This window comes from Pseudopodoces humilis, chromosome 5 (genome assembly GCF_049639895.1).
Source record: "Pseudopodoces humilis isolate 2021_Gansu_Grassland_sample_001 chromosome 5, ASM4963989v1, whole genome shotgun sequence".
Taxonomy (NCBI): domain Eukaryota; kingdom Metazoa; phylum Chordata; class Aves; order Passeriformes; family Paridae; genus Pseudopodoces; species Pseudopodoces humilis.
Genome location: NC_142204.1, coordinates 42,614,862 through 42,686,950, shown reverse-complemented (window position 1 = coordinate 42,686,950; position 72,089 = coordinate 42,614,862). Strand labels below are relative to the sequence as shown.

The following is a 72,089-nucleotide window of genomic DNA, read 5'->3' as shown; positions in this document are numbered from 1 at the left end:
TTTAAATTTAATGATTGTCAAGCCATGAAATATTTGAGTCTCAGAATGACCTCATTACTTCACTTTGGCTTCTCTCTGCTTCCATATTTGAGGTTGAAACAAAAGGCAATTGAGTAAAGAGCTCACTATGCTATGGATTGCCTTGACCTTGAAAGCCCTATATTTCCCCTTCATGCCCACCACCTACACTTTTCATGCAAACAGACTGCTGCACTGACTTAGTTTGTTGTTTGCTCAGTACGATACTTGACTAGGTCTATCTCATTATCACATCTTCTATCACATTTAGATCTACTGCTGTGACTCTACGGATCACATTTCTTCAGTAAAGCTCTAATGATCCTGGCAATTATATGGTAGGTTATACTACTGACAAGGCATATTCATTTAAACATCTTAAATATTTTAAGAAGCCTCACAGAATTTTCCTAGTGTCTGAGAATCATCACTTTATCTAATGATACAGAGTATATCTTTGCCTTATAAACATTTCGAGTTTTGGCTTACCATGAGAATTTTTCACTCAGGGCTAAATGGTAACCCATAACCTCAGCTTATTACTATTCTTAACTCAGGATATGCCCTGTGAAAGTCACAAAAGTGATAAACCTTTAGATTTTCTTACACAGTTTCTTCTCAGTCCTTCCAGATTTTGAGAAAGAAAACCCAAACACACCAAAAAGAAAAGTTGGGTGAACAGGTAGCATTTTGCAATTAGTAGAGAAGAGAAAGATTAATTTTTAGCAGTATCCTCTTTCATATGAAAGACACACCTTTATGAAAAAGTGCAATGTTTTCAACCGTTTTCCACAGTTTCCCATGACCACATCCTGTAGTTCCTAGAGGACTATGTTTATACCACACAGAATAACCATACCATGGCATCATTCTGTCCAGGTGGTTTTGTGCAGGAGAGAAAGAAGCATGTCATAGCAGTTTGGACAGCAGCAAGAGCAAAGAAAGCATCCTGCAAGAAGAAAACAATAAGGAAAGCTGTATGTAGAGATGATCAGTGTGTGTGTGTGTCAGTATTACCGTAGGACTTAGCTACACAGGATGCACCTTGGGACTTGCAGTGCAGCATCCCCTCTTGAGGTAAGTCCTCAGGGGCTTCATCCCAGAAAATTAAGCAGTGAAAATTCTTCTCTTTCTAATTATTTTGTGTAATAGCTTAATGAATATTAACATGGGGTATTGGCAATGATTTTTTTGAACACATCCACCGCCTTGGGGAGGTTCTGACTTAAAATTTCCTCCACACCAGAGATGCTATCAGTATTCTGGTAAGTTGTATTCTTCTTCCACCAGTTAAACACCTGCTGCTGGGAATGGAGGAACTTGAGAGCTGTTGAATTAAGTAGGAGGAATGAGCAGCAGACTGACCCTAGCCTTCCAAAAGGAAGGGTCTTGGTTCTCTGCCAGAGCAGGATAAAACCAGTAATAATACTGATTCCATAGATCAGAAGCCAGATTTGTCACCTGCCAGCTCAATACTCTTAAGCAGTGTACTGGGAGAAGCAGAGTCATATTCCACTGTGTTCCACTGCTTTATCCACGCTGGCCAGAACCATTGTCACTAGCTCCACAACCACACTTTGCTGAGAGAAATGAAGTGCTTCCCTAAGCTCCCCCTAAGTGGACTAGATTATGGCTTGGTGATAGGGGCATTGCCTGGGAATAAAAGAGAGGGAAATTTATCTGAAAGAGAGCTGAATTCAGATGTCCAGCATGGAGTAACAGTAGCATTCAGTGTCAAAGGTATGTGGCTCCTTGTATTTTAGGACAGACCTTCCATTTGTATTCCATAAAAACTGTTTTAGAAAGTACAAACCGATATCAAATGATTGTCACTGACAAAAAAAAAAAAAAAAAAAAGAAAAAACCCTTCATGTTCTGAATTCTGAGTGAAGACACAGATCTGTGCCTGACAGTTCTTACTGGCTAAGTCCAAACAAGCCTTCCTTTTGGGTGGAGGCTTCCTGGTTCTTTGAAGTGTCTGACTTCCTCCTATCAGGTATGCAAGTTATCAAGGCACTTGAACAATTTTAATTGCCTTGACAGGCCCCCTGCACTTAAGGCTTTGCAACATTTTTGCACAGAGAACAAAACCTCAGGGTAAGGTACCAACATCAGTGAAAATTTTACAATGACTAATATTGTTTGGAAATCTAACCAGCTGAAGACATCTGCTAAAGAACTATGTGAGACCTGAGGGGCAAAATCACTTCCAAAGTGTATATACACTTCCAAAGTTTATATAGTTTATGCAGCTTGCAATAAATACAATTCAAAATTATAATTCCACTTCTATCAAACAGACAAGAATATATTGCCAAAGATATTTTAAAGGCCTTTGCATGATCTTCTCATGTCTATTATCATATTCTTGACAACTGAAATTTATAAGCTACTTAGGTAGACATAGAAATTCAACTAGATATTAAAAAGATAATTTAGAAGTCCAATCACAATTCCCTCTTGAGGGGGAAATTAAACATAAACCTGCTGATCTCACAGGTTTTGATTGATTAGAAAAAAAACACCCACAATGTGTCTTTGCATGATTGATCCAATTGCTTATGTTATTGAATATTTCTTTTTTTCTTAAAGAACTTTTCTTCATGAATAATGTATGCCCAGCATTCCTGAGTTGTGCTATAGGCAGTTCATGCTCACTTAGCAAACTGAGCTGATAATACCCATTGCCAGTATGCCTTGTTCCATTTCTGCTGCTTCCTAACTTGGGAACCCAAGAACCCATCCTTTTCTGCAGTAGCAGCTCCGCATCCCACAGTCTGATAGGTTCAAATTCAGAACCACATCCCTCAAGAGAATTTGGGGTAATACTTGCTACTTCATCACTTGGAAGGTGATACCATTTCTTGTCAGGAACAGGCTAGTATTCAAGTGTCAGAATGTTCCTGCCTTCTTTTTACTTTGATTTCCCATACTTATAACTAAAAGAAAAGGAAAAAACAAAAAAACAAACAAAAAAAACCCAAACAAACAAAAAAAAACCACAACCCCAGAAAACTGTAAAAACCACCCCAACAACTTTTTTCTTGGTTTGAGTTTATGGTGTAGACTTTTAAAAAAAGGTTTTGTTAAGATAGCTAAGAATTAGTAGCATCTTTCTACTTTCCTGAAGTTTGTAATGAGCAATAATTCAAGAACTTTGTAGTGCTCAGTCCTTGGAATGATGTAACCAGGTATTTTACATGTGGAAGGAGAAACAATGGGCCTACAGTTTTGCTTCCCTATAATGTGGGCAAAGTCCAAAATTCATGGCTAGTGATATCAGGAACAAGCTATATGGCTATCACTCCAAATTTGTTACTAGTTAGTCAAAATTATGTCATGCAAATGAACAAAATTATTCATTGTCATTTGTGTAATTGTGACATTGCTACAAGATGCTGAAAATCTTTAGAATTTTTCTTTATTGTCCAGACAATAAATAAAGATCAGAAAAATAGAAAATACTAATGTGAAATAATATAAGAAAAATGATAAATCAAGATACTTTACTTGGAAAAGGCAATCTCTAGTGGCTGAAGAAACTCCTAAATTGATGTCTGCATAATGACTTAAGTTTATTACTGAAATAATTTTAAGAAATAATTTTCCCTACTTCAGTCTTTTGAGATACGTTGGATCATTTTCATAGATGTTACAGATGAAAAAATTGTGAGGTATCAGAAGGAAGTTTTCTCCAGGCTGCAGAAGTCTCTAGACACAGTTACCCCCACTCTAAAAACAGAGCAGAAAATTTTCATCCAAAAAGAAAGCACAAGACAAACAGCAAAGGAGAAAAGCTGGAGCTCATGTCAGACTGGAAAGGTAACAAGGTAAATTCTGCAGCTTAAATCAGTATGAGGAAATGAGCTCACCAGTAATGCACCAGAAACACAAATACTTCTACACCTCTAAGAAGCCAAGGTCAGGATCCATAAAGGCACACTCAGCACATATCGAAGGCTCTCACAATAGCAATGCTATCTCAGGACTTGTTTACAACTTTTGCAGTGCTGCAGTGACTCTGGAGCAAACTGGATTTTGCTGAACAAACCAAAGGAGAGTTGGTCCTTCATGCTGGCAGGTGTGCTGGGGAATCAGCATGTCACACTCATCGGAGCACTGCCCTGACAGAGAGCTCTTCCTCTGATGCTGCCTCTGCAGATGCAGTAAATCATTTTCCTCAGCTACTGTTTGTGAGAATAAAGCCAAAGGAAACTGTAAGCTGTTACAGGGTGACAATTCCTGACAAAGATGAGTTACAGTAGAGTAAAAAGAGCCAAGGAACTGGTTCCTGTGTCATTCTGTACAGTGATGGATATTCTGAACTAAGTCATGTTTAAGAGCTGAAGGGAAAGAAAACATTTGTTGTTTCTTAGTCTTATTCCTTCTTCTTTTGAAAGTCTCTCCAAATTAAAATTCATGAATAACATGCATGAGGTATGTATAGCACTATGATATGTTGTACTGTATAGAAAATTTTATTTTGCTTGTATGTTTATTTCACTAGTATTTGCTGAACTGTTTTTTCTGCATTAGAATTTTTTATTTTCAGACTTATTTCAAGCTTCAAATATTCATGTAAGTATCAAAAAAGGATTTGCACATATTATTAATGCATTACATTTGCATTAGTAGAGGGGTTCTAGAGACACAAAACAACAGCACATTTATAGTGGTTTGAAAGTTCCTTTTCGCTTTACTGTAAACTTATAAAATGCAGTTGAATCTTAGTTACTTGAAATTCAGCGATGCAAAATCATTCCTTTTTTAAAACATATTCTTTTTGTCTGAATACAGCATGGATCTACTAAATCCTTGTTTAACTGAAGGTATGAAAATAGATTTAATTCTATGTCTACCATAAGAAAAACCTAGCAAAACTTAGACTATCAGTCATAAAAATATCTAGTCAGTTTTTTTCCCAACCCTCTGAAGCAAAGTCATGGGACTTTGTTAAGCTAAATCCATACTCTATTTCCCACGCACCCACTGTTTGATATGCTATTTAAAAAAATAATTGCTCATATTTTAACACTTCTTTCTGGATGGTTATTTTTGGTGCCACCCACTTTACTTTGGACTTAACATCAAGATGAGGAAGTGGACTTAAAAATTTATTCAGCAGGGAGTGAAAAATGTGAGGAAAAGTCTTCTAGAGGCTTCGACTTGTTGAAGTAATTTACTTGTCCTTGAACAAACTGACTGTAAGCCCTCACTTGAAAATTACATTACACAGATAAATTACCTTACATCACATGCACCCAAGCTTTTTCTCTGGTATATGTTTGTGTATTGGTTTTTCTTTTTTAATAAAATCCATCATGGCTACCTGATTTCAGTAAGTTGTAACAACCCATCTGTTCTGTGAAAAAGATGTAAAGACACACAGAGAAAAAGATGATCAGGCAATGCTTTGATCTACATGCTGGCTCATTTAATTACTATTGATACAAAAAAAAGCATGCTAGTTTGTCACAAAAATCACAATTTTCTCAAGAAGGGTACTCTATGCTCTTTTATGAACCTTAAGGAAAAAAAGCACACATGCAAATAAGGTCCAGAGCAAAAATTATACCCAAGAACAACTGCCAAATATCAGGCTGCAAACACAGACTTGAATTTTGTAGCACAAGGCTATTTCCCATATTAAATAATATTATTTAATAATGTTTAAATCATTATTATTTCTGTTTGGGACTGTTTTAAATTTTCCTACTCATCTTCTGTGTTGTGTGACTTGGTTTCTCCCTTAGAACTTGTTTAGTGCAGCTTCCTTAGCGATAGCAGCTAAACTTGCTGGAACTTTGGACTGCCGGGTGTAACTTTCACCTAGCCAAGGAAGAGTAGCACCCAGAGGCAGCTCAGCCAGAGAAGAGGAAAGCTGCATTGACTACCAGAAGCTCAGCCTTTGAGAGAAGAGGGGAAATGGCTCATCTAGAGACAATGGAAGTGATGGGAAGATCCCAAACCGCAATATTACAGCTGGTCTGAAGTGTCGCGTGACAGGTAGGGAATTCAGGCTATAATGGTAGAACTGCCCAAAGCTTTCTCTGTTCAAAGCTGTAGTGTTATTAATAAAAAGGGCTTTATAGAAGAATCTCTTTTTGGCTTATTAATTCAGCTGAACCCTGTTATGGTGGCAGGTATGTGTAATTTCCATACCATCTATAAATTGGGCTGTTGGTTTTCTTTGCCATATTGCCTTAATTTTAAAGCTCATCAAATTAATTTCTAGCTTTCCAGCTTATTTGAATTGAGTCCTTCCTAAATGTAAAACTGTGCAGTCAATGAAAGGAAGGAAGTGTGTGGATTTGTGTACTCTTTTTTCTTTTTTTTAAAATTTCACTTGCTTGATATTCTGATGGAAATTCCATCTCTTGGGAATTTGCCTCACAAATATTAAAAAAAAATATACCTTTTTTTTTCCCCTCAACATCTCAAGAAATTGAATCAGAAAGCCCCCAGATAGTTAATAATTTTTTGATATCTCTTTCAATCATTTTAAAAAATCCTCACTTGTCACTGACAGATTTGCAACTCCTTTCAAAAAGGCAGACTTGACTAACAATTATTTTTTTTACTCTTTATACAAAGATAATTTTTCTTTCTATTTCTTTCTCAGTCTGTGTTGAACAAACTTTTGACAGCTGGGTAGAGAACTCCTAGAGATTATTATTTGGTTACTTCTTGTCCTCTAGCAAAATGTCTTTACATGTCTTTAAATTTGCATCATCAGTAAGATTATTTTGAGAAGATGAAATGAGTGGCATGACAAGAACTTGTGAAGCAGAGAAGATTCTTTGCACAAAAGTGCATGAATCTTGCTCAATGAATGGATGAGACATGAGCAACAAAAAGAATAAATCACTCTCAAAGATTATTTTAATATTTAGTTATCATCTTGAAAATAGTCATCTAGAAAAATAAAATAAATAAACTAGCTAATGGGGAAAATCAGGCACCCACAGAGTTTAATTGATTTAATTGGTTTCAAATCTATTTATTTTGATTTGATGACTCATGCTTTAGAGGGGTTTATAAGAGAGAAAGGCAGACCCACACGAGTGTGTCATTTTCAGAGGGTTAAGTGTAGATGACATGGACTCTACCTGGTTTATCTGAGCAACTCATCAATGCTTTCCCCTTGCATCCACTACCATTATAGGGCCAATCATTATGTGTAGAGACAGGAGGACAGGTTGGTCTTTTCTTTCTCTGTAGCCAGTAACATTTTCAACTATTTTCACCTGTTGAGTTTTTTCTCACAGCGGTGAACTAGTACGGAGTTTACATGATCAGTCCCCTCTTTATGACTTGTATTTGTAAATTTTGTTATGGCATTGTTTCTAAATGTCTACAAACTCAGGGCCCTGATGGCATAAGTTTTCATTTCAAGTCTAAAATTTAATTTACAGGATTTCAGAGGTTATTGAGTAGTGTAAAAAAGAAAATGTTAGAGATCATTCTTTAGGGGCCAAATAAGCAGTCAAGCAAACCATGTTATATGCAGAAAATACAAATTAAGACAGGGTTTGATATCATTATGTTGCCAAAAGTGAGTTTTCATGGCTATTTTTTTTTTTTTGGGGAAGAAAGAAAGGAGAGAAAAAACAAAGCAAGGAATATAAGGATAAGAATATTAACAGTAGTAGTATTATGGTCACTGTAACTGGTCCTGGTGAAAGAATAGAAACCAGAATCATAACTTATAGCAACCAGAAAGGTGAGATTGTAAAGGGCACTAGAGGTTGCCTATGGCAAGGAGAAGAAACCTTGAGAAAGAATCAAAGTAGGAAAAAAAATCTAGAGATGAGAAAACAGTGACAAATAATAAGAAAAAACTGTATGCACGGTCTTTAGAAATTAGTTGGTGGCTGTTATCAAGTCCAGAACTAAACAAGTGGTAGCAATGGACTTGTGAAGAAAGTAGAAAACACTGAGCTTCGGCACTTTATGTGTGGTGAATCAGAAGAATTTAGCAAGTCAGAATGTGGGAATGCCCAACTCAATTACTGGCTTGAATAAACCTAGTACAACTGCTGGGGATTGCAGGATTGCAGCCATAATCACAGGTTTCACCATCAGAATTACAGTCTAGAAACTGCTTCTCCAAATTAGTCTTGCATTTATGTGGTCATGCTTGTTTTGGCACGGCAATATGCAAACAGTGTACTATATATTGCTTCCTTTAAGTCTTTTTAACAAATACATTATTTGTGGTTTTTCTGAAACATTATTCTAGTTGAGTTCAATCCTTTGTTAAACTGCATATTTCTTTATTGGAAACATATCTAGCTCTGTAATTTATCCATGCTTTAATTGTGCTAATGAGTTGTAAAAGACAGAGAAATTCTCATCTTGAGATATTAGATTTATTAATATTTTCATAGCTCCTACATTTCATATTGATGCTCTCAAATAGTAAAATTGTTGCAGTTTACAGTTCTTACTATATTAAATCATATTTCTTGTTGTTTCATTGTAACTGGCAATAAAAATTAAAAAAAAAAAAATTGGTCAGTCTACTTACAGCTAACAACCAAAAAAAAAGTAAGTTAAATACACATGTTTAGGTCACAATCTGGAGTTCATCTTTAGTCTAAGTCTAATCTGTAGTCAATAAATGATGGTTCAGATTCAACTAGAAATGTAAAGTATGTATTCAAAGCCTGCTAATATGTTCTTATTTTGTTGATTGTATTTTAATTTTTTTTTTAGCATTTAAACCACATATAATGGCTTATTTCTAATTAGAATAGTTCTCATTTCTTCTGCTTTTCCCTATCTTCTGCCTTCTGCTGAATTGACCCCCACAGAATCCAGGGGAGAACTAGAAATAGCTCATGGAACCAACAGATTAAATTCAACAAGAGAGAACAAAAGTGATAGCAACTATTTAGTCAAGGTTTGACCAGTCTTGTTTCAGCTGCAGTGTGAAAGCATGGTCAGACTGCCCTCACTATCTTCTTCCTGGTTTCATAGTGAATATTCCTCAGGATCTTCTTTGCCAATAATAAAATATCTATATGTAAAATGGAATAAACAAGTTTAAGTGCCTGAAGATATTCTGAGACCGACCTTGACCCTCAAAAAAATAGTAGAAGAGACACATTACATCAATAAATAATAAAATATTATGAATGCCATTCAAACTAGTCTTCTGCTTAACAGGTTCTCTCAAGGAAACATGTTTTGTTGGTTTTTTTTAATGAGATTAAAAGTTGAGTTGACAAAGGAAATAATATCAGTGTATGTAACCAAAGCTCAGTCAAAACGTTGACTGCGTATCAAGGACAATTTGATTAAAAGTCTAAAATGCTACAAATTTAACACAGTGAACACTATGTATATTATCCATTAACTAAGTGACAGACGTCAGAGAAATCATCATCAAGCAGGTGTGCTTTTATTGTGGTCCCGTGGGCAATGCTTTCATAACACTTTTTAATGAGTTTTTATCAATAACCTGGAAGATAACATAAGAATATCATTAACAAAGTTTGCAGTTACCAGGAAGAACTAGAGTCTGGCAAATAATAAAGAAGAAATGTTATCAACAAAGGGCAGTCTCGATTGCCTGATAAGCCATCAGCTTGCAAAGAGTATGTGTTTTGATTTCAACAAGCAGAGAGATGGTGAGACTAAAGACACCAACGGAAGAGGGGATGCTAACACACGAAAGAGTAGCTCCAAGGAGAAGAACCATTAGGATGGTCCTACTCCAAGTTGTTCTGAGCTTCACATGAAAGTCTGTGTTTTGAAAGGCTAACAAGACCCTTGAATTTAGTAAAAAGGGGATTCCGAGCAAGTGTAAAGACTAAATAACATTTATTTATTCCTCACAAAGTAAACTTTACTAGAATGCTCAAGTAAATTCCTCTGTCTGCAGTACAAGGATTGATATTTGGAAAGAGTTCAGAGAAGATCTGTGTGAATAATTAGATTATACAAAAACACGACTCATAACAAAAAAATCCAGGCACTTTATCTTTTGAAGTTATGAGGTGATCTTGGCCTGCTTAGACCTATGTGAGGAAAAAAAAAATAAAAGATTGTTCCAAAGGTCATGATTTAGCTCCAATAATATCTAAGTCAGGCTTGCCTGACTCTAGGTCGAGGTAGTTGACCACACTGGTCCATTTTTGTACATGTAACCTATGAGTGATGCAATACTACTTATTTCAAACCAAACAGAATTACAAAGTGTATTTGAATAATTCGAAGTAAGGTTATAGATGGTTACAGTTTTGAGGCTTTTATAAGAGATCATATTTTAAAAGGTTTGTCGTGACTGGAAATTACCTACCAAGCAGGAATGAAAACTGAAAAACTTGTTAGAATTATAAGAATAAGGAGGCTTAGTTATGGATGGCATACTTTTTTTTAAAAAAAAGTGTACATATATATATATATATATATATGTATATCTATATATCAGTACTTTGGGATAATGAGGAATGAGACAAACAGTTCATAGGAAATGAAGTAAACCACCTCTGTCCCAGATTCCAATGAAATGTGGATGACTATGTGAAAAATGAAATTAGGGCATATGATTTCACTAAGTTTAAAGAGAACAAGTAATTCATATTCTTATCTGTGCTCTGAAAAAACTGAGTAAAATCAACAGTCACAGCAACTGCCTGAACTACAAGCTCAGCTTCATACAGGTACAGAGGCAGATTCAAAGAGAAATGCAACACCACATCTGCAGCAAGAGGCAAATGGTTAGTCATGTTACTGAATAAACTGCAATATTGAGCCAAAGAGGATACCTATTGATGTTTAAAATATTTCAGTGCACATATGGGAACACAGGAGGAAGGACAATATCACCATCAGCTCTTGCTCAGTTATAGAATGTTGCTTAAAGTATTAGGGTCTTTGTTTTATGATTAGAAAAGCTAAATTCAGTTGTTTCTACACTTTCTGACCTGTATGGGTGGAGAACCAGTCAGATATGTCTGCAGAAAGAAGTGACAGATCTGTGAAGAGCTGATGATGAATCTGGGCTCTTGTTTAGATAGGGAGAGGCAAAAGGAAGAAGTAGCTGATAAACATTCAAACTTTTGAATGACTTATCCAAGCCTCTCTGGTCTGGAAGCAAGACTGGAAATAACTCAAATAGGATTTCTTGAAGGATTTCCAGAAGCACTTGGTTTTGGCTGGGCCAGTAGTACAGCTAGAATAGACTTCCTGGGATATTTTGGCATTGCTGTTTTACATTTCAGATACAAACAGAAAATTTGTTTTTTTACATCTCCTCCTCTCCTCTCCTCTCCTCTCCTCTCCTCTCCTCTCCTCTCCTCTCCTCTCCTCTCCTCTCCTCTCCTCTCCTCTCCTCTCCTCTCCTCTCCTCTCCTCTCCTCTCCTCTCCTCTCCTCTCCTCTCCTCTCCTCTCCTCTCCTCTCCTCTCCTCTCCTCTCCTCCTCTCCTCGAGTCTCCTCTCCTCGAGTCTCCTCTCCTCGAGTCTCCTCTCCTCGAGTCTCCTCTCCTCTCCTCGAGTCTCCTCTCCTCGAGTCTCCTCTCCTCGAGTCTCCTCTCCTCTCCTCGAGTCTCCTCTCCTCTCCTCGAGTCTCCTCTCCTCGAGTCTCCTCTCCTCGAGTCTCCTCTCCTCTCCTCGAGTCTCCTCTCCTCGAGTCTCCTCTCCTCTCCTCGAGTCTCCTCTCCTCGAGTCTCCTCTCCTCGAGTCTCCTCGAGTCTCCTCTCGTCTCCTCTCCTCTCCTCGAGTCTCCTCTCCTCTCCTCGAGTCTCCTCTCCTCCCTTCTAACATTTCCAAACAGCTCAGGCTATGGTTCAGCTACAGATTAGGACAGAAGCTTTGCTTTGGTTGAAACGGGGTCACCAAATTACCCAGATGCTTTGCCAAAAAAGTCTGCTACTCACCAAGGTCCGCAACTCTAAAAGCAAACAGTAACATTTGGTACAGAAAGGAAATGGGAAGCTAGTGAATATCATAATTCAGGAAAATATATTTCTCTTTCCCCTTAAAACTATTGTATATACAGAAGCTCAAATGTGTACACACGGAGCCAGATCCCATCCCCAGCTATGCACACACTGTTCCCATTGAAGCACAGAAGCCACACACATGCATCTGAGGGCAAATCGGGGACCCAACAGCTGGATGTTTTAGTTTAGCTACATTAATTACAGAGCTCAATGACCACTGCATACAACTGAGTCTCTGACCACATTGAGCAGATCAGCCTTGTAATGTCATTTTCGGCTCGTGGATGGCAGACAGTGATGTCTGAGGGAAGAGAAACACACTTTTGAACACCTGTACATTCTATCTTTGCACACTTGCATTGGTACCCATCCTTCCTTCACCGAGGACTAAGCGTTACATACATGGCCACACACAAAGCCTGCCTGGCAGACAAAGAACTCACAAACCAAACCCTGTAATCTACTTTTCTGGCAGCACTCAGTGCTATGGATGCAGTTGGGATAGTGGTGTTGCTGACTTGGCGAGAGTTTCTTTAGCTGCTTCTGTTAACATTTCAAGATTTGGCTGCCACCAGGCCTTCCCAGCTGCCTTCTTTCACTTGGCTTAGTTCAAAGGCCCAAGTGAATTGAGTGCATATAGACTGGTTCAGCTTTGTGTATATGCACACACAATTAGCTGGTTTATTGAGCTGAAAGTGGTCTGTTATTAACAGCCGAGAAAATAAATTTCGAATTTGTGATAATACAAAAAAAATAAAATTGAACTGATTAAAAAAAGGTGATATTATTTAATATTGGACAAAAAGGATGTAACATAAGACGTGAGACATAAAATGAATACACAGGAAGTGTTCTGTATTTTTGGGTGTTGTACGATGCCTTAAGAAATGTTCACCTGAAAAAACATAATGTGCTTTTTATACATAGAAGATAATCTGACATTAAATTGGATTCTAGCCTCACATTTGGTGTCTTTGACAAAAAATTCCTCTAGAGTTTCAATGGCTTGAAACTCTAGAGGAATTACAGCAGGTTGGATTTTGCTCCTTGTGATTCATTAACTGCTTGTTTACCTCTTGCTTTGATTTAATGGGCAACAACAACAAAAATGTTCATTTTCTGAGGATGTCCCCCACTTAAAAATAGAGAAAATTAAAATTATACTTCCCCCAGAACTTGTACCACTACACAGAATTGGAAGAGTTGCTTTTTACCAGTGCATCATCAATTCTGCTTTGTTTGCCCAGTTGTTGAATACACCTTTGAAAAATGGAGGACAAGGTGAAAGTGCCTTCAGAATGCAAACAATTAGCTTGGCTCATCTTTTTTCAAAGACACAATTCAAAGTCAAAACGGTTGATTACATTTTACCAGCTGGAAATCCTATTCTACAAAGTCAGAAGGCAATACAAGCATCAAGATGAATGACAAAACATGGGAAAGCATTGCTGTCACAAAAGTGTGTTACAACAAGGGACATCAGCAGCTTATAACAGTTTTGGGGGATAATTAATTCAATTGTTCACTAATGGGTTGTTTTTTTTTTTCTCCTTGAAACTATTTTACATGTATTTAGATTTTAAATATTTTTTCTTTTCCATCAGAGATTTGAAATGTTTTTGATTTATAGACTCCAAGAAATACCCAGATTCCACTACAGGAGATTCTGTGCCCCCAGGTGGAAAATCCTGCTCTATTTTGTAAATTAAAAATAAATTATAGTCTTATAATATGCTGTGAAATTAAAAAACCCACATCACCACACCAGTTGTATTTCTTTAAGGAAAGATGCTGTGGTTTTCACAGCAAGGAACAATTCCCAGCACAATTAAAATAACAAAGAAAATAATAAAAGAATGGAGGATGGCTATAAAGTACTTGCAGCTGAGGTATTTCCATTTGCTTGATGTAGAACTCTCATTCCAGATGCTGGCTCAGTCCTCAGCCTGAGTCTCTGATCCTTTATGAGTGTGATTCATTCGTTCTCTTCTGCTCTCTGCGCCGTTAATGGAATTGTCATCCCTTGAACCCGTCTTTGTGTAACCAAGGTTCTCTATTTTTCGTGCTCGCTTAAAATAATATTCAGCCAGTGGTGAGTACACCTAGATTCTTCATCTCTTCACACCTCCTCCACTGTTCCTTACAAAAGGTATTGGTACTTGTTTTGAAAAGACTGTGAAAAGAGAAATAAGAGAATAAAGGGAACAGAATGTGTTGACCAAGTAGATTTCCGAAATCACTTTCCTTTTGATGATTAAATATAGTAAATTGTCTAAAAAATATAAAAAATATATCTTATAAATATAAATATCTTATAAATATATTTATAAATAATCTATATTATATATGGTATATTTATATATAATATAAAATATATAGTATATATTTATAATATATAAATATGTTATGAATATAGTAGAGATTCTTAATAGATAATTATAAATATAATACATATTTTCTAAAATAATATTTTTTTTAAAGATGCATTTCTTGTATATATCACAGCACGGATTCACTAAGTATACATTCCTCAAAATTATATTTTCCATTATATGGAAACCTTTGTTCTGAGGCTGTAATCTTTAATTAATGATAATTAATTAATGTTTGGTCCCTCTTATAGGTCTGAAAAAAAAATGAAATTTGTTTCTCATATTTAACAAAATATTTATACATATTTAAATGATGGCTTTATTTAAAGGATATTATATTTTTAAATAATATACACATATATCCTGAATGTACATAGAAATACTGAGAAAATTAATTTTAAAAAGAACATTAAGCTTTTAATTTTGGTAGAAGAAGTCAGGGTAAAAAAAAAGCAAAATAATTACAGTTAAATTCTTTTTCTTGTCTTTTTGCCAGTCTTTTCTCCATGGAGTATATTTCTGGTGCAGTAATTTCACATGTATAAAAACATATTCTGCTGTAATTTGGACAAGTCTGCTGAAGGTGTGGCTACATGTGGGGAGGGCAAAGCCTTGTAGAAATATCCATGTTAATTTTAAATGAGCTACCCTAGAGACTTGGTTCAGAAGAGTTTCTGTAGTGGGATCAAACGCTATGGGGAAAAATACACATTCCTGTCTTCCTTTACACGTTTTAGCTCGTTTAGGACTGGTTCTGATGGCTTAGTTACGCACTGCCTGCTCTGAGTTTACATTTAGTGAGTTTAATGCTTCCATGGACAGCTCTAGTAAGATAACGTCCTGTGCCTCAATCTAAATCTGCTCTGATGAATTTCTATTCAGAATGTGTGAAGTTTGGACAAATACCTTGACGCAGAAGACATCACATGGCACTTTTAATAGTACAAAAGGGAGGATACTGCCTGCCCTGCAACCTGGCCAGGAAACTGCAGGAGCAGATGGCAAAGAGATTGGTTGTGCCGACTCTCTGCTCTAATCTCACTCCTCAGGAGTGATGGGTTCATATTACACAGTTTTATGATTTCTTTACCTCAACTGCTCCCTTTAACTAGTGTTCTGCAGCTAGACAGACACAGGCATTTTCAGTTCAAGCATTTTCATATCATTATTTAAAGTAAGTGAATTTTAATTTAGCTACTGACTTGGTCAGGAGCAATGTAGCCAACCCCTTGACATTTTTGAGCAGTTGCAATGTTCTCACCACCTGCTGGGTCACAAATGCAAGTCTCTATCGAAGATATACCCACAAGAGTACATAGGTACATTAATTTACTTCATAAGAAAATGGTATTTTTTCTTCTATGTAATTATTGTGTATATCATACTAACTTTATTCTTAATCTTTATTGATCCACATGCATAAATATTTTATGATCGTACTCAAGCATGTGATTAAATCTCATATCTGTATTGAAGCATACTGATCAATATTTGATTCTCACTCACTGCAGAATTATTAAGGATCCTGAATACACAACATATACCATTGTCATCATGAAAGGATGCTACCCACTATCATGAAGCATGCCATGCTTTGGAACACAACTCTATCTCAGTATCAAGAAACAGTGTAAGATTTTAAATTTTATAAAACTGTAAACGGCATGACTCTCAACAAACTGATGCAGAAGGCAGGTACATCTGGGTTACTCATCAGGAAGAGCAAATGGCATTACTAAATGTTACATTTATCATGATATTTTAAGTCTGTTAATCAGGGTGAGATGAGGTGCTTCCTATAAATAGCTGTTTTTCATAGCAGTCTGAAAAGGGGACAGAAATACCATTAGATATAGATTTCTACAACACAGGTACCTATACTAGAGACATTTTGAAAACTTGCATTGTTGTCTGACTGCAAAGGCACCTTCTGAAACACAGCCAGAGAGAGCTATTCTGAGCTCTTATGTACATTAGATAGTTAAGTTTAATAATCTATTTACCCTGTGATTTATTTCAATTCTCCCAACCTACCTCTTGGCCATATTTTTTTCCCCATGAATAATGCAAATCACATTATTCTTTCCTCACCTCCAAAAAAAAATTAAACAAACACAAAAACCAAAACCAAAAACCAAACAACCCAAAGCAGTTATATTTCCGTTTGCAAGAACTAAGCAGAAGAAACTAAATATAATGAATTCTGTGTAGTAGACATGTTCTATTAACAGATGTAGGATAAATAGCAAGATACACAGATCAGTGAACTCCTTGTATCCAATACCTTTCTCCAGTTGTAATATGTTGCTAGTACAGCATTAACTTGTGATAAGAATGTCTGCTGCTCCAAGTAGATAGGAGTTGAAAAAGAAAATAAATTCATTTGATTTGCATTCTCAAGGCCAGTTGCCAGCCCAAAATGCATTATGCCCGTAGCCAATGGTATGTTAATTCAACAGAAACTTAGTCCAAAGACCTTTGCCTGTATTTTTTCCAAGCTGCACTGCTAAGCCATTCAAAACAAAATAAACAGGAGAATAGATCATAAAGGAATTACAGTCCCAAAGGTAGTTGACTGAAGCTCAGATGCTCTTGGCAGCAGGACAAATGATGTGCATATGATCAACAAAAAGCATGGAAAAGATGCAATGCATCATGACATATTTTGCTATTGTTTGTTTTTCTTCTATTTTGTTCATTATGTACAAAATTAGAGGTAGAAGCCACAGCCAGAAATCAGCAGCTCAACACAAAGTAAAATAGAATGCTTACCCAAACAGCTGGATTAAATAAACTGGGAAAAACACCAGGAGCAGCAACAACACAGAAGAGTTTGAGTCAGGAGAGAAAAAATCCCAGGCCCAACAAACAACCAACAAAACAAAATAAACCCTCATCTTTATACCTTTACAGTGATGAAAAGTTTGAGAAAATCATAATAAAACAAAATTTGAACTGTTATTAATCTTTAATTCTCACAGCTGCTTGAAGAAATACTCCTATCAGAAATCTCTGGGGAAATACTGCACCTTCCCTGGGGATCTGCTGGTTCCCACCTTCACTTGGCAGCTCAGCCATCCTTGCTGTGTCATCATCATCATCACTGCCTGCTGGACACAATGAAGTTGTTGGGAAAAGGAAATTTCTTCCTTAACAACAAACCTGATATGAATCCTACAAAATTCCTTTCTATGTTTACAGAAAAGGTATATATAAAAGTGGGAAAAATATAAAACATCAGAGCTCCTGATAAAATAAAAAAAAAAAATAAAGTTTGTTAGAAGACATACTATGCCAAAAAATTTTTAATCAAAAATATTCCATCAGTTCCAACTTACTGTTTTCATGTTCATTTAAATCTCTCTTTACAAGAATGTTTTGTACTCTTTAAATTCACCCAGGTTTTTCCATAGGCTGTAAAGGACACAAGAGCCTCAAGCAAATTTGTTCATGTCAGGAAGATTTTGTGTTTCTATTCTGAGGCAATATCTTGGCAGCTGTACTTGTGAGACAACATCCCCAAAAGCTGCATTTTGTACAAGTGAATTAATAAAAACACAAACATTTTGCCTTTTTCTTCTGAACCCCTGCAATGTAACAGCTTCAAAAGGCATTATTCAGGTGAGCCTGTGGAATAGACATCAGTATAAGAACTTCAACTGCCTTTCACTATCTATCCTTCCATTTTGTGTTTTGAAACTCTCTATTTCAAAGCTTCTGTGTGAGAGCAATATGGCAGATTAGAGACTGAAAACAGTGCAATCATCTTATTTTTTTTTTTCCTTTTATATTTTAAAAGATTGAGGTTTTTCCATTTTTGTGTTCTTCATTCCCTCAGCTAAACTAGGTACCTCTGAAGTTTTGTGTCCCTCTCTGGATTCAAACTCAGCCTGGATCTATATCTATATATCGATCTATATTATCCATCTCCCTCTCTCTATAGATATATGTGCATATTTATATATAAAATAAGTTTATTTGCTCTCTCTACATGACCTTGGACAAACCAGTTTGCAGTTGTCTGATTCAGTATCCTCACCTGCATATTTTTAAAGACTATTTATTTTCCTTTCTCTGATGCATTGACATTACAAGCTGAAATTACATCATTGCCAGAAAGTCTATCACAGGAGTTTAGGAAGAAAACAGAATGGATGAAAGACTGAATCCCTGTGAAAATCCCTTGAAACAGCATTGGTGGCTCTTCCAGTTTAGGAAAGGTTGCACTACTAGTGCTTGTGGCAGCCCAGTTGTGCATGTAAGGAGGGAAAATTGCTTTCTGGAACTGACAAAACCAAAAGCTATATATTCACTACATAAACAGCTAGAAATGTTAAAACATGTTTCTCCTTTCTCTGTGTGGATTGTAGATTTTGTTTATCAGCTCAGCAGTCTCTACACACACATACAAAATCCAGGTGACTGTTAAAGACTTATAGGTTAAAACCATAAATAAGCTATAGTCCATCAATAGGTATAATGTGCCCCATCTTTTTATTTTATCATCCAAGTGTAAAACACAGGCACAGACATTGAACACTGGTTTAATTGAATCACAGTTGCTTAAGTGCTCTCAAGAGGTGATAAATTAAAAAGTGTTTTATCGATGCAAGAAATGGGTTTTTGTAAGTTGAAGAAGCAATATGGCATGAATCTAGTAATAAATTGTTGGTTATCTACTAACACCAAATTGCTACCAATAAAAATTATCTGTGAGCTTTTTAACAAGGAAAGAACAATAAACAGAAGATTCCACCCCAGACATTACTTTGTTTTCCTCTTTTTGGTCAAATTAATGTCAAGTTAAATGGAGAGCTGATCAAATTATTTCTGGAAGGCAATTATTTCAGTTAATCTGATTTATTGTGCCCTGAATAAATGTTCCCCAAGGAATGCTGATTAGATGATTTTATGGCTGTTTTCCAAATTTTGAAACTATGACCTTTTCTGCAAATTTCTTTTTCCGAAAAGTTCTTATTAATTTTTAAAAGAGTTTGCTTTCTCAATTCATATTCTACTGGTTATGTAAAGTCACCAAATAGGATTTAACTGCAAAAATATGTTTTATATATTAATACAAGTTTTTTGTTCCTTAGAAGTTCCTAGGTAAAATGCTGACCTGTCTAAAGCTAGCTGATTTTAGCAAGGACAAGAAGCCATATTGCATGTCTTGGAAGTAACTAAAAATGCAGTGGAATAAAACCAAAAATACATTTAAACAGAAGTAAAAAAGATTGCTATCAGGTAAATATTAAAAATATTCCCCAATTATGATAACTGATTTTTCCTTCTGTACTGGTTTTCACTGGGACACAACTAATTTTATAGTAGTTTGAATGGAGCAATATGTTTTAGATTTTTGACTGGAACAGTGTTGGTAGCACATTGATGATTTAGCTGTTGCTGAGCAGTGCTTTCACATCCTCTTGGCCTTTTCTACACCAGCACTGGGGTCCACAAGGCATTGGGAGGGGCCAAAGCTGGGACAGCCTCCTTTTTTTCCTTTAAAGATCTTTCACAACCCTCTCCTTCCCTTTTCTTATTTCACATGCCTTCAATATGAAAACAAAGTTCATTACCACAGCTTTATTAAAAATAATGTGTAATTATCTATTTTCTTCAGAGGCCCCTTGAATAAGTGAAAACACACACAAACATCCCAAATAACCCCAAACTGATAGATGCTTAAAGGTATTCCTCTTTCTTCCATGCCTGCACGTGGAAACTAATGATGTTATAACTCAGTTATACAAGTGAGTATAACTTGTATATAAGTTATATAAACTTATAAAAAGTGGATCAGGCTGGGAATTTATGCATTCAAGGACCTAAAATGCACTTTCAAGATGCCAGTGCTTGTTTTGCACCACAGAGTCATCAGTGCCATCTACCCAAGGGATCAGTACCTGGCTCTAGATCAAATGACACAGTGTGGCTTGTGTGCACGCTGCTCAGGACAAGTTCTGCTACACAGCCCCGGCAGAAGCCTTTTCAAATTGCCTGGGTCACCTCCAGGCTCCATTTGGCACCTCTGTGAAATCATTATTGCTGGAGAATGAATCCTCCCTCCCTCCCTCCCTCCCTCCTTCCCTCCCTCCCTCCCTCCCTCCCTTCCTTCCTTCCTTCCTTCTTTCCTTCCTTCCTTCCTTCCTTCCTTCCTTCCTTCCTTCCTTCCTTCCTTCCTTCCTTCCTTCCTTCCGCCACTTCCTTCCGCCACTTCCTTCCGCCACTTCCTTCCGCCACTTCCTTCCGCCACTTCCTTCCGCCACTTCCTTCCTTCCTTCCGCCACTTCCTTCCTTCCTTCCGCCACTTCCTTCCTTCCTTCCTTCCTTCCTTCCTTCCTTCCTTCCGCCACTTCCTTCCTTCCTTCCTCTCCTTCCTCTCCTTCCTTCCTCTCCTTCCTCTCCTTCCTTCCTCCCCCATTTTTGTCACCATATAATTCCCTGAAATGATGTAAGGACTGTGTTACAGCTACAAAATGTTTTGGAAGCCCTGGTTTGAAGGCTTGTGAGCAGGCTCTGTAGGGGGGACCACTGCTACTCCTTCCCCAGCTGACCACTGGGAACAGACTCAAACACAGCTGTCCCCCAAAGCACATCTGAATTTAATCACAGAAGGATCTTCTTGATTCATTAAAAAAACCCCAAAACAACAATAAACATAAGACCTGATCATGGAGATATTAGGACAAGAAAGATATTCCCATCTTTCTGCAGTGTCCCAATCAAGAAATCTCATTTTGCTGTGCAAGTTTATGGATACAAGGAGTGAATCTTCCTGATATAAGAAAGACAGGCCTTTGATGTATCATAATATCAGATATTTCTGATTCATCAAGCAAACTGATAAAGACATTTGGAAATTTCTGAAAACTCGAGGATACTGCTTTGGAAGTCCCTTGAATTTTCACTAGAGGAAACAAGAATTGAAAGAGTCAAACTTAGAAAACAAAACAAAACTATTTTTTCTTTTGTCTACAACTATTTCAGAAGGTCTACATTTTTTTTCAGGATTTTATCAATATGGAACAATATTTTTTGTTGGAAAAAATTGTTAATCTCTTTTTCTATTCTGTATCTTAAGAAATACAATATATTTTATTTATTTATCTCCTGGTAGCATAAAATTATAAGAGTTTTACAGCACCAAAATATAATTCTCCTATTCAAACTTACAAAATAAATATCTACCTGGTGGCTCATTTTATAATAAAACAGTAAATTAAATACAATACTGCTTCATGTTCTACAACCTCACCTCTCAGGATTTGGAATAAGACTGAATATATTAGGTCTTTGGGGAGTGTGATAAAAATTGTGCCTGTTTTCACATTTGTGTGCTCAAACAAAGGCTTCACAGTTCCACCCAGTTTAATAATGAAATCCTAGCTGTTAGAACCTCATACACAAATACATTTCTGAATGGGTGTTAGTGATGAAGTCGTCTTTCCATCATGTGTGAAAAGAGCAACACAAAGTGAAAGGCCGGGAGTGATTCTTGCTAACCAAGATGTTTCCCTAGGTGTCTGCCACAAGTACATTTTCCTGTCATTAGAGAAACACAGGCACTTCCAGAGGGCTGTCTAGACCATGGGCTTAGCCAGTCCCTGCAAGGCATGGGTGACTATGGTGCACTTAAAGCACTCTTGCCAAGTGTTTCAGGAATGATAGGATGCATTAAAAAAAAAAAAAAAAATCACATTTTCTCTTTTAAATTGTATATTTTCTTATATTTTTAGGTGGTTTTACGCTCAGTGGTGAGGGGTTTGAACAACATTTTCCATTAAGGAAGTACTTACTAATGGGGGACTAAGAAATCTGTTGTGAGAAAATAAATTCCCTTTGGATAATGTTGGCTTGCACAAAAGGGCAAGACCCTTTAGCAAATACACAAAAGCAAAAGTCAAACCAAAGCCAAAGTTAGAAGTAAGCACATTTTGAGCTAATGAAGATTCATCCTGCAGCTGCAGAGCAAAGTCACCTGCCTGACTTGTGAAATCATGAGGAGTGTGAAGAATCACAGGAAAAAAAAAGAAGCTTTTGATCCCCAAACCTGGTCTTGAGGGGTGAAATAAGTTGGCACTGGGGAACTCTCTGCAGGCAGCTGGGAGGATCTCTCTGCTTCCCAAAGGAATGACCCTTTTAAAGAATAACCTGCTTTTCCTGCTTGGCCTTTGCCCCATGTCAGGACACAGACAGAAATAGAGACATTTCATAAATGCCTAAGCATAGCAGCATGGTAGCCATTCCCACAGGAAGCTTATAATTCAAGCAATTATAAACACAGAGGAAAGGCCATATTTCTTTCATGGTGCATCTCAGCTGAAAGCAAAACAGAGATAAGAATAAAAAAACAAGACCACTAAGTTTGGAAGGGAGCAGCAACAATGCTGAACATGTGAGCAGTCTGAATATGACTTCATTTGCTTAGTTAGTTACTTGCTCGGGAAAGTTGAGGCTTTGTTTTTTTTTTTCTTTCACTGCCTTCTGTATATTTAATTTCAGGTTCAAACCTAGAATGATAAATTGGTACAGTGTAGTTTTTATTCAAGTGCTTTAAAAAACTAACATTCAGTGAGATTAGAATGGAGATCAGACAAGCTAAAGTGTCAGCATATGTTCTTGTTTTTCATTAAAATTCAGGTTTCTGAGCAGTGACACATTTTGGATTTTGATCAAATTGATTTATTTCCATTAGTTGTAAGGGCTAATTAATTGCTAGCTGCATTAATGACAGATTAGATAATTTTAATAGAAAGATCCAAACCCAGTGATCCCTTTCACTGTAACCAGCCCCTTCAGTCATCCTATTCTTAACTGCTAGAACACTAATAAAATCCTAATTTAAATAGGAATATTACTACTGACTTCAAACAAGGCCAGCTTGCACCCAGTGTAACTCATCCTGATCTAGAACAAGATAGAACCTTCTTGTGATTCTGCTCAACAGAAATTGATTTCTTCCTTGCTGAAGCTACATTAGTCAACATTTAATGCAAAGTTTTTAATAAAGCTAATTTTTCAGATGATTGCCATTGTTGAGTTACAATGATTCTTTATTTGATTTACAAATTTAGAGGAAAAAGATGCCCAAAATTTTAAGGAAAAGACACATGATATTCAAAGTACAGAAATTTGGCTTCTCTAGACCAGGAAGGCAGAGAAGGAATATGGTTGGTCTTTATGAAAACATTGGAATCTACATATTGGATACTGTTCCATCCCCTTTCAGCAACAGGAAACTGTTATTCCAAAGAGCAAATATCTGCCTTGGGTAAATTTTGGCTGAAAATCAGAAGAAGACTCCTATATTTGTGGGAAAGCAGGTTTTATCAGACATTTCTAAGTGGATTGAAGGAGGAAACACAGATGGCTTTTACAAAGGAGCACTTCCTGAAATAATTTGCTTGTCATAGTATTGTCAAAATAGATCCAACTCCATTCCTATTAGAAGCATTTAAAGTCAGCAGAAAAGAGTATCATATGACTGATGTCAGCTTCATCATCAGATGCAACAAATTACAATTAAATATCTGGGGTTTTTTGCTTGTGCTTTCTATAAACTTGTTTGGGGCTTTCTGAAGTCAACTGAACTGTACTATTTTTTCTCACTTCTAGTGAGTAACAAAGATTGTTACAGCACAAGATTTACTGACCTATCCCTATCTGCCCAAAATTAAGGTTTTAATTTGATCTGTTTTGATCTGTTTTCTGAGGTTGTCAGAGTTGTGGGCAGCCTTGAACAGCAGTGCAGCTCCTTCTCAGACGGGTATCCAAGACATGGGTAGAAGTGTCTCCTGAGATGCTTATCACATATCCCCTGAGCCCCAGGGGAACCAAGACAGTAACCAGAGGCTACAGGCCCAGCCTTCCAACAGCTAAAAGGAATCACGAAGAACCAAAGCCCTACAGCTAAAGACAGACAGTTCATGAAGACTCTGACTAAGCCAAATACTCATTTTTACCTTTAAAACCACATGATTTTAAAGTCTCTGACTAAGAGAATAAATATTCTTTTAACACTAATTTTGTATGCAGCTTGATGTTTGTCACCATATCCATGCTCTACAAATAATATTATATAGTGTAAGCTGGAATTCTATTCTAAATCATGTTTCTGTAATGATGATTGAAATAATAGCTAAGAAAGATATTTCTAGGGTGAGCTTATTATTTAGTTTTTAAGCAAATATACTTCTTACCATTCATTGTAAGAAGAGGCAGTATTTCCAAAATCAGTGTTCACAGAATTTTTGCCTGGCTTTCCTCCCAGGAAGTTCAGCAGAGCAGCTCATCAAATTCTAAGATTCCTCCAAATGTTTTGCTCTTAGCTGTTGTGTAACAACTTCTGAGTAGTCTTATACTCATGTATAAAGACATAGGAAAGACAGAAAATTCTTATTTTTGGGGAAAGGATAGTCTAGCTCCTTGCCAGGCTCAGCACGTGTTCAGATGAAAAGCAAGTTCTCACCAGGGAGGCAGAATGATTGGCACAGCCAGGAAGGCTGAATGGGGGCTGCCTGGTCAGCATGGACCATTCAGTAGGATTAGCTGTATTCCTAAACATTTCCAAACATCTCACCTCTTGGAACAGATTCCACAAGGAAACAGGAAAGCAAAAGGTCTTGGGATAACACGCTCCCGTCCCTGCCCAGTGCTGTGAACTGCCATCATAGTATTCAGCTCACAGCTGAATTCTCTTGATGAAGCGCAGCTTGGCTCAGCCCTCTCAGAAGCAAAAACTCATGGTGGGTACCTGAGATGGCTCTTTTATCATTACCTGAGGGGCTGCTGTGAATCTTGTCATGGTTTACCAGGCCCAGCTCCACCTTCAGCTGCCACAGCCTCCTTGCTTCAATTTGCAGGCACACATTCTCTCTCCAAAACACTGTTAGCAAGATAATTTTGAGTTTAATGAGAGTATTTGCTCTTCTAATTTGCTTCAAGCAGCTGAATTAAATAATGGAAGTTCTGAACCACCTAGAGGACTCTCTAGAAAGAATAACCACAGGTGACCTCTACACCCCACCCTCTATGAACACACACGCACGCCAGCACATATGCATGCACACACACACACACACACACACACAAACACACACACACACACACGTGTGCATACATTATTTGTGACTATCCACCTGTGCTGACATGGATGAGAATTTACAACTGCTTCAAAAAAGTTACAAGCAGTACCTCAGAAATTCCACATTTTACTGAGGTGTGTTACTATAGCACATTTGTCAGGCAGCCAAATGCTATGTCAGCCCTGCAATTGATTTACAGCAACATCTGTAAGAATATTTGAGAGGAGGAAACTAATGTCCATTTTCAGTTCCAGTGTTCCAAAGAAACTAATGGTCGTAGGGGATTTACAAACAGAAAACACAGAAATAAATAGCATGTTTGAAAGGTTATGTGCTTGATGTTACAAAAAGGAACGGAAAAAATAACAAATGAATGCAGTATTTTTCAGACAGGAAAATAACCACAGCCTTTTCAGGCATGTCTTAACTTAGCCATATAAAACACCTGGCCCCCAAAAAAGCAAACCCTTTCTTTTTTCTTTCCTGACAAGTATATGAAGCTTGAGCAGGAAGCCCACATGAGCTTAAAACTCCTTTGTGAAAGACCTTATTAAAAAAAAAAAAAAAAAGGAAAAAGAAAAAAAAATAAAAGAAAGAAAAGAAAAGAAAAGAAAAGAAAAGAAAAGAAAAGAAAAGAAAAGAAAAGAAAAGAAAAGAAAAGAAAAGAAAAGAAAAGAAAAGAAAAGAAAAGAAAAGAGAAAAGAAAAAAGAAGAAAAGAAAAAAGTCCCACGAAATTTATAAAAATAGTTACTTTGTAATTGCTATGAACTATAAAAGCTATTTTTCCATTTAAGAATGTTTTGTGAGGAGAAAAGAGGTCCAACACAAGAGATCCAACACAACTGAACAGCTGGAAAGCTTTGGGTGGAGGAAAGAGATAGGAATGCCTTTCCCAGATCCCTCTCAACCTCTGCACCTGATCAATGCCCAGACGTTACAGACTCGAAGATGTTTCCTCAGCTGCCTTGTTTGAGAGCTAACTATCTGATGCAGCCTTTTATTTGCACTTCAGTTTAACAGAAGAGATGATTTCGGGCTCCTGAATCTGAGGTGCTGTTTGAGATCTGCTGGATCAAGGCATCTCCAGGGCAGGAACCATGGAGAGCAGGGCTGCCACTGTTGCTCCCCTGCCAACAACACACACAGCAGGGCTGAGAGCCTACTCGGGGCTTGCTCAGATTCCACCCTGGGGCCAGCCTCCTACAGCTCTCAAAGCTCACAGGGAGCAGAACATTTCTAATCACACAGAAAAACATCAAGCCTGACTCTTTATGATTATAGAAACTTGTTGAGTCAGTACTTTCAAGAAGAAATCAAGGAGAGAAACATGCACTGGTAGGAAGGAGAATCAATCCACAAGGACCTGTGAAACTCAGATCAAATGGATTTGGGAAGAGGGATGCGCAGCAGGGAAAGAACAAGCAACAGCTCTGCACGCTCCAGCTGTGTGCCTGGTCTGTGTTGCCCTGATAACCCAAGGGGCTCTGCACTTTATATTCCAGTTCTGAACAGAAAAGGGAGAATTCAAAAACAAAAATTAAATACTTTTGAGACAAGTAATTTCAAAGTGAAAAATCAAAACATTTCTATTTTTACACACTTTTTTCATGTTCTTGTTTAATCCACTTAGCAAAACAAATTCAGTGACTCAGTGTCACAGAGTTGCTTTTTGATTTCATCTTCTTTTTTCCAAAAAAACTCCATACTTTGAATGCAAACACTGTTAGAGATAAAACTGCTAGAGTGTGCTGGTAGGTGAAATAACACAGTTGTTATAAACTATAGAACAATAAACAAACACGTTTTTAAAATAAGGCACTTAAGGACCTCAGTTTATATTAAAGGATAATTTTATTCATTAAGTTAATGCAGCCTTTTGATTAGTCACATTTTCCATCATCACCACTATTTTATGAATTCACCTACTGTGTGGTCACTTTTACATGAAATTTAATTCATTCTAAGAACATTTTTACACGTGGGCTTTTGTGCCCTTGCCAAAATCTGAGAGCAGATTAACTTTTCCCTGCTAACAGCAAATGCCTACGAGGCTGCTGCAAGCACCCCTGACACTTTCCACTCTTTAGCTTACATGGAAGGCTGTGTAAGCTAATTACAATGGAGGTCGTGTTTCCCCTTTCCTGAGGGAAGGTTAATAGAGAAAGAACTTTACACTAATAAAGAATCCGATCACTCTGTGGCAGAGGCCAGGCTACGGGCAGCTGGCTGCTGTAGCACTGATGCTTTCTTAATGCTGCTGGTGTACAGACCCACAGCAGGTAGCAGTACAAATCCAGTTTATTTTAAGCCAGGAGAGTAGCTAGTTTCAGTTATGACTTGGGTTAATTATATATGTCTTCTAACACTTACTCCAACAGCAGCTTCTTCATTGCTGTGCTAATCAGCCATAGAGATTAGAAAACATAGAAAAAAAGACTGGTTTGGAGATGTGTTAAAAATTACATGGTACCAGTGAATCAAATAATTTTTTGTGTGAATGCTCTGGTTAGTCAATAGACTGCAAAATTCTTCTGCATGCAGTAAGGCACATCATGAGGGACCTCCATGTGCCAAATGAAGGACCAATTCTTCCTGCTTACTTCCTAGAACCACATTGAGATTGAAAAGCAGTTCCAGAAACTCCAACATACTTTGTCCTGCAGAAAATGCACACCTTCCCCATTCAAGGGCTAATAAAGGGGCAGCTGTAACTCCTTGATAAGCTTATAGAATTATGAGGGGTAGATGTTAAACCTGCGCAAGTTACTCCCGTGGAACAAGTGAACTATTCAAAACCCCTCCATGGATGGGAACTACAGCCCCCCTCTGCTGAATTCCTTTTCCAGTATCTCTGGAGCTCTGCCTTACAGTAGCTCTGACTACTCCTCTAACATGCAGCATGCCAGCACAGGACAGAACTAGATATGTCTATCAAGTGCTGACACATCTATGAAAAACAGGATGAAAGTAGTCCATCATTTGTTGATGAACAGAGGCTGAATGGAGCCCTGAATTCTCCACGTCACAGAAAAACAAAATGCAAGCATTTTGCAAGCCACCCAAGGACATCAATGTCTATTCCTCCATGACAGTATTTTTTTCAGTGATTTCTAAAGTAAGTAGGCTGAACACCAGGAATAGTACCAAAGGTTGCTTCTTTAACTGGATAGGAACTGGTGTAGCTTTGCATCATTTTGCCATAAAAAAAATCTGAAGCCTCACTGTCCAAAAAGATGTTATTTCACACATCTCAATAATCAATACCTGAATTTTGATAATCCATTCATAATCTAAATCATAAGTCATAGCTTCTTGCATAGCTACAAAGGAAGTGCTGAAAATAAGTAGGTCGCATATTGCTATGGCAAATGAGTGTCTTTAGACAATATTGCATACCAGCTTTTCAAAGCAGAGGCCTACAAAATCCCAAAGCCTGTTTTATATCCAGGGGGTCTTACTACCTCTGTCTAGTAAGTTAGATCTTCATTTCTAATGCCACATTTGAAATTCACATACCTTAAAACTAGCCACCATTAATTTCAGAGCAGAGTACATACAGGTACTCGGACTGCAAACTCCTGCACTGAAATTGCTGGTCAACAGCCCACGGTCAACAGCCAAACTGGATGGGAACCAATGCCCTTGTTGATGGCTGACATCCAGGGATCATGCAGAAGTGCTATTCACTAGTCCCTAATCTAGAGTAATTTATAGTTCTGTTCTTTTGTGTGGGAAAAAGAATTCTGAAGTCACAAAGCCTAAATTTGTTTTACAAGCAGTTAATTTAGAATTGCTACCAACTTCACCCTCAGGTCCTGCAGTCCCACAGCATTCTTGAGTCACATTGATCACACGCATTCTAACACAGTGGACCCCACAGACCACATGACTCTGGGAAACTATGCACTGCACCAGCAATATTCAGTCTTGAACCCAAACACAGAAAAACAAACAGATCTTGTTTCTTGCCTACCAGGAAAGGAGATGTTAGATGCAGTAAGAGGTAACTCTCCAGATGATGTACTCTTTGGTGCATTGCTGCTTTTGGCACTTGAAAGCATAGAGCATACAGAAAACATTGTAAAGTTTGTAAAGTACAAAAATGCTCTTTATTGTACTCATAACATTATAATATAAATATTTTATCCCTGTTTTCTGAATTATGCATTTTCTGCACAGTCATACCAAGTTCTTCCTAAAGATGTGGGTAGCCTGTTGCCCCCAAACACTTTCCCTCTCTTCCAGCACACAACCACTGCTGATGTACTGCTTGCAATTGCACTGTGCTCTGTGAACTGAGTGCATTCGTCCCAGGCTGTCACCACAGAGACAGTGCAAGCAGAGAAACTGGGAACTGAGGAGCGCACGTTACCAGAGAGGGTCCCCTGAGGACACGGGAGCAGTACTGAGCTATGAAAAAAAGAGCAGCACAGGAAACAGGAGAGGCCATCCGTGCCTTTTGGTAAGAGGTCAGGTGTGCACGTTATTTATTTCGGGGAACAACTGACCCCTTAATACTTAAACACAACAACAAGGAGAAGCACCTTTTGCCACACATTAGTGAGCTAAGACGTTGCTTTTATTCCCTCCTGCAACACTCTGCTGAAATACAAAAAAGGAAGGTATCGGTAAAGTTTTCAATGAGAGTAAAATGGCATGTACACAAATTGCATCTTGTTATACACTGCTTTTTTTTCCCCCTTCACTAAACAGGCTGAGGTTCTCCTGTCTCCTTATTTTCTTAAGTAATTTCACAAGAGTAATAAACTAACATCCAACTAGTCAAGACACATTCTCCACAACAAAGCAATACACAAAGTGAGCAAAAAAGATTTCACTGAGAAAGTTTAACTCCGAGATGTGTCATATCTGTAACAAGAAAACTTGCAAGTAGCTAATAGAATTTCTGCTTATGTTTATATTCAAGAAGAAACACAATCCCCAATTATAGTCCTGGTTTGTAAGGCTGGCAGAACACAAATGTTTGCAATGCAAAGCTAAGTCTTAGTTTTAAGCTTATTTGAAGCAGCTCAAGGAATAAGGCTTAAGTGTTCAAGAGGTCCCAGAGACTGAAATAAGTAATGTTTGGTGACACTAATGAGCCCTCAGTTGGAGAAAGCTTTGCACCTAACTCTTTGCCATTTATCAAGATCCCCTTACAGTTAAGAATTCTAAATTAAAGCATTTGCTGCTGAAATACAGTAGAACTCCATAAAGTTGTGTTTGAAATTGTAATGCCCTTCAGTACACAGGTATCCCTAGTGTCATCTCATACACTTCACTTTGGTTACACATTTAGGAAATGCTCACTCCAGAGAGACTGTGGTACATGAGTAACTCCATTTATCTAAAACTATTTAGGGCTTACAGAAACTGTACCTCAGCAATCACTCGTGAGTTCAACAAGGCAAAACATTTTGTTGTGTAAAGCATTAAGTGGATACTGCCCTTAAAGAAAATTCTACAAGTTTTAAGTGAGCCCATGGCAAGATTCCAGCTGCTGCTGGTCATAAAACTGCAAAATGTCTGTTTTGTCACTGAGCAACACAAGACTTCTCATTCTAATTCTTGAGATGCAGTGTAAGCTTTACTCAGGGTTGGCTGCAATTTCTTTCCCCATCACATCAACTTACAATTTAGCTTTCAGCTGGGTAAATACCCAACTACTCACTAACATTTGCATCTTAAAGAGGGGGGGGACAAAAAAAAAAGGCAAGCAAACTTCCAAGCCTTTAAAACAGGTGTTTGGTTACATCACTGATTTAAAAAGAACTACTAAGATATTGAAACTATCTTGCACTCTATAGATTGCCACTGTATTAAAGCACAATCCACTTATAAACCACAAAAACTCAAGCTAGCAGAAAAGAGGACGTAGGAGCTTTTATTTTCATTCCTGGGAATTTAAGGCATCATGTAACATTTTAAGTCATTCCTACGTCTAGATTACTAAATGCAACTTGGTGAAAAGCGTTTAAAATTCAGTCATTGACCCTGAACATTTATTTAGGTACAGACATTCAAGCCCTCGGAAGATTAGTATCTTTGCAAGGGAGATGAAAAAAGAATGACATTGCCACTGTTCTCAACCTTCACCCACTACAGAATTTAAAGCTTGTTTTTCGTGATGAACCTTTAACATGGAGTTCTTAAGGATACACACTAAATCTGGAGTTACTGTTTTTAACTTAGGTATTTTTTAATATGTCAAAAAAGCAATGTCTGGCTATAAACAGGAGCTATCACAGGCTCCAGCTCTCCTCTCCCTAAAAAACACCGTCATTAGGGAGGGAGGTTTGGGGGAAAAAAAGGAGAGATTATTGAGTGAACCAAATTTTAGATTTCTTGCCTTATTGACCTACAGGTTTGTGCTTAACTGAGGAAAAATTAATCCCTTTCAAATGCACTTAATTATAATCAAACACCCGTACCAATGTCTGTCACCACATCAGCACATCTGGCAGCAATGAAGACAAATTAACAGTAAGTCAAAAAATCTGGCAATATGATCAACTAAAGCATGCAAAACCCATTCTGTAAGCTTAGACCACCAGTGACTAAGGATGGATTAACTTCCTGCCTCTAATACTGGTGCCTAAATTAAAGGGAAATTGCATTGCAATCTGGGTACCAGGCTTCTGGCTGCAGACAACTAAAAGCCCTTAGTTCAGCTATACCAGGCAACAAAATCTTTGCTCTCACTTTAGCCCTGATGCCTGTGATGTCCTATTCTAACAGCTGCTTTTCATTTACTTTGAAAGAAGCTATTTGGCAACCAAGTTTGCACCTTCAAAGCAGGCAGATTTAAAAAGCCAATGTCCTGTAGAATTAACCATTTTGAAGTCTCACTGTTTTAGCACAGTGATGACAACAGGATTCACAGCTTTTTAAAATAGGCATCTGTTCCTGGAAACAGAAAAAGTGGACTGTGTCCACTCAGTTTTAACTACTGTTTATCTCTGATTTTGTACAGTTAGACACTGGGTTCTTTACTACAAATATAATCCAGCCAGAGTCTACAATTGCTCAACGTGACTGAGCAATTAAATAAAGCACAGATCTTATCTATAACCAGAGAAGGGCGGCCAAGTAAGGAACAGAAGCATGAATTAAACAAAAAAAAACATTATCTTATTCTTGGATTACCTCCTCATGTTGAGCAGGGAGTGGCTGCAGAAGCAAGAAAAGACAGAGAAAGGGTATGGGAAAGCAAAGACTCAGACATGCACTGCGTATTTGGCAAACACTTGACGCAGCCACTCAGAGAAGAGCTAGGTTACCAGGTAGATACGCAGTGCCATTTTTCTTCTTTTACTAAATAGCTTGATATGAATTCGTGCATCTACTGTGTATATCGCTCCACCAGATGCAGGCACACTAACAAAGGCACAGGCAAACTGCGGGTTCTACAGTCTTACAGGCATGAAAACTGAGATCGTGTGTGTGCACATTTGACAGGGGGAATTCACAAACTGGAGGATTTACAGCCTTGCTTTAGTTCAAACAGCTGCAACCAACCTCACCAATAACCATGGCAGGACCACACCCTCTCTTTGAAGATGAAGATATTTTACATAGTAAATCTAAAGGTACAAATTTAAGTCAAATAAAGGTGCAAACGTGCATCAGAAAGCACCTACATTTGCAACACTGTCCAAAACATAATTCACACTTTTCATTCTTCATACACTAATGTGGGTCAGAGACCACATGGCAGCATATTTTATTAAAGTAATGTGCAAATAAGATGCATGGTACCTGCAAACAGCATGGAGTTTCCATTTGAAAAAGGTACAAAATTAAAAAAAAATACAAAATTAGAATGCTTACTACTCATTTCAAGAAAATGAAGTCTGACATAGAAATACGTACACTGTATTATTTACATCATTAATTTACAAAACATATTATTTGCATTAAAAAAAAGCTATAAAATAATTACCAATATAGTATTTTTATAAGGTTTTTTTCCCCTGTAGAACCAATGTAGAGCATCTTGGAAATGATGCTTTATTGGAAAAAAAACATATTTTTTCTTCTGATTTCAGAGCATCATGTGGTTTCTTTCTTCCCTTCTTCTCCTTATTCCCTTTTTAAATAAAGTTCCATACTGAGGTAGTAGTATGTCAAATTATTTCTTTGGTTCCAGAAATCAGCAAGTCCAAAAGGAGCTACGTATCTGAATCACAGGATTGGAAAGGAGAAGTCCTGAAGTTTTCAAAGGACTGTTTGCAAGTATAAAAGCTATTTTCTCCCCTAGAAACTGTCCTTTTCCTTCCCTCTTCATCCACCTCTGCATCCAAGTCCAGTGTGACATGATGATTATTATGAGAGGTTTTTGGCTGGCAATTTGCTTGATGTCTACAGCTTGAAAGAGAGTCCAGCTGAGGCCTCCATAAAGGCTTTCCAAATGTTCCTGAAAGACAGTGAAAGAATGAGCACAGAAATACTGATGCTAAAAAACTTTATGTCTCACCCTAGTGTACATAAGTGGCATTGGAATGCATGCCAAGGACAAGTGGCATTGGAATGCATGCCAAGGACTGACAAAAGAAAAAGTTCACCAAAGTGAGATTTTACTTAAATGTTGTTTTACCATTTAAAATACAATATTCATGTGCTCACAAGCATAAGGCAAGATTCTGCCCCCAGAGACATTAAAAACACTTCCAAGTAGTTGTATAGCCACCCACAACTTCATTTCTTTTGTCTTCATGACTACATCCATACTCATTTTTCTTTGGGAAGGGTGGTGAGGGGGGAGGTGGGACCACAGACCAAACTGCAAACACATCACAAGACACCTAATGCAGAAGTCACTCCCTGTTTTGTTCTTCAGTAAATGAATGGCATGTGCAATCTGCCATGCAGTTCAGAAAAAATAGAATAGGAATTAAAAAAAAAGAAAGTAATCCCATGAACCTCGATCAGGTTATACAACACTGTCCCACAGTGCAATCTGAATCCTAACACAATCTTCTTCTGGCTAGCACCTCCCATTAATAATAAAGATGGAGATAGTGACATGCTCCATTCACTGATCATCCAGCCAGTTGTGGGCAAAGAGAACAATAGCAATCCAAAGAGAATGACACATTTCAGTTCAACTGTTATTAATAATGATCTGGATTTACCAGTCAGAAAACAATCAGTGTTAGTATCAACACCTCTGCAAGAAGGACCTTCTTTTTTCACTGAACAAAGATAAAGCCATCATAAATCATAGTGTCTGTAAGGACTTACTTTCAGAGGACAGTGTGTCACAGGCTGACTTTGAGGAAGTTTTTATTAATAATTTGAAAATACATTTTTTAATAAATTTTGGGCCCAAACAAAATGCAACACTTCTGCTTTTGTTTAGTTGTTAGAGGAAAAATTACAGTTTTACTTGAAACCCTGAGAAGTTATTAAAAAAGGCACTGGACAAAATCCCTATTTCCATCAATGAACTGTAGAGCAGTTTTGACCTAATGCAATATGAAACGATGCTCCTCACAGCACCAAAGCTAAAAATGAACTGTCTTATAAACAAAAAATCCAAGCTAAAAACTTTCTGGCTCGTGCATCAACCATGATGCTAATGCCAGCTGTCTTCTTCACTGTGACTGCACAAGCAAAAGGGCGCTTGAATTTGATGGCCATCTTGAAGAAGTGAATTCACAACTAAAGACAAGAAATCTATCACAACTTCTTCCACAGCCACCATCTCCAAGATCTAGCGATAGGCTCTTTGAGGGAAGAGTGCTAATGGTTATGAAGCATCTAAGGCATTGACAATGCAATGGAAGTGGGGTAGTATGTTCAGAGAACTGATGAAAGTAGTAACTCTGCATAGCTTCTTAGGGCAAGAGGACTATGTGCCCTTGAGGTGACATTAACTCCTGGATATATGAACATACAGTTGGACTGCTTTCTGCAGGAGACATGATAAAGCCCTGTCTGCATAGTCCCACCACAGTAATAGTGGCAGGCAGCCAGGAAGCTGGCCGTGTGCAGTCCCAGGGTCTCTGCCAGATGTCCTGGCATCTGCAACGTTTTACAGTTCAAACATCTGGCTTTTGAAGAGGGAAAACTTCAGAGCTTGTGCCTCCCTCCCCACCCCCTGAGAACAAAGAGCCCAGTGATGCACATTCCCCCAGGTCCCCTTCAGAGCCAGCAGACCCAGATCTCGATCAGCCAGTGCTGACACACCAGCTGGGAGACAATCTATGGTACCAGGGCTGTGTTTGGCGCTAAGATATCACAAGGATGAAAGCAGTATGTGGTTTTATATGCATTTTAAACCAAGCAACCAAACCAACATCCAAAATTTAATGAGCTTCGAGGATAAAGGCAATGCTTTTCTCCTTCCCCCACCTCTCCCTACAATCTGGATTAAAATTGTAAACCCTAAACTAAACTTTGGGAGTTCTTTTGTCATGCACATTATGAGAAAATTACAAATGAGGGATAGAGAGGGCATTTTTACATAGTGCCTTCTTTTGAAGGTTAAATAATTCTGGCTGACTGTGTTATACAATATATACACATACGAGTTCAAGTCTCCCCACCTGCCCTGAGCCCTCCTTAAACACCTTTTGTCTGTCAGGCAAAACTTATGCCTGAAGTTTGTTAAGGTATATTTAAGTTATGTATGCTAACATTTACAGAAATCTGCCAGCTCTATTAAGACAGAAGATAAGAATCTCATCACCGATGAGATTTTTATGTAAGTGTAAGCTATTAAGATGTGGTCATCTAAATATCCTCATTACACAGTTATAGTCACTTTTCTGTTCCTCAGCATCAAACATTTGGGAAAGAAAAAGCTGAGAAATCACTTTTGCTTAGTATTGTAGGAAGCAAGACAGCAAAGACAATGGCAGCTTGAATAAAAAACAACAGCTAGAACATACCCATGAAAGTGCTGTTACTTGTAATAGATGAGGGCTCCAAACTTCTGTTTAAATCAAATGTGTCTAAGTTGAGACTTTTGCTTTTCAGTCCAGCTCCTTCATTTTGAGTATAAATAGAGTTCATCAATCTGCTACTTGTAGCCGGTGTCCCAATAAAGCCAACACACTGGTCAAAGGGATCTTCCTGTGCAGGTGAGTATTGATAGCACTCCTTTTTCTTTAAATATCCAGACTCATAAGGGCCCAAGCCTGCTGATCTCTGCTCAGGGCTGCAACCTAAAGGAAAGGAAAAATTGATTTTATACTGATTCATCATAGCAATGATTGAGTTAGGCCTAAACCTTCCCTCCACCAACTTACTTGTATTGTATGCTTCAAATGCATCAGAACTGTAAGTGTATGTGTTGCCTTTTAAATACGAAGTCCCTGAAGTCCCCAGATAGTGACATAGGAATGGATCTGCAACACCCTCCAAGTCTGTTTCACTGCTGTTATCTAGATGGCAAATGCCTTAAAAATAAAATTGATGTGTCAGCACACAGTCTTTTCTGCATCTTCAGCTTAGAGTTTCCTAGGTAAGTTTTAAGAACCCCATGTGTTCAACTACATTTTGTAGTGTAGTTCAGAGTTTGCTTAAGTTTAACCTAATTTTTGGATGAGAATTCTAATTCCATCAACTGTTCAATTAATTAGCTTGACAGAGATGTGTCACTTCACTGTACAATCCCTGAATAACAAAACAAAACAAAACCAGTCCCAGGGATCAGAACCAGGGACTTCCTTCTTCCAAAGCACAGAAGACAAATTCATGATCTGTCTGACAGCCACCTTCAAAGCAGAGTATCAATGTTAAAGTCCTGTTTGTAAGAATCTGAAGGCACTGACTGCCTAAACACCTATAAGGATTTTCAGTTCAATGGTTCCTGAAAGCTTTGGACACAGCCTCTGGTTCCTGATCCACGAAGAGGCTGTTCCTCTCACTACCCCAGAACTGCAAACCTGTCTCAGCATCATTCCCACCTGTCCCAGCTCTTGATTGTATCTCAACCCCAAACCTTTTCCCAGAAAGGTGCCTTTTCTTCTCTAGTGCAGATATGTACAGGATTCTTAGGGGCCACACATATAAATGTCAAGTACTGCAGGTTTTAACTTGCAGTCACCTTAAATCCTTTACTGATCCTGACTATAATGATTTTTTTAACCAGCAAGTTTGAACAGCTATACTTAAGTTCCACTGGTATTACCACACATGCCTACATTCCACTAAAAGCACACTTTTCAAGCTGTAAGAGAGGAAGACATGCCATGGTAATTTCTTCTGGGCACTCTTGTTTTTTGGCATATCAGTGTAAATTTACCCTTGAGACTAGAGAAAAACTTCCTGATTTAATAAACACCATAACATCATTTGGATGAACAGAACCAAGTTCCAGTTATTATCATGCTGAAAAAAATACCAAGCAATAAAATTCACACCCTCTATTAAATTTCTGTAAACATGCTTCTTTAGTGTTACTTCTATCAGTTAGAAAGACAATAGCCAAACTGCAGCTCCTCAAGTCACATGAAAAATCATAGCTTAGCATCTTCTACCTACCATTACTGTCCCTCTGCTGCAGAAAATACCCTCCTACAGAAGATGAGAGAAACTGATGGTGACTGCCATTTTCAGATGAGCCATATCCATCCTGCCTTTCAGCCAGTGTCCCCTGGGATGACAGGTAACTTGGAATGTCAGCAGGTAAATTTGTTTCATCTGTGGGGAAGCAAAACACATACAAAAGCCATTAGCATACTTCAGTTTGTAGAAACATTTTTAAACTTGTCAGCAAAGCACTGAAAGTAACATATAATTCATCTTTTTGCCTCCAAGTCGAAACACACAAATGTTCCTACAATGAAGTCACTGCAAAGCAACAACAAACATTTTTTTCTTCCTTTCCAAGGTAAACCTTCAGTTTACACACCTGTATTTGTGATGCTGCAATCTTCATTTCTCCTTCTGGTGTGGTAGATGATGACCACCCACACCAAGGAAGTGCCCACCACACAGCAAACCACAGCTATGATCACAATGCCAACTGTGGCCCATCCATCATCATCAAGTGATGGGGCAATGTTTTGAGGAGAGTCACAGGTGGGAGTAGGAATTACATTAAGACGGATGTTGCCTCGTTCTGTTCCAAGTGTATTAGACATTTCACAAGTGTATTTCCCAGCATCTTCTACATCTGTATCCACAATAATTAGTAACTGATTGCCTGCAGCAAAGAAATGTCTTTCTGTTACCACAAGAGGGCTGTCATCCTTAGTCCAGTTCAGTCGGGGTGGAGGGCTACCACCAGCAATGCACTGCAAGACTGCAGTTTCACCTTTTGTTACAGTTCGGTCCAGCAAAGGCCGCAAAAATGATGGTGTTTCTGGAAAGAAAGCACAAGCCTTATATTCTTGTAAGTCTTATTATTCTAATATTCTAAATGATCTTGCAAGAGTAATAACGTCCCTCTTCTTCACAGAAGAAAAAAGCTAAAATAAATGGCATCAGTAGGGCCTAATAAAGCTTACTCTCATTCTAAGAAGAAACTCAAAAATTTGTACTTAAAGCCTACAATTTACCTGTCAGTTGATCTGATTTACATGCTTGATTACAAGGTAAAAATGCCAAATCATGCGTGCTTATGACTGCAGAGATCTCCAATGAAAGTGGTTAACAAAATGTCAAGAAATCAGAAGTTAAACAAATCTACGGTCTCTAAATTAAAACAGAAGCCCCTTCTTTCCTCCATCACATGCGTACCAGATGCGTATACACCGGCAAACTTGACTAACTTTTATTATTTTGAATCATATTGATTGTGCTGTTAAGGTTTGCCAATATCTTACCTAGTACTGTTAATGTTGCGTTAGCTGAAATACTTCCAGCAGTGTTTTGAGCTGTACAGCTGTAAACACCTGTGTCCTCAATCTTTACATCAACAATAAAGAACACATCATCTTCAGGCATGACATGCATGCGCCTCTTGCGTGCTGCAGGAAAATCTGTTCCACCATCTTTCTGCCAAGCAATCTGTGGGATAGGGTGCCCAACTGCAGCACATTCCAAACGCGCCATTGCCCCAGCTCGAATGGTTAAGTCCATGGGGATTTTTGTAAATGAAGGCAGCACTAAAGAAAAGTTGGTGATACCAAAATCAATACATGAAACATACTTTTCCTTTTCTGAACACTGTTCATGAGCCTACAAACAGTAGAGAAATAATACAACCTAAACTGATCAGTAGCCAGCAGAAAGGGAAGGAACTGTGAAGTATGTGAAACCACCTAGATCAAAATCTCATTTCTGCTAACAGCCTCCTAGATGACCTTTCCACAGCATCTTGAAACAGAGCATATACTTACTTCCTGTAAGAAAAAGTTAACATTTTTCCATCTTGTAACTGATTTTGCCAGATATAATATGAATTGGGTATGTTATCTGGCTTTTCCTATACTATGCTTCAGCACACTGGGACCAGAGGTAAAATTGAATGGTGTCCTTGGAAATAGATAATTTTTTAAGAAATAATCTCATATTATGGAACTTCTAAAAGATGCAGATGATGAGAATGGAAAATCTATGATTACCTATCTTGATTAAAATCATTCTAAGTCCACAAGCAAAACATAACATACTTACTGTTTACTGTAAGTTTGGCTTTGACAGAGTAGGATGAACCAAAGTGATTTGAAATAACACACTGGTATTTCCCTTCATTACTGAATTCAACATTACGCAGTCGAAGGATGGTGGTGTACTCCATCACTTCTCCACCCTGGGCCCGGAGGTGTGCGTAATTCTCCATTTCAGCATCTTGCAGCAATTCGTTGTCTTTCTTCCACGCAAAAGTCATTGGGGAATCACTGCTGCTGGCTGCTGAACACACAAAACTCAAATTGGAGCCTTTAATTGCTGACTGGGTTTCTGGCTGGACAGTGATCTGTGGTTTAGGAAAATCATCTGCATGAGGAAAAGAAAAAAAAAATATATGCAGTGCCTGAGGACTCTTTCCAGAGAGTTAGTAAGCCTTGTTTTATAGGTTTGAGAGAAGAGTCAGATAAGCATTTATTAAATGTATCCACAATACCTTTTGTTTTAAATTTTGTTAGCCGTAGGGCATTTAAAGATGCTGTATTTATGAGTTTATTGTGCCAAGCCATCTCTTATTGAAGAGAAAGCACATTTAAAAGCAGACTGTGTGCAGAGTTTCTTCTATAGCAGCACTGAAGATGCAAGAACTACCCCCTGACATCCATAAGAACTATTCTGAACATCAATCATGAAGCCTACTTCTCATCTTTATAACACCTCAGGCTGCTCTGAGTTTTTCTTTATTGAAAGCATAGTTCTTCTGCTATCAGAAACTGCAAGTTACAGTTAAGGGTTTTACACAAACCCACAAAAAAAATCAAGTACAAAAGTCAGTGTTCCAGTGATCTGTGTCTGTTTGGGCCAAAGGGGATGGAAGGTCCCTTAAGCAGGGCAGAACACAGTAATTTCAAGAATTCCTGGTGGTCCCTTTACTATAGGAAAGTTACCTTCAAAGTACCATGTTGTGAGTTTACAGAATTAACTGTCTTCTCAATTATTTATTCAATTGTGTGTACACTGCATGCGCAAAAGGAGAGGGCAAGTAAATGTGTGGTCTCCCAAAAGCAAAAGCCTTAGTACATACCCAACTTTCAAGATGTGTCCGATCTTTGCATAAACTTCACAGGAACTGTAGGGAAAGCCCTGCGCCCCAAAAATTTCTCCCTGCAGACCCTGCTGTTTTTCCTAGCTCCTTTGTCTTATTACATCTCAAATGACTGGGAACAACTATGGGGTCAAAGTGTTATTTCCTTGAAGAACCTCCACTCTGTTATAAAAGAAAATGAGATGTGCAGATAGCCTAACCTTGAACTGTCAGCAAAACTCCTGCAGGTATGAAGCTGTACTTCAGTGACAGGGGAACATGGATCTGGGACTATAAGCATGGGCTTTAAGAACCTCCCAGGCCATTTGCTCTTCATGCTTCATACCCATGTCTTACCATTTGCAAATTGAGTTAAAACATTCACTGACTGCACAGGAATAACCAAGTAAAACATTCTAAGTACTTAAATTAGCCTTGTGACAGGATGGGAGAACATACTTCAATCTTAATTATCTGACAGGACGGAGTGATAAAAAGGTCACTCAAATAAGCATACAGTACAGAATACAGAACACACTAGCATAAGACCAGCATTATATTTTGTCAGAACAGAATAATACAAGAGCATATTTGAATGACTGTACCACAAAAACACACCTTTTAATTTCAGACAGAAGTCTGAATTTCAGACACTTAAAAATTCTATATACGCAAAAGCAGCTATTGCTAACCTGCAAGGCAAGGTGCGTACACTCAAACGTCTAGTGGTAACACACTTTAAAAATATAACTGAAGCATCCAATGATTGCATTGGGACATTTCAGTTATTTCTGCATGGCAACTGCATTAAGTATCTATCAAGCTCAACAAGTGACTCAGTACATTTCTTTTTGCTAATAAGTCTTAAATGGTTTAAAATTAATTACTTAAAAACAGCATTCAGCAGTCAAAAGAAAAATCACAATTCCCACAATACAGCAAATGGAAGATGTATATTTCAATCCCCAGTTCAATTTTTTGACAAACTACCTTTAGCATAAATTTGGACGTCTACTTCTTATATACTCCTTTGACCCTGAGTAGTCTGTAATTCCCTGCATTATGTCAACCTCTCCTCAGCAGTAGGTAGAATCTGCTCCTTATTTAATTTATTAAATATCTGACTTCTAACAGGAAGGGAAAAACAACGTTTTGGTACAGTATTTTATATTCTGAACCTGCTTGCCCACTGAAAAAAGGGTATGAATAGCAACAGCAAAAATTAACCAGTTACATTTGCTATGAGAGGAAGTTATTGAGAAGGTCTTTTTGGTGCCAAAGAATATAAAGTTTGAGTTTTCTTTAGTAAGAAAATAAGATGTATTCAACAAAAAACATTAAATGTAGTTAGCTTTTAAATTTCCTGATATTTTCCAAGTCCCCACTTTACATATCAGAGTAATCAAACACATGTTCTTACTCTGAATGCTTAGCTTCACTTTGCTTTAAATAGAGAACATAACAGAGGTGCTCATGAATGCTACTAAACACACATAGGACAATTTCATTTTTAAGGCAGATACTGTCACCTCAAATTCTCAGGTCCTCAAGTAAAAATATTTTACTAGCACTTACTATCTGGCAAACTGAAATAAAAAATACTGGTATCGTAACTGTGCCAATCGCGTAATTTTTAAACACAGTTTATATAAAGACAGTAATTTACATACTCCAAATCATTTTTAAAGCAGACAACAAGCACACATAAAAAATGTCAAGAGCTGAGGCTAGTATGGCTTTTTTACCTTCAAATTTTATCAGCCCTGGAATAACCTCAAGACTAATGGAGTATGAAAAAAATTTACTAATAACCAAACCAAAAAACTACATCTTAATTTTGCCAAAATATGTCTCATTTAAAAACGGTAATTATCTAAACAGTATCTTTTACATCTAGAGGCACATAAATTTACCCTCACAAACTACTGAGCTTTCACTTGCATGTTCTGTGTTCTATGTAAGCAAGCTGTACTTGAAATTTAAGTCAGAATACCATCACTCCTTGTCTTGTACAAAGCCACGGGCTTTGAAAATCTACATCACGGTTTGGGAACAGAAGATAATGTTAGTATCACATCTTCTCCATTTTGTTATAGAAATCACAACATATCAAGAAACCACAAAAAATCCCAAGCACACAGCAAAATTTTTTTTATGGAATGAGAAATAGAGCCTACACTCACCACAGACAAACTCATCCAGGCTGACAGCAAAAATACTTCTCCCTTTTAGCAGCTGAGGATGGGCACAACTGGCATTCACAAAGATCTGGAAGTTGTTCTCTGCCATCCACTGTGGTAGCCATTTTAACTGGCAGTCACACAAAAGACTTGATGTGTTGAAGTGCCTAAGAAAAAGCAATTAAAATCGAAGGCTGTTTGTTGTTTTTTCAGTTTGTAATACAGATCTGTATGAGTACACTTTTGTAACAAAACTAAGGTTTTAGCTTAAACATATATTGCAAGAGAAAGACAGCAATTTTGTTCAGCTCAAATCCCCTCCCTTGCCTGGCTGGCCATGCTGTGCCTGATGCCCCCCAGGACATGCCTGGCCCTCCTGGCTGCCAGGACACTGCTGACTCAAACTCAGCTTTACCTTGGCCAGGACACCAGGTCCCTTCCCACGGCTGTGCTTTCCAGCATCTCATTCCCCAGTCTGTCCATACACCCAGGGCTGCTCTACCCCAGGTGTAGAATCCAGCACTTTATCTTGCTCAACTTCATACAGCCCTCTCGTTTGTTGAGGTCACTCTGCAGGGCCTCCCTGCCTTAGGGGGAGTCAACAGCTCCTCCCAGTTTTGCACCATCTGTGAACTTGCTCGGTATCCCTTCCAGTGCTGTGTCCAAGTCATTTATCAAGAGCACAGGGCTGAGGATGGAGCCCTGCTGCACCCCACTAGTGACAGGTTGCCAATTTGATGTCACCCCTTTCAGTACAACCATGAGCCAGCATTGCTCTGCACTGATCAACAGAACAAAAAGGTGAGAGGACAAAAACCCATCCACACTAAAATACATTTTTCGCAGTGACCGCTTCATGACTTCACTGAAAATCTGTCTCTGCTACAACAGGAGAGAAGGACCCAATTACAAGCACTGACAACCAGGTCTTTACAAAAGAATTACAGCACTGCATTTCACTGGTCCAGCAAGCTTTAGCTTAGTGATAGCACTGCTAATCTTGGAGCACATTACATCAAAGTCTTGCTTATCTAAAACCTGTTAGAAATCACCCAATTTAAAATAAGGACTTTAGAGACAATAAACGTAGCAGAAAATGAATGCCTCCTATCCTACACTCTCACATAAAAAGTAAAAAAACCCAGAACACTGACATAGCTTTTCATGTTATTTCAGAGAGATTACAGCAGGGGTTTATCACTGCATCAGGCAATGTCTTACAAGGCTTTTATTTATAAATTTTCAGGACAGATATACCTAATAGAGATGGTATCTTTTGATAGAAACTTACAATTCTTTGAGTTTCTTCATTTGTGAAAATGCATTTCCTTGAACTGACATAATTGCATTGTTACTTAGATCTCTACGAAAAAGAAAGAAAAATAGGATTAGAAGAAAATAATAATTTATTAAACTGAGTGGATTTAGGACTCAAACAATAGTTTTCTATTTTAGTGATACACAAAACATGCTCAAGCTCAAAAACAAAAGAGACACAAATAAGGAGTTCCATAGCATGCTTAATATTTAAGAAATTCTGCATTAATTCCAGAAGTCACACTCAGTGTAACTCCAAAACTGAAAAATCATCTCAAGACCACAGTAGCAGCCATGGTAAGTGTATTTCATACCAGTATACCAGTATCAAAAATGGTTTTTTTCAATTCTGGGTTAAATGTGAACTTCTGCTACTTACAAGTGTTCAAGTGCATCCAAACCAGAAAATGCTTTCTTTGTAATGGATCTAATTCTGTTTCCTTGGAGTATCCTGAAAATATTAAGTACATGATGCAGAAGAAATCAATTAAATGGAAAGATTTTTGAGCTGAATAATTGTATTTTTGGCGTTTACTTTTGAACTGTGACTAGTATTCACCACTCATCCATCTCCAATGCAGCAAAATGTACCACATCTAAAAGATACTAATTTATTCCCCCTGAAAAAGTATCTAGATTTTACAATTATTTTAGAAGACATTTAAGGTGTACAGTTAAGTGACATGGATTATTCTAAATATATAACTGCAAACATATTTTAATTTCATAAATCTGCATTTGAAAACTTCAATGCAATGGAGCCACTTCCACTGGATGCAGCTTTACCTTACTGAAGACTAAGCCTGTCACTATGCCTTTGTCATATAATACATTTACTATTTCTTTGTATGGGAAAACCTCATTGTTTGATAAATATGTCCATAAATAATAATAATACTTACAATATTTCAGATTAGTTTGAATTGGAAAATCTTGAATTTCTTTTTTTGAAAAGGAACATGTTATAGAGAAAAAGGTGATAAGGGAGAAAAAAAAATCATCTCTGCTATGGAAAATTTAGTATCTTTAGGTGCTGGGCTTGTCCCTTGAAAGACATATAATGAGCTAATATGTTTAAGGCATGATGAGATACAAATATTGTAGCAATACTTACAGCTTTCTAAGTTTATCTAGGCCAGAGAAAGCACCATTCATATCTTCAATAGTCCATGATATTTCATTGTTTTTCAGATCCCTGTTTAGGAGGAGAGGGGAAATCAAACCACAAAAGCTATTAAAAAGAACAAGGCACATACTTCAACAGCATGTATTACTTTAAAAAAAATTCTAAAATAGCTTTCTGTTAGGTTGGATTTTTGTTCAGTTGGTTTTTGTGGGTTTAAGAGAAGCTTTTCCTGATTAACTTTATCATTTTAATTTCTACTGAAAGACTTTGAAGACTATTAGTATTTTTCCCATTGATAATTAAAAGTATGACAACCTCAACAATTTTTAGAATCGTGAGCAAACCAACCCACATATCCCTCCCAAAGGTATTCAGGTACAGGACTATCTTAAGAGAATGTGCATCACAGGAAGGGAAAGGATCAACTGTCATCCCTTTGAAACACCCTCACATTTTTTTAAGTCCATAATAATAACACCCAGAGAATCATTTTAACATCCCAAAACAGTTGCTTAATTATCTATGAAGCATAAAGAGATTAGAAATTTGTGTACAGAATAGTGTGTCAGCAAACAATCTACAGGGTCGGGGTAGAGGAGAAAGAAAAATCTAGGAGAAAAAGCCTAATATTTAATACCTCAACACCTTGCAATTCTCTAACTTCCTCTATTTATGATCTCCAACTCTCTATATTCTTAAAAAACACAGTGTACACTCCTCTAATTTTCATCTTTCCTAGATTCCCTAAGTGTGAGTATGTTAGCAAACCCCTGAAAATAAAGCCTAGAGGGAAAGGCAATCATTTTGCTCATCTGGCTGACAGATGGGTCAGTGGTATGCAATGGGAAGGTTTCAATGAAGAGGAATGTATTTAGATTACTTTACTTTCTTCTTTCCCTTCCTTCAAGAAATGCTATTGCAAAACATGCTATAATACTTAAAGCAATTGTCCAGTCACGACAATGAGTTTTGTCTTCTTATTTCTGCTGTGAGAGAAAATGATTCAGTTAAGACACAACTACAATCCAGATCCCTGAAACTGTGGGTAGCAGTGCTCTGCTTGCTGCCTTCAAACAGAGATATGCCTCTCCCACAATAATGCTACTGGAAGTTTGTATCACATTTACCACCAACCACTGTGCACTGCCTTAACAAAAGAGAACTCCTCCCTTTCTCAACTATTCTGGAAAGCAATTTTACTGTAAGAAAATCATACACTGATCAGGGGAAGTTAACAGAATGTTCTTAATGTTTCTTTATTTCATAAAAAAAAAGAAATAACCTATAAACACAGCATTTTTCTTAAGGTTTTTGACCTTACAGATTGAGTTTGTCAACTTACAAAATCTGTAGACTGGAAAGTCCCTTGAAGGCACAATCAGCAATGTAATTTACTTTGTTGTTTCCGATGTACAGTCCAACCAGCACGCTTAAACCAATGAAACTTGAATCATCTAACCTTGCTAACTGATTGAATGTCAAATCTCTGCAAATTTAAGGGGGAAAAAAAACATTTTAATGTTCATACTGCAGTGCTTATTTAACTTAGTTCAACCCACATGGACTTTCAGGGGGGAAGCACAATTTTTCCCCTTATGATTATCATAGCACCCACTACAACACTTCTGACCACACAGCATTTTGCATTGTTTTGAACAATTCACAAACTACTGCAGGATTAATTTCTCTCATTTGAAAATTACTGTGTTACAGCTTTAGTACAACTGCTACAGTGAAATGGAGCAGTCGCAGCTAACTTCAACTTCTTTCAACAAGATGTAACTGTCTTATACAGCAAGGTTGTTGTCACCTTGGAAACTTTGCTATGAAAAATTCACAGATCAGTGCTAAGAAGCCCATGTTTTGGCATGTACCCGGCTTTTGAAACTGTTAGAGAATAAAGGTACTCACAGCTCACTGAGTTTTTGGCAAAATTCCCAGGCATCAGGACTGATCCTGCTGATGGCATTTTGGCTGAGATGAAGCTGCTGCAGCATCAGTAAGCCATAAAGCCAGCCTTTGGTTACCTCTGTTAAGTTGTTATGGTCCAGCTGCCTACAAACACCCACAGACAGAAAAAGACGTAAGTAAAAAGAAGTAAGGTTCAGAAACTCAGCAGCATTCATGCTATGCCACAGTCCACATCTGACCACATTACACTGGCTAGATAGCTGGAGCCTCTATTAAAATCTTGAACTGTATGCATGCACTTAGAATGTGCTTCTCTACACAATCACTACTGACTGCTTGCTCCTTTTCAGACCACAACAAGACAATTCAATTCAAAAAAGCCTTTGAATTTTACCATGCAATTCTATTAATTAAGTTTGTGCAAATCTAGTTTATATGCTTTCAGCAGCACCTACCAGCAAATGTTTGATACTTACAAGACTTCCATGTTGGTCAAACCCCAGAAAGCACCATCCATGAGCCTCGTAACCCCATTTCTCTGCAATTTTAATGATTTCAAAGCAGGAAGTCCTTGGAAAGTGAGCCCATCTATTTTTCTGATTTTATTGCGACTCAGCTCCCTGCATCAATAGAATTTACAGTTACAGTACACTGATTTTATCAACATGCCAACAACCTTTCTTCCCTCTCTGAAACCAACTTTATTTAAACACTTTTCTTGCACATGAGACAAAGACAAGAACTAATAAAAATCAAACATTTCATCAAACATGAACACATGTTCAACCATGTTAATACTGTTCTGCCTTTCTGATACTGAGGACAAGTACTTGGTAGTTCACCGATTTTCAGACTTAAAGAATCCCTGTAGACCTAGAGTGTCATGGTTAGCCCTGTTCCCAAATTCAAAACTGAAAATGGTGTTTATCTAGCAGTAGAGCTCTTAAGATTGGTTTGTAATTGCAATCAATGAACAGACAAGAAAAAGTTAAAATTTCAGTTGTGATAACTAGACAAAATTGAACATCCTCGGTGATCTTTTTCTTTATCTGTAGCCAAGCACAACCAGTTATACATAGTGCCTTCCCTCTCTCAAGTGGTCTTGGCACTTACCCTCCTGCCACTACACTCACCCTGTACAGGTCAGAAACTGGGAGCAATGGGTATCCTGTGAGGGAGATGTAGGGCATAACTAGCCGGAGGGCAAGATGCAGTGACGGGAGTAGACAATACTACCAAAAGATAGTAAAACAAGTGATTATCTGCCCCTTCAAGGAAGCCTTAGGTTTACCAAACTAGGAAGAATCCCTCCTTCCAAGACTTATTTCCTCATGCAAAGTAAAGGTCTCCCCACAGTTGTACCATCATTATTTTTCAGAGTCATAGCCCTGTAAGAATTCAGCTTTCCTCTATGGCAGTCTGACACAAAATCTACCTGACAACAGACCTGAGAACAGAGGGAGAATTCTACTTCCCATATTTTGTTTAAATATGAAGAAAAATTGAAGAACATTCAGTAAAAACAGGCTTTAGCTCTTCCCCATTCTTCTCTGAATAGTTACAGGTGATAACACCAATTTTTTGCCTTCCTTGCAGATAAGCAACCTAATATACCTTAGTTAGCATACTGGTTATGAACAAAAGGAACATTTTTAGGCAAGAATATAACCAACACCCAAAATTCAAGGTGAATCTGAAGATCAGAAAGTCTACCAAGATCATTAACAAATCCTGAGCTTTGCAGGACTGTTCTTATACTTTTCTACTGAGGCCTGAGTAAAACCATTCCAACTCTTGTACACAAAGAAACAAAGTCACTCTTTACAGAAGTGTCAAGCACCCTAATATTTCAGTGTTCTTATAACCTATCACTTTCAAGGCTAACCTAAGACACTTTGTCATTTTTAACTCCTGACTATCTGATATGAAAAATAATTATCCAGAATTTGACAAAGGGCAACCCATTCTCTTGTCCATTTTCTGCACTTTCTAAGTCTTCCAATTAAAAAAAAAAACAAACACAGTCTCTTTCATGTAACTTTATTATTCATTCAGTAAAACATTTATGGACAGGACTGTATCAGTAAAGCTGAAAGTCTATTTATTCAAGCATATTGCTTATTGTCATGTCATCTGAAAGTAAATGAATTTCCTTCATTTCACTGTGAAAGCACAAAGTAAATGGGTGCTGCAGTGAACTATGTAAGTTTAACTATATAAGTTTACTTTACTTACTGTTTTCCTGATGCTTTTTTACAGAAATTTTGCCACTACCTCTTTTCCAGACTTTTTTTTTCTTAACTTTTAATAGGCAAACACAATTTTAAACACAAAGACTGTTCACATTTCACCAACATATAAGACTAGTTTTGTTCAGCACAACGCTGCAGTTAGTAAAGGTTGTAGTAATATGTTTTCTCTGTCTGTCTCACTCTGCCTCTGGTTAAATTAAAGGCTAAAGTTCAAGCCCTGCCAGTGCTTTGGAAAACCTGAAAACAATTAGTCAATTGTAGGTTACACTTACAGGTGCTGCAGATGGGACAGTTTAAACATCTTTTGAGGAATTGCTGAAATTTTGTTCCTGTTCAGTTTCAATACTTGAAGTGTGGTAGACAAATTGTCAAAGGTACCAGGCTCCATAGAGGTTATTCGGTTACTGTTAATATACCTGTTGAAACAATGTCCAGAAGGTTAAATTTACAGTTATTTAATAAATTCTTAACACCAAGTAGTGAAACACAAAGCTCTTATGGTGCTCAGTCATTTATAAATGTATTTTTTTCACATTAATTAGAGCTCTTGACAGCTTATTCTATAATCAAATAGTATTTCACCACCACCATTGTACTCTTCTCTGCCAGAGTGTGATAATGAAAGAAAATAGTATGTGGCAATCCTGTTACTTTTTTATCATTCGGTATATCTGGCATTGCAATATTCCTGAATAAGAATTAAAGTGTATTCACAGTAAGTCTATCAAACCATATATAAATACAAACTAGCCTATCCATGAGGAATTCAAGTTCATTTTATCACATAATTATTTCTCTCAAGAGATACATCTATTTGTTTCATCTCAAATAATGGCCTTAGCTTTTTTAATGAATTAAAACATCTCACTGTAACAACTCATATATTCAAATTAGCATCTTATATTAAACTAGACAGGTGAAAGCAGGAATATTTAATGTCATTCCAATTAAAAGAAGATTTAGTACCTTAATAAACAGCTGCCAATCTAAATTATCCAACAAATTTTTGAAAGTTACCTGAAAGAAAAAAGTGATTTTTACTTACAGATACTTGAGTTGTAATGATGGAAATGATGAAATTTTTAGCTCCGATATGTTATTGTTGCTCAAGTCCAAAGTCTCTAGACTCTGAAATGGCTTCAGATGTTCAGACAAAATGTTGGCTATCTTGTTATTGGTCCTGGAATTTAAGGGCAGTAGGCATAAGACTGTCATTTCCAGAGTAAATACATCTTAAGTACACAACTCTGGCAAATATTAGTTCTTAATTCCCCTACTTGAAAATAATTTTAAGCTACAGAAAAGCAATAAAGTATGTTCTCTATGCATAATATTAATCTGAAATCAAAAATTGGAATAGTCTAAATAAACTTACATTAATATTTCTTAAAATATAATTCCAGGAAACGATGAAAAAAATGCAATATCATCAAATTACTGCAACTCATGGCTTTAAAAAAGCGATGTGTAACTTTATAATCACCTATTTCTGAACAGTAGAAATACCTGGTACTTTCATGGAACAGTATGGCACAGTATTAGAATGAAATAAGGTAAAAAATGTCTTCTATTTTAAGCAAATTAGTATCATAGTAACTAAACACAGTGTTTGGGGTTTTTTGAGAATTCCCTTGGCATGGAAGTCCAACTGAATTTCCAGAAAAAAAACCACAGAGCTAGATCATAAAAGATGGACAACAGTGCAGCCCCCTCAAAAACATTCTCTAATTGTGGAATTAGACCTGGTATTTCAACCTACAGATTTTTCTAATGAGTTGGCAAAGAACAAAAGTTCTGCATATTAGAGGTCATTACAGGAGTTTCGGACTTGATGTCTGGTCAAACTTCAGCTCAGCACCACACCCAATTCCACAAGAAAAAGTAGGCAACAATCTGAAGATTGTGGGTATTGTAGTCTGCTCTAAGGAAGACACCTTCTTTCACTTTCACACATGAACTTTTTCCAATGACCCTATTTCATGCTCATACCCAGTAACCTACCAGTTTTTCAATCTCAGCTGCATAATGTACAGAATCATACTTGCGCATCAGCAACATTATTGTTCAGGGCTACCAATACATAGGCGAAAGCAGATCATGACCAATTAAAAAAATTTAACCTGAAATGGTTCTTGTTACCTTGTAAGTTCAAGTAAATTCTAGCTGCGGTACATTCTGCACCTTTTTTTGATAATTACCAAAATTTAGGAGCTTTCCCCAGATCCTAGAGATTGCAGGCAAATGCAATTTTAGTAAAACAATCAACAAGAACATTAATTCTGGAAGGCGTTTGCCTTTACTGGAAACACTTGCTCTGGATCAAATAGTAAACCACTCATTAGGGTGGCATGGACAACTCTCATGTATTCAGGGGGTGTGGGCGAACTACTGCTCAAGACAAAAAAGCCTTAACTAACAAACTGAACCATAAGTGAGATTAATGGGCTTTCTGACCACATATGGGAATGGGTAAGTGATCCTGCAGCCCCTCCAATGCTGAGCTTGTATCACGTTTCATTCCTTAGGCTGTCTGGTAGAGGTAAACGGCATTTTTTAACTCTTAGCTGAAAGTATTTATAATAAATGGAAACAAATTACTTTAATAAAAAACAACAACAAACACCATCACCGTGTGTCAGTTCCACTGGCCAAATAAGAATGTGAGTTAGATAACAGGTCACAGAGCCTTGCCTTTATGCATTAGTTTGTTTACAAGGTAATTACTAACAAGGTATTAAAACTGCCAATTACTTGAGTGACGAATAAAATTTTCCTTGCAGTAAAAGTGTGCTCCAGCAGAAGCCAGCAATTTCCTGAACTGCACGCCTCCTAAATTGCAGTGTGAAAGTGTTCAGTTATAAGACGGCTTGCACAGTACTGTCTTTGTGTCAGCACTGCTCCATAAAACAGAAATTCCTCACAACTGGCAGGATAATAGCCCCTGTATTACAAACTTTAGTTGGACCTAATGGAACTGAATAAAACTCTTACACCGTCTTCAGAGTAGCACTTAAACCAACTGGCAAATTATCTGACACAGACCAGATTACAACAAAAACAACCAAACAAAAACCCCTCAGCTTGTTTGTTTCAGGAGCATTTTTCTTTTTTGGAGATGGTAAGGCCATACTGAGGAGTGACGAGCCAACTTATTCTGCACACTGAAACTGCACTACACATCATAGTCCTATAGTCCATCTCACAATCAAAATAAAACCAGCTCTCACTGCACCTTCCTGGTTAATCATATTAACCAGGAATAGTAGAAGTTACTCAGTTGCAAAACAGCTGAATGGTTCACTCTCTATTGTTCCAACACCCTAGCCCAGTTTCTCTTCAAAAGACTGTAAGTATAACAATTCACATGTGGAAATTACTCAGCACTGAATTCTGTAGCATATCCAAATGGTTCTACTTCAAGACCCAAGTCTATTTAAAATGAGAAAGTTTAATTCTAATTAGATTTTTCTTCATAATCATCACTTAAGCAAATTAAAAAAAAAATATACCATCTTCCTCATAACTGCCAAATCACCATCAAAATTAGTCAAGAAGCACATACTTAAAAACACAGACCTATCTAACTGTCAAGAGAGAACCGAAGAGTAGACATGTGGGCACAATGACATAGAAGTTTTTCCACTGAGAGGATGGTGGGGGTAAGAAAACCCAAAAGAAAATCTTTCCTGTGAGATGCTACTGTTGCTGTGTTCAGACAGAAGGAGCTGCATACACCCCATTGGTTTAATGTCACAGGCCTTCAAGGGGAGATGAGAGAAACAGATCTCCTACAAGAAGAAAACCAGCACATCAAGTTCTTCCAGAAACTAACCTGCAGCAATTTGATAACAATTTCTTCATGTGGAAGGAACAGCAACATGCTGCAGCTTTGTTACAACTTCTCCTGTTACAGCTAAAGAAGCAGGAGTACCAAGGAATGCAGATGAACCCATTAAGAAGATACACATGAATTTGAATGTGCCTTTTGCAATTTGAGTGCCTACACCCTGACTTGAAGCAAAAAGCCCCACAAACCAACGACCATAAATGCATACAGCCTGATTTAATTACTTTTACATAAGCCTGTGTGAATACCAGCTTAAGAGAGAATACCAGTTTTTCATTATGGCTATTGGAAACCCTAGCTTTTCCTCTCAACATTCATGACTTTAAACACACCAATAGGCCAGAAATCCTGTAACAGCCCACTCAATCCTGATCTTAATATTCATTCTATATAACCAGCTACCATGTATCTGAACATAATGACTTGCACTTTCCTTACTCTGCGGAAATACAAAGCAGCTCAGAAAATTCTGTATCCATTTTGTTGAGCATCTATTTAACACCTTTCAGATAGAAAAGCTCTTAAATGCTAACATCCCCTCCACCCCACCCCCAGTCTTTAAAGATCTGAGACAGTCATACTGTCTCTTGATACAGACTGACAGTATGAAATGTTTTCTACCTAAGAAAAAACATCCATGTAAGCTTCATGGTCCTGATGAGCTGCAATTCATCATGCACACCGTAACATGGAAAATGCAAGGCAAGAACAGATTAGGACCTGAAGTCCTATCTTTTCTTTGAAATCTCAGCATAAAAAACCACTCCTGCACTTCTAGCATAACTTCTTCTTCCAGCTATATCCTGATTTGCAGTGTTTTGAAAACTTCTTAGCTGGATCTCACCCTACTATCTTGAAAAGGAGTAGTGGAAGGGTAGTGGAGGCTCCAGTAGAAGCCTGGAGGTGAAGCAACCAGGTAAAAAGTAAGTTGTCTAGAACAACAATTTTGAAGGAGAGTCCATACAGCCTGTTCTGCATAACCGTTAGATGTAAAGTAATTATCTTAACATATGCACATATCTGGACTAACACAGCACCTCCTGTCCCTCAACTAAGCCCTGAAAGGCAGAATAATCTGCATCACAAACAGGCAAATTAAACCATAGTGAAATCTGCTGGAAAACAAGAGGACACATAAAGAGGAAAAAAGAAAAGCCTTCTGCTAGGACTAGATGTATCTTTCTGACCAGTGCTAAGACTGAGAGACAGAAATTCATGGATGCCTACTCTGACCAGATCAGAGCTCTTTTGGAAGCAGCCATATCAGAGTCTTTGCAAAACCAACATGATTGTCCACATCTGAGTATGTTCTGTGTGGTCTCCATTGTGTGCCACTGCAAACACAGCCTCCTTTTAAATTTTTCTGTGTTTTTCACCTGTTCTTCCCATCACTTACTAGCTGATGTTATATTCATGTAACTGGCATATTCTTTCTTGCACTTCCCCTCCTCCCCTCCCAAACTCCTTTGGGAACAATGATGCAAATATTGTGTGGAAGAAAAGTGAAGCAAAAAGAAAAAAACAAATTATATCAAATACAAAGGATCAAGACTGTAAGTGGAAGTGCTGGATTTTACATACCTTGTGGCTTTTAGGATAAGACTGGACAACTTTAAGGAACTCTATCAGAAGAGCCTCAGTAACTACTACTTCAAGAACAGAAAAATTGTTCTTTTTTTCTTCAATTTCTACTTATTTGAATACTAAGCTGTATTGTAATGAACAATTACATTGTTTAAAATACTGAAATTGCAGTTTTAAGCTGAACACTACCCTTACAAAGAAAGCAGCCTCTGATATGAATGGGACAAATGCTCCTCTCACCATTAAGACACCCAACTGGACTGAATTAAGAAAATCTGGGGTTTTTTTTTTAGTATTTTCAAGTGTTAGTCATAGAAATACTACAAGTGAAACAGTTTTTCTCCAAGACACAGTCAGCAGAAATAGCACCCAAATTCTGGTTCAATTCCAGTTCTATTGGTAGGTTTACAAGTCTGATGCCTCTCATGCATGAGCTTCTTGCCTTCCTTGAAGCAAGCAGTCCTTTCTTTTGAAGGTCTCCTCATTCCATGATCCATGCCTTTCATTCCTCTTTCAAGCCAGATGTCAGAAGGACTCTACTTTTATATTTTTTGTTTTTTATGGCATACAGGCATAAAATAGAAAACGAAAACTCAGAACCCTGCAGGCTACTGATACCCTGTCCAAAACTTGAAACCAAAGGTTTATTGATTCCCAAATCAAACATAAACTGGGAAAGGGGAAAGAGAAAGATGCAGACAGAAACAACTCTGTGATCAGATATGTTTTCATCAGCAAAAAGAAGAGAGACAAATCCAAACTTTCAAACACATGATACTTCAATAACAATTGCTTTCTGATTCCAGTCATAGCACCAATATGCAACTTATTAAGCTTTCCTTCCAAACTCTTTTAATATCCTAATGTCTGTTTTCAATTCAGTTTTCTGCCTTTTCCAAAATAATCAAAAATTACTTAGCATGTGATAGGCAAGTCAATGTATAAGTTCATCCCTTTATTTTGCAATTATTATAAAGCAATGCAAGCATCACTACTTTGGCAAGAGCTGACAACAGCAACAATAGCCCACTGCAGACCTGGTGAGCAGACAGTTAATTAATCCTAAAATCTTGGAAAATTTTAAATATGACCTAGATAAACCCAGCATAATTCCCTCCATTATTATAAATCATCTCTCTAATGTAAAGAGTTCCTAAATAAAAACACCTATTCTTTACTGTTATAGAGCAACCCTCTCTTTTAGAGGGTTCAGCCCAAAGTCTAGGCAGTTTAGATGGCACACCCTTCTAGATGTACCCTAACTTCAATCATTAATACAAGGTGAGGAATGTTCTTCCATCCACTTCTCTTTCACTCAAGGAACAAGTGATTTCACTGCTCTATTGCAATCAGTACCACCAATTCTCTAAAACTTAATCCAAATACTTATGCCTGACCTCTCAATTTCACTGTCACATCTCCCATTTTCCGTATCATAAGCTCTACTCCTCTGTAAAATTCCTACCACACTTCCATTCAGTCGTATCAGAACAGTTCTCTATTTTTGTAGTCCATTACTATTCTTTTTAATTCACCTTTTCCTTTACCACTATGATCAGAAAATCATGACAGATTTATCTATTGCAAATTGCTCATAGAATCTGCATTGTTTTCCATTATCATTGCAAAAGCATTAATCTAGGTTCTCACTCCTTATATTTTTGCTACAACAAAGTCTGGGTTTCTACATACTTCTCGTTCCCATCATTCAGCTTAAATTGCTGCCATAAAAACTGAGTTTCCATGTCTGTAAGTCTGACTAAGTCAGGTTTCTTTTAATATTCTTTCATTTACTTCCTCTTAAGTCTCCACACCAAATGTCAAAGACTGCAAGAACTAATTCCAGTAAGTTTCTCGCTCTAGCTTTTTGCTCACAACTTCAGACCAAGTCACACATGGTTTACCACCACTCTCAGTTTTGGGACATTCTCCAAGTAGCCTTATGCCTGAAGCCCAGTCTGGCATTCCTCTATCCTTTCTTTCAATCCTTCTTCAAAACAAACTCTTCCAGGCAGCATCCAAATCTTAATCCTTCCCATAATAAAGTGGTAGCTGAAGAGATGACAAGGATGCAAAATATTTGACCAACGTTTTCCTCATACTGGGATCCAGACTCTAGTATGCTAGCTTTATAAACAAACAATACCACTTTCTCTGGCAAGCATAGAAGGGAAAGGCATCCACTCCTACTGAATGTAAGCTTTCATTTTCAGGAGTTTCATCTACACATCTTTCTTGTGACTGCAGCTTTCTAACTGCATACCGAGACAGTGTTCTCCTGGATTTTATGCACAGCTTTTGCTCCTAGACCACTGTGAGATGACAAAGAGGCAAACTTCTCATACCTTCCCTTCTGTCTTTACTGAAGGCCCTTCACAGGGGTTTATATTACTGCCACAAAGCACAAACTATCACTCTTATTTCCAAATTGTCAGCTGGGACAAATGAATGATTTATTTTGAATGCTTGCTTCGATTAGTTGAATTTTATTTCTCAATATGACTATCTGAAGCCTTATCCAGGATGCCCATTATCACATAACATACATAAATACACTTTTCCATGTTTTAAACAGAAAGGGACACACAATACTAAAGAACAACAAAAAAAAAATCCCTTCTCAATAGTAGAACTTTTCTTCAGTAACTATGGTTGTGTAAAAAATAAGTAATCAGGCTAATTTTGTAGTGGCTGACCAGAAAGCTAAACTTAAAGTTGAAATACTTTTTCTTGTTATGAAAACCTGTGACCTGTGCAGTCACCTACGATTGACTACTTTACAGTTCTTTTGTCCTGTTTTTATCTCCTGACCTTTTCTGTTAGTACTTTTTGTTTATTTACCATTTTAAACATCCAGGATACAAGACACATCTTTAAAGTCACTGAATTTAAATTCAGCACATATTGACAGAAAGACATTACAAACCAAAGGCTGTAGAAAACCTTCAGAGAAGTGGCTTGTGGATTCTGTTCATCATCTAACAAACACATGATCACATTTCAAAAATCTGCCTCAATTTTGGCAGTACTTTTAACTCTCTCAGAGCTCCAAAGTTATGGTCCCTGCCTTAAAGGCTCCCTGTACAGATAGTTGGAGGATTCCCCCAGCACAACAGAGAAAAACCTCTACCATGTCACATTTTTGTTATGTCTCTTATAAACAGAACATTTCACATTCTAAAAAAAAAAAAATAAAAAAAAATAGTGAAGCGGGAACCTAATATAAAACACACATTAATTTAAGACTTGAAAAACATTCCTGAACTGTGATTCATTCATGCACCCTTTAACTTCCACACCACGACTTCTGCATTTTCCTCTCTGGCTTTACTAAGACCAAATATTTATTTGTGTTCTAGACTAACATGATCAGTACTCACAACGTAACAATTTGAACCATCTACGCCATATGCTCTAGTGCCTTTAAATAAAATATCTCCTATTCAATAAAATGTAAAATTACAAGTTTATTTAAAACACTCCGTTCTTGAAAACTAGTCTAATGTCAGAATCTCTCTACATGCACTAAAAATTTGGGCATGTACAGCTTTTCCAATCCCTACTGACTGCAAGTGGATTACTAAAGAACATACCCTGGATGAGGGTTTGAGAAACATGGGGGTTTTAATATTAGTTCCACACGTATGTTTTGATAAGAACAATAAATTCTAGTTGGAAAGCCAGGACACTTTAATACTCAAAGCTGTTCTGTCTCTTCATAGTCATTGCTACCTTCCATTTTTCACCATACTCAAGGATACAGTATACTGATGATGCTGGATATTGTCTACAACTAGATATTTCTTTAAATTCTGCAAGGTAGCATGGGTTTCTTATTTGAACTGCGTATCCTTAAACAAAATCTTAAATAACATTGCTGAATTTGCAAATCAGTGTCTCTTCCTTACAAAGTACTAGTAACGCTAAAAGTAGTTAACATTTTCAGAAGAATTTTCAAGTAAAATCCCTATGCAAGTAGTAGTTGGTAGTTAAACACCAAGCAGGACTTCTAGACAAGGCTGTCATACTTACACTATTTGGTTTCGATCTACTTCTGGATTTTTACCCAAGGTCGAAAACTACAACTGTGATAGACCTAAAAGGTAATATTAGCTTTCTTCTCATGTGTCAAGATCACTGGTTCAGGCAGATTTTTAGGATAAACAGGACAGAACTGGTACATCTTGGATAAGCAACATCATTAGCATGGAAACAATATTTAGAACTTTCACTTCTTCTGGAACGACAGCATTAGTGCCCACTTTTGTACCTGTCACAAAAGCAATCCACCTATCTTGGAAGAGTAAAAAGTAAATTGTTTTTCCTCCAAGAAATAAAGAATTTTCTATTACAACCATTTAAAGCAATTCTCCATTAATTTAATTGTTTTTACATTTACTTAAGGAACACAAACTAGAAAACTCCTAACATTTTACTGCTAGGGATAGATAAATACACCTACTTTAGTGTGTGTGGTGTCTGCACATTATATACCTGTGGTAAGCAGCTGTTAAATTCAATACTCTCCTCAAAAGCTTATGTTGCCAGTGTGTAGGAGACCTGACCTCCTGGCTAGAGCTATTGTGCTGACAATCTCTGGCAAATACGTGCACTTCCCTCTTCCAGCCTTAATATACTGCTCTCTTCATGCCTTCTCTCATAGAAGTTATATAAAAGGGCTTGGTGGCTGCGCAAAAAGAACACCCTGCAATTTAATTTTCAGAGACTTGACCTAAGCCTCCTGACCAGATATAGCCCAAATTATCACCCATGTAGCTCACAGTAGTATCCAGATTCCCAGGAAGCTCACAAGCTCTCCTATGACATGTAACAAGATACATACTCATCACATGAATAAAATCATAGATAAATCTCCATCCATGTAATGAGTGTGTCTGAATATCCTTGTATACTCACTCCTTCACACTGGCACATCTCCCACGGTGGTGGTGAGGAGGTGTGCCTGCCTGATACTTTTCATTCCCAAGATGTTCAACCCTCAGCTGGCATCAGTAAAAACAAAATGTTAGCACTGCTGTTTCATGTTACAGACAGACTGGGGCCATGAGACTGGGAACATCTCCTGCTCCGAGTATGTTTATCCTGAATAATTCATTAATATGTAAATATCTCATTTAGATAAAATATCAACTAGATAGCTAGAAATGAGCTAGCTCCAGAAATGGAAACTGGACTAACATGATAATCCACCCATGCTTGTTCATATTCTTCAAAGAATTCAGACATACATGGCTGTGTGGGGATACCTGCACTATTATGGAGACATACCAACAGTGCAATTTCCTCTGCAGGGCAAGAAAATTCTTGCAGGACAGGTGAAATTCTAAGGTTCCCCAGCTCAGCAAAAATTCTTAACAAGTGAAAGAAAGAAGTCTTGTAATATAGCTTCTTCAGCAATGAAGATATTGGCAAGAAAAGAAGGTATCACTTCTATAGCTTTCCTTGAAGATTTCTTGGAAAAAAACAGCTGGCTTTTCAAATGACAGTAATGAACCAACATATAGGTATCTCATAAGAAGTGTAATCAAATCACGTTTTGATATAGAACAAACAATTATCTTAACTACTGTAGACTGGAATTTGTAAGTTCACACTTCTTTATTAAAGAGTTAAATTATAAAGTTAAGTTATAAAAGTTAACACAATTATTTATGCCATATTAAACTCCAGGAATCTCTGCTGTAGTAGTAGAATAAGTATTAAATTTCAGCTGCAGCACAGTTACAATCAGTAATCTCCTTATCCACACATAGAATTAGAATGAAAACAAGCTAACACCCAACCAGAGCAACTTTAACTGCATTAGTAGTGTGATAAAAGCTTTTAGAAAATATTTTTTTTTCTTTTTTAGGTGTTAACATATACAGTGCATAGCACAGATCTAATGAAGATTTTTTCCATGTTTGACCACCTCAGCAAATGCCCCAAGCCAGGGACCTAAGGATATGAAACAAACAATTCAACAGTGACTGATAATCATTTATACTCTCAAAAGAATACCAGAATTTTTGCACAGCTGCAAAAGAGTGATTTTAGGTTCCTCTTAACTCGTTGAGCTTCCATGAGAAAGAGAAATGCTAAGAATTCAGAAGTAAAGCAAGACGATATAAACCACAATTATGCTAATATTTCTAGCCTTGTGGTAAAAAGGACCTTAGCAAGGTGGTAAAATTTTTATATATATGAGAAATATAATCTTTAGATCAATTAGATGCTTAAACTACAGAGTGCTATGCTAGTGTAAAAGTAATGCCAATGCTACTACAAAATAAAAGATGTGCTAAAATTCAACAGTTATTTTTCAGACACCATCTGCTTTTTCTTTCATTCTTTTCTGATTTTGATCTGTAAGAAAACACATCAGTATCAAATGTCACTTAGTTCTTATTCAAACAGAGCAGCCCAGACACAGCGGCTGCACCAGCTGACTTGGCTGACCTAGGCCTAGAGTAAAAACAAACCCCTATAAATCACCAGATGTAAGCAATTGAATAGTGATCAATTTAATTAACTGAACAGCTTTCCAAAGTTTATTGTATTGTTTTAACCCTTCAGGATTGTTCAAGAAAGGTAACTTGCAATTTGTATTCAAGGACAGGATTTGGCCAGAGGGCTACATATTAATAGCTTTAGACACTTCAGATTCATTAGATTAGACACATTGATAAAACACAAATCCCACACACGAAAACCAGGTCTTTTCTTTTTTCTAACTAATCGTATGATAGTAACTGCTTTTCTACACCTTCCTTCCACAGTTTCTTGAAACTAAATCACATTAAAAAAATCCAACTATTTTATGGTTAAAAGATCAGGAATAAGATTTTCTTTAAAATCAACTTTTTTGGTTATGGGCCCTACATGCCTTTTACAACTTTATACTCATACAACAAATGAACATCAAGTAACCAGCTAATTTCTGCATGAAAAGCAATGAACATGGACACACAATCATGTGCAACGATTTAATGTATTAACTGTAGTCATAAAAAAATATGCCACACATTAAAATGGGCTCAAAAAAAAATTTTCAAGACATTGGCAAAACATCTTCTATCCTAGATACTCGATCTGAAGCTGCATCTCAAGGGGATTTCCCTGTATTGCCCAGTGAAATTTATGGAATTCTGCCATGATTTAACACATCAGGATCTCAGCCAAAATGCATAATGACGGAGTGTAAGTCTTGTTTTAAAGACAGCACTGTACAAGTTTGTGTAACATTTAGAGATGCTTGTACAGTGCCTAGCACAACAGGACTGAGGCTTCCAGGCACTACCACAACATAAATTAATTCTAATGCAGTCTTTGTATCTGAGAAGCACAAAAATAACAAGGATTATGCTCAATTATTCACATTTTAAAGAACTACTAAATAATATGACATAATCAACTTCCTAACCACAAACTGCTCTATTTCCAATTATTTTACTTTAATCTCTGTAATGCACACATTTCCATGAACCCTGTAGAGTTAGTTCTACTAACCAGGGATAAGAGTAAGATCTACTTACAAAGATAGAAGAGTTATATTTGCCGAGACTGGTCCCAGATCTGGAATGATCTCCAGTTCATTGTTGTTCAACTTCCTATTAATATTACAAAAGGGAGAGTTAGCTTTTATGTTAATCAGAAGTACATACATTGGACTTGCTAAACTGTGTCACCTCAGAATTAAAAAAAAAATTCCAGTTTCACTTAATCCAAAATATCAGAACAGCAAGTATCTTTGTTGTTCGAGCAACCACCCCTAAAGAAATAACTATACAATTAGCATACACAAACACAGGTTGGGTATTTTTTGTTGGGGTTTATGTTTTGGTATGGTTTTTAATTAAGACAAATTAACTTACACTTCCTGAAGACTATGAAGGTGATCCAAGATACTGGTCTTGATTGAAGATAATTTGTTGTGACTTAAGTCCCTATGAGGTTACAAAAATAAACATCCTGTCAGTTTTGCCATACAATGCCAGGTAAAGCAGTACAATTTCAATCCAAATTATGTTCTCACTTGTGTCCAAGTACCTAAGAAGATTTTTTTGTATTAGTAAAATTCTAATAGAAACTCATTTGCTTATACACGGTATAAATACACAAATGCAAATACCTTGACCACTGCTAGCAGTGTCAAAGAAATTCCTGGTATCTCTGAACAATATAGAACTGTTCACTAGAATGTGCATAGGACCCTGGAAAACATCTTAAGATTTTGATTCAAATACACCAACCACTCTCCCACATCCCTCACAACAGAAGATACGGCTATAACAACCTCTTTGTTACTTTAACAAGGAAAATTCAAAAAATAATAGTCACTGCAGTCTCATTCTTTGGGTTAATCATAATATTTCACTCTTCTCACCCATGTCTCAAAAGCAATCCACAGCTCAGAAACACAGGAGGACTGCCCATAAATTGCAATTGTATTTTCATGCTTCCACAAAATTCAGGACACCATTACCACATAACCAAATTTAATGGAGATCTTCAGAAATAGCAGAAGAAAAAAGACATAGCGAGGTCTAATTAATTCCGAGTTTTAAGATGTCAGTATACTAGCGATATTAATACCACATATAATTACACTTGAAGAAGTAGCTTGAACACTTAGCTTGTGCCATGTTGTACTGAAGATCCCCAGTATACACTGAGGCAGTTTATCAGCAATTGTTAGCACCTTTGTAGTGTTTGCTACCAAACAAGCCAGGTATTAAAAATGCAACACTTCTTGCTGACCACAAGAAATACTTTTCCTTACAGTGCCATGCATCTTTATGCTCAAACAATTGACACCGTACAAGAGAACTAAGAAATTTTTGCTGTAGCCTCAGAAGTACTGGAAACAGAAATAAGAGTGACTGTAAAGTAAAAGACAGGAAAGCTAACTGCAGGAACACAAACCTGCACATCTCCAAACCTCTGCACAAGTGGTACAGACTCACAACTCATCTTGTTACCATGACTAGCTCTGTTGAAGGCCATCCCCTTCTCAGTCACTCATCCACCAAAATGGGCACTTTTCCTTCCCCTACTACAGATTATCACTACCTCACCAGCATCAATCCAGCCATCTGCAGGAATCTGTTCCAAGTTAAAACACTGCATTTATCCGAGCCAGCTAACAAAAACAACATTATTTTTAATGAGTTCTTAAATTCACTCCAGTAAGTGTCTGTAATGCAGACATATAAAGAAATTAATCAGCACACCCAGTACTGAGCAGCTGTAGCATCAGGTAAAGGGTTCTTTAAAAAGCACCCTTTTGAAAAAAAAATTGCTCACAGTCCATGATACTTTTCCCCATGCTAATTAAGCACTAGAGTGATGCACCATACCTGCGGTCCTCATCAAGCCACACAGGTATGAAGTGTTATTTCAAGTTGAATCTATGAGGAAACTACACAATTCCTCATTTTACGGGGTAAGATGACTCAGTACAGTCATCCACGCTGAGCACACCAAACACAGGCCTGACTGCCACGGATGGGTCTACTTTCCGCCCTCAGTTCAGAAGTGAAGAAGGCTGATGAACAGCATATCCCTGCTGCACACAGACCAGAACTGGCTCAAATGAAGCCAAGTTCAGGGTCTGTGCTAGGCATTCTGCTCTGTGACTAAGCCCTGGAAACCCACAGATCCACAGAACTCCTGTTTCCTTGCACCCATGACTCCCACATCCTCAGACACAGGTGTAAAGCTGCAATCCAGCCAGGCACCTATGTTTCCTTAGCAGAACATGTGGATAGTAAAACTCTGGTTTAGATTCTTCCAACTTGTTCAATGTTGCCAGGACAGTTTCACTGTCACTTTTGTCCTCTCCTGCAGTTGGCAGTTAAAAAAAAAAAAAACAGTAATAATAAAAATTAAGTATAAAATATAATCCCAGGCATGTATGGGTATTATGAAGGGTACCACCAGTACTCAGCTGTAAGGTGTGCTCTGAGCCAGCCCATGGACCAGGCCCAGCGGGCTGCTGAGCTGTGGCACCAGAGCCTGGCTCAGGATAACAGACAGGAAAAGAGATGGGCTGCATTTCCTAAGCCAGAGCTGCACAGGAGTGCGCACAGGGCAGAGATGCAGGTGCGAATGGCATTTTCCAGAACAAAAGAAGGGGACTGAGGAATGGGAGAGAGCCACCTACAGAAGGGGAACACACTCCACCACCTTCATGTGGCCACAGAGGGGATGTTTTCAGAGACTTGGCTCTGGACTCAAGCACCTGATATACATCTGTGCCTTCTTTCAGGTGTTTAAACCCCTACAGATTTTCCTCTTAACAATGGAAAACCAATAGTGTCAATGTTTTCAAAAGCCCACTAATTTTAGTTTCACCATTATGATTTTCAGCTCTCCTGTATATTAGGTTAACCGCACTGAAGTTAGAGGACTGCATTCTACACTGCTTAAAAATCTAGTGAAAACATTCTTCTGGCCACAGACTGGAGAAAAATCCCGTTCTTTAACATCTGAAGGCATAAGCTGCACAGAATTTGAATTCTCACATTGCATTCTTAAGCATAAATACTGAAAAAGTATGCTGCTACAAAATCTAGACAGCAATCTAACTTGGCCCTTAAAGGCAGAGTAGAGACAGCTTTTCCCCTTAATTCAGTATTTGGCTTTAGTCTGTGGGGATTATAAGAACTATGCAAATAAACAGCCAAAATTCAATTAAGTTATGGCTGTTAGTGCCTAACATTACTGTTGTTCACACTTCAGACAAGACTTAGGAATCAGTAATTATTTCAACAAAGAGCTTTCAACATTAGCGCTAAAAACCTGCATTTCTTCATTTCACCTAAAAACTCTGCAAAAGGTTTATTTAAGGCATGTTTGCCTAAAGGACCTACCAGACAGTAACAGACGTGAGTAGATTTGTTCTGCTGGAGTTATAACATGCTAAAAAAAAAAAAAATCTGGCAGAGTCCTTAAACTATAAAAATCCTACAATTACAACCACTGCTGTGCATGATCACCACACTGGAGCCAGACACTTTCACTCATAGCTCAAGCTCACATCCATCTGGAGTCTATCAAGGCAACCGTGAGCGTAACTAACACTAGGTTTTAAACTACTTTTTTTTTGTGTTTGTTTTTTAACACTAAAGATACATTCACATTTTCCAAGTAGCACCTACTTTAGAAAATACATACATAAAAATTTCTTACGCCTGGTTTACTTACAGCAGGTTGTCAAACACAAGACAGAAAAAAAACCCCAAAGCAAAAAACCAACAAAAAATGCCCAACCCTCCAGACAATACTGAATTGCCTGTTTCATACAGTATATATACTTGTCTACCAATAGTTGCATAATATAGGTATTATAAATATTTTATTAAACATTACTTCAGTACTACTGGCATAGGAAACTTCATGAAAATTCAAGAAAAAAGGCCTTGCAAGTTACATTTTAAGTTCAATTAGAGTGGTTGGAAGTGAACCAAGAGTTAAAATATTTGCCTTTTACTCATAATCTAACTGAAGCTTATGCCTGTCGAAGTTTCTTAAACTTATAAGCACTGATCTGGCATTTTTTTTAAAATATAAAAATCTATCATCCCAGTTGCAAAGCTGTAAGTTACAACTCAATGCATTTCTCAACATACCTTAAAAAAAGTAAGAAAAAAATGCTGGAAAATTAAGTTCTATTTTTCCTTCACAGAAATGGAACTGACATTGTTCAAACATTATTACTATGTGTTTTCCATTTCTGAATTTTCCTTGTATGTTAAAACCTTGTATGTTAAAAAATTACAACGGGGGAGAAAATTCCCTCTGTGATTACTTTTGCTACTAGAATTTCAAAAGTCATAGAAGATAGAACAGAACACACACTGAAAATTCAGAAACCAGACATCTATTAAGAAATTCTTTATATCAACAGTAAGCATATATACCTGTTCTTCACCTCACATTTCTAATAGAAGTGATTGGACATTTAAGGAGAATTGCCTCCACTTGAGAAAGCACGCCACAGTTTTTACCCTCTAAGAGGGGGTATTTTGTTCTATGAAAGAAACTATTTTTTATGTTCCATTATGTTTGTATGACCATCTTTTGAAACTCACAAGTCTCAGAATTAGCTGAAACTTAACTCTGAACATCAATGTTTGTTTAATTAAAAACTGAAAGGAAGCCTAATGCGTAGAGGTAGAAGGCAAGTGCTCCTTCACACATTTTATAGATACAACTTTTAGACTCTAATTTAATTTACAACACTTAGTCACAATTATCATCTTCTTCCTTAGAGAACTCAGAAACCTGAGCCCCAAGTCAAATTTTAAAATGCAAATCCAGCAACAGTTCCTTAATCAGTCCCACTGGGGCCTATAGAGCTGCTAATTCAGCAGAAATCAGCAGAGCTGAAAAACAAAAAGCCAGGCTGTAGCTGTTTTAAGACACTGATCCAAAGTGACTCATAAATCAGCTTGCTATGTTCAAGCTTTAGTCTGGAAAATATTGAAAAACAGCTGTGAAAACCACACAGCTTTTTTTTTTTTTGCAATTCTGGTAGAGAACTAGAGGATTTATAAAATGTAAATACTAAAGATGTAATACAAACAAAGTGAAAAGCATTTTTCAGACTTTCCCTCCTGCCCCACCGACAGTTCTAGCATTCCTGAGTAAACCTGGCAAAGGGTACTGCAGTGCCAGTGGGAGTTTGCACACATGGAGGATGCTGGCCAATGCTCAACAGCCTTCCTCCTCCTCCTCCTCTAACAACACCACATTCTTGCAATATCGGGATACACATCCTGGAATTAAATGGAAATCCAACTTCAAAACTATCTGTACACAAAGACATTATAAACGTTAATCAGTTTTCAGCTGACTGTTACCTCTCATGAAGGCAAGGTCATAGAAGAAGGTATTTTTCAATAAAATCACAGTGAAGTTGGCAATTACAGTCTGTTTACACCCCACCTTATGAAGCCACTTCCATACAAAGCAGTTGACTCACACCCGCCATCAAGAAGGGGACATAACTTGGGCTCATTTTTTTCCCCTCCTTGTCCATTCTGAGGTCACTCTTATTTTGTTTCAGCAGGGAATTTGAACAAAAAAAGGCATGAAAGAATGCAGCAAGAGTTTCAAAAACCTGCTCTCCATATGGGCCAGTTCAGATGGGCAAAGGAAGGTGTAACGCCTAACATGGGCCTAGACCTTCTTGGGCAGAAGAGCTTTCACTCTCCTGCTTGGGGGTCTCGCCTGCTACGCTGAGAACGTGGTAAAAAAGCTGTTGTTTTCTCAAGAGGACTAGAAAGCCTGCAATTAAACTACTAGCCTTTGGCTATACCCACTATAGAGTCTCATGGAAAGCATAGTAGACATATAGCAATAAAATTCATAAACAGTCCTTTACAATTTGTAATGTGCAGTTTGTTGCAACAATAATCCAGACTAGTCAAACCTTTTTTGCATATGCAAAGCTGAACACATTAATTATCAGACTGCACAATCCCAGGTGCAAGCACAGGGGTAGCTGGAGGTAACAGACAACCCCACACTCTCCCTTGGTCTTATTAAGAGGGGAAGGAAGAAAGAGCTGGATACTTCTAAGGCATTTGTCACAAACAAAAGAAATATTTACACAAAAGCGGCCAGACCACATGGTTTGGTGACACCTACAAAGATGTACTTCTGTGAGTTTAAAAGCAAGTGACACAGCTGTCCAATGAGTAATCACAGCAGGGTTTCTTACAACAGACCAAAGCTTATTTATACAAGCGGAACTTATTTTCTCACACTTTTAAAGGAATGTGAACTTACATAAGGGCAATTTACACTACCAAGGGAATTCTAATTAGAAAAATGTCCCTTGTGCTAACAAAGCCCTGCAATGTGTTTTATTGTCTCGCGGGAACGTAAGTGGAAAAGATAAATTTGGATTACTGCTAACAAAAAATGCTTTTAAAAGCAAGTCTAAAAAAATTAAAAGTTCTGTGACTTTCCCTCTTTTTATTTACCACATCTGAGTTTTAACAGAATTGATGTATGCTAAGGAACTAAACTATAAAGCTTACATTATATAAAAAAAAATACTTGGATTTTGTCAGAAAACTCAACTGGGCATCCTGAAACAGTTCAAAAGAATAAGAGGGATGAAATATAATAGAAAGCAAAACCATTTGTTGAATGTAAAGCAGATCCAGTAGTAGATCCGTATGTTTCAATCACATAAGAAAAAAAAAAAAAGTTTCTTTCCCCTCACACTTTCCTATACCAGTCCTGGAAATAGTCAACTCCCAGAGCCGTGCCTGTGTTCAGTTCCATATGGTGTCAATACAACCATCCACATTTCATGAGTAAAGCAGCATGACCTCCAGACGAGGCAATTGAACAGAATTAGCCACAACTAATTGAAAGTCTTCCTGTTTACTTTAAAGCCCTTATCTCGATCTGCTTTGAAAACGTAATAGAAAATTAATACAACTAATATAGACGATCTTTCAGTGACAAGCGATTAAAAACAAATGTGAGAAGTTCCTCGGCCATTTTCAAGCTTTTAGAAAGCTCGCCGAATCTGTGCCTTTTCTATAAAAGTTTGTCTCTGAAAGTAACTTTTCCTCAGATGGCACTTGAGTTCGCGCTGCCCTGCGTTCGGCCACTGCGCGGTAAGGGACCGAGCGGGCCCGCACCAGCGCCAAAACCACCCAGGGACGAAGAGCTGCGCGAAGAAAACCGATAGGAGTTTCCCGATCAGAGTCAACGTGATGACTACTGAACGTTGTCCAAGAAAGTCAACAGAACTTTTCCTCGCTCTCTCCGACAATGAGCAGCATTCCCGGGCCCGAACTGCCGGGCGCTTATCGCCCCCACCGTCCGGGGCCGCAGCCTGCCCCAGGGGACGCTGTCCCGCTGCGGCCATCGGCGCCCTCTCCGCGCCCGCTAACAGCTCTGCCGCGGGCCGGCGCTGCCCTCTCCCGCACCTCGCTGCCGCCACCACACCCGAGCTCCCCTCAAAGCCCGCCCGTTCGCAGCCCCGGGGACAGAAGATGGCGGGCGGGCGAACGGATGCGGGCCGGTACCCCCAGCCCGCCACCCCGATACTCACAGCTGCACCGCTCCCCGCGGCAGCCGCTCGGGCAGCCGGCTCAACTCCAGGCGGCTGCAGACGACGAGGTGCCCAGCGCAGCGGCAGGGCGCGGGGCAGCGGGCGGCGGCGGGGCGGCCGCCCAGCAGCAGCGGCAGCAGGAGCAGCGCCGGGAGGACGGCGGGCGCCGTGCGGGGCCGGCGGAGCATGGCGGGCTCGGAGCCGCTGCCCGCGCTGCCGTCCCTGGCGTTTCCCCCACTGACAGAGCCGAGCGCGGCACGACCTCCTGCTTCTCAGCGCGGGTGGCGGCCGCCGCTCATGCCCCGGAGCGGCCTCTGAAGGGGGAAGGCGATGGGAGACGGGGGTGTAGAAAAAAGTAAAGACAAGAAAGCGGGAGGGGACCGCAGCGCCGCCACCGCCGCCAGCCACTCCGCAAACTTTCCGCCACCTCAGCCCGCCTCCGCGCGGCCGGGGGAGCCCCGAGCACGGCCCGCCCCGCTGCAGCCCCCTCCCCGTGCCATGTGACAGGCGCGGCCGGGCGCCGCGGGGCTGGGGTGCGGGATGGTGGCCCGGGGTGCGGGTGGGCCGGCATCGTGCCCCACTGCTGTCAGTCCTTGGCGGTGGCACCCCCGGGCCCCCGCCCCGGGCCACAGCACATGGCCGGCCTCGCAGCACGGCGGGCGCTGCTGTGGGATTTTGCTGCCGTCCTCGGTCTCTCCATTGTCGGGCGGGAGCGAGCAGCGGGCCCTATGTGCCCTATGCGTCACCCACCACACCCGGGCCGAGGTGAGAAGGCACGGGCGCCATGGCCGCGCTCGCGCGGAGTTTCCCTTGGCCATCACACCATGTAGCGTGTGTTGTGGTAATCCAGAAGCTGCTCCAGAGGCCCCAACGGCGTCCCAGCCAAGCCTGGGGTCACTGGCATGTAAAAGGTGAGGTGAGGTTAACTCCTGCCTTCCGGGTCCTACATGGCTAGTCCAGACACCGTAATTAAGCCCATTATGTTCCCCACAGGTTCCCGGCTCCAAAGGTTCAGGGAAGTGGGCAGGACGTACAGATTCCACATCTCTGAGGTAATTGATGTAATTTAAGAAAATACCTATTGTTCAAGTTCCATATGTAAGCCCGCACCCTGCAACGGATTCAATTACTGAAGGCTTCGCGCCCCCATGCTCTGCAGCAGCAGTCATCAAATTACTCACAAACACTGCTTCCCCTCTCACCTTTATATGTACACCTGAAAGACGGCAGACATCTTAAGATACAGTGAACCTCATCAATAAGCATCAGTAAGTTTGACAGCTCCAGTATCAAGAATTGTAAGGCTGAAACCTTATCCCATTTTTTTATTGTTTCCATGTATATCTCATGATACGGGGATTTTTGTTAAAGAAACAAAACTACATTTTAGCTAGGGGTCATGAGTTTGCATGACTGGCAAGTCCTAAGTAAGTACAAACATTCATGTGCCACTGTCAACATGAGTGTTTCAGATGCATAGGGTGTGCAGAGCTGTGCAGTGTTTTGTCAGCTTGTGCTCCATTGACCACTGGTGTTTCTTAAGGAAATTACCATGGGAAAACAGGCAAATGCTGCAGGAACACACTTGTTTCTACATATAAAAGCAAGCAAACAAGTAAAGGAACAAAATACAGGATAGAAATTACTTACTATGTTTTTGCAAGTTATTATTATTTAAAGTGAATGAAAACTGTCCTGGTACCACTGGCGTGTCAGTATTGCACTTTCTTTTCCAGTCTTCCTGTGGAAAACA

At 38.2% G+C, this 72,089-nt stretch overlaps 1 protein-coding gene across 2 annotated transcripts; it reads right to left on the bottom strand.

The window, feature by feature from the left end:
- Positions 1-29,632: 29,632 nt before the first annotated feature.
- Positions 29,633-70,524, bottom strand: LRIG3 (leucine rich repeats and immunoglobulin like domains 3). 2 transcript variants are annotated; one of them, XM_088055638.1, is made up of 19 exons: positions 70,337-70,524; positions 63,129-63,200; positions 62,790-62,864; positions 50,869-51,003; positions 50,096-50,239; positions 48,048-48,191; positions 47,572-47,715; positions 47,003-47,146; positions 45,649-45,729; positions 44,914-44,985; positions 44,509-44,580; positions 43,221-43,384; positions 40,002-40,322; positions 39,209-39,490; positions 38,293-38,745; positions 37,923-38,081; positions 36,686-36,835; positions 36,326-36,601; positions 29,633-33,846 (listed from the first exon to the last, which is right to left on the bottom strand). In XM_088055638.1, the coding sequence occupies exons 1-19, from the start codon at positions 70,522-70,524 to the stop codon at positions 33,602-33,604; spliced, it is 3,321 nt and encodes a 1,106-aa protein (XP_087911764.1). In that variant the 3' UTR covers positions 29,633-33,601. The 2 variants fall into 2 exon arrangements, with proteins under 2 accessions (XP_087911764.1, XP_087911765.1); XM_088055639.1 differs by lacking the exons at positions 36,686-36,835; positions 62,790-62,864; positions 63,129-63,200; positions 70,337-70,524 and having other exon boundaries at positions 50,869-50,997.
- Positions 70,525-72,089: the final 1,565 nt, after the last annotated feature.

Excerpts from the sequence above, each read along its gene's own strand:
- LRIG3 (XM_088055638.1), bottom strand. The coding sequence starts at position 70,524 with ATGCTCCGCCGGCCCCGCACGGCGCCCGCCGTCCTCCCGGCGCTGCTC. Across the intron at positions 45,730-47,002 it reads CTTTCCAGTCTACAGATTTT|GGATCTGAAAAACAATGAAA; the intron begins GTAAGTTGACAA and ends CCTCCTAAACAG. Across the intron at positions 33,847-36,325 it reads AAGTAACAGCACTTTCATGG|GAACATTTGGAAAGCCTTTA; the intron begins GTATGTTCTAGC and ends ACTGTCTTTCAG.